The 71,523-nt window shown below is 25.8% G+C and overlaps 1 protein-coding gene across 3 annotated transcripts; it reads left to right on the top strand.

The window, feature by feature from the left end:
• The first annotated feature begins 11,835 nt into the window (after positions 1-11,835).
• On the top strand, positions 11,836-70,721 carry LOC145842678 (cilia- and flagella-associated protein 44-like). 3 transcript variants are annotated; one of them, XM_082950151.1, is made up of 37 exons: positions 11,836-11,941; positions 12,361-12,413; positions 13,917-14,066; positions 18,989-19,072; positions 20,835-20,937; positions 23,033-23,166; positions 26,267-26,349; positions 26,569-26,740; positions 28,655-28,762; positions 29,077-29,196; positions 29,397-29,501; positions 31,298-31,498; positions 33,647-33,757; positions 34,345-34,539; positions 42,714-42,829; positions 44,624-44,748; positions 45,091-45,345; positions 46,614-46,945; positions 47,639-47,851; positions 48,166-48,291; positions 48,677-48,893; positions 50,633-50,793; positions 51,696-51,884; positions 52,141-52,325; positions 53,758-53,854; positions 53,914-54,030; positions 54,414-54,622; positions 56,361-56,475; positions 58,845-59,025; positions 63,824-63,966; positions 64,157-64,393; positions 66,412-66,548; positions 66,997-67,099; positions 68,387-68,509; positions 68,975-69,109; positions 70,040-70,129; positions 70,341-70,721. In XM_082950151.1, the coding sequence occupies exons 1-37, from the start codon at positions 11,914-11,916 to the stop codon at positions 70,431-70,433; spliced, it is 5,346 nt and encodes a 1,781-aa protein (XP_082806277.1). In that variant the 5' UTR covers positions 11,836-11,913; the 3' UTR covers positions 70,434-70,721. The 3 variants fall into 3 exon arrangements, with proteins under 3 accessions (XP_082806277.1, XP_082806278.1, XP_082806279.1); XM_082950152.1 differs by having other exon boundaries at positions 31,298-31,507; XM_082950153.1 differs by lacking the exons at positions 63,824-63,966; positions 64,157-64,393; positions 66,412-66,548; ... (3 more) ...; positions 70,040-70,129; positions 70,341-70,721 and adding an exon at positions 61,761-61,873.
• Positions 70,722-71,523: the final 802 nt, after the last annotated feature.

Genomic DNA, 71,523 nt, shown 5'->3' with positions numbered 1-71,523 from the left:
CTGATAAAATGTTTGTAGATTATTGGCAACACGTTCATTCGCGTAATAGAAAAAGGTATAAAAAGTATTAATTTATTGAAGAGATTATACTCCAAAATATATTTTAGATCTTTCTTTTGATGAAAATCAACTTAAATTTATAACTGATGTAAGAAATTATTTGAAAGTAAAGTAAAAAATGTAAATTTTAAACTAAAAACATTCATAAATCACAGAAAAAACTCTACATCAGAGTTTCCCAAACTCGTTTACTAAATCGCCCCCTTTTCAGAACTTTGAAAAAAAAATCGCCCCCACAATTTTAATAAAGTATTTTTCTTTTGAGTACAAACTTTTTAGCCAAAAAAGTTGTGTTCGAAATGTATTTTAGTCTGGTACTTTTTATGCAAGCACTTTTGGACTGTGTTCAAAGTAGTTTACAGGGCTTAAGTAAATAATTTACAGTTATTTTCAGATAAGCCCAGTAAAGTGTATTAAGATACCTAATAATTCTTATCTTATTAGTCTTATGTATTCTGTAATCAGTTCTGTTCAAGTATAAATTGTTTTGAATCTAATTTAACTATTAGGTTAGTGGTCGACAACTTTAGTAGTCAGCAATTCGTATTTACTAAAAAATATTTTCTAATTTCAACTCGTTAAAAAATGTAATTCCGGGCTGCATAATTTGAAAAAATAACATATAAGAAAATTTAAAAACTCGAGCAAAATTGTAATAAAATGATTTAGTATTATTGTAATATAGGGGATTCTATTTTGAACTGAAAACTAAATTGAAAGCCTATTTTAAATACTAAGTATATAAAGACTAAAAAACAAGAAAAAAAATAGTTGAACTTTTAGGTCAAAAAAAAAAGTTTTTTGATGTTTTTATTCAATCTAAATAAAAAAATTAATATCTACAAAGCAAGACGAATTGTTTAAAATGTTTTTTGTTTTAAGTTTATTAAGAATTGTAAGCTCCATTAATTTTTTACGAAAATTAGTTGTTTTATATAGAATAAACAACATAAAAATTAGTTGAACTTTTAGGTCATAAAAAATAAATGTTTTGTTGTTTTTATTCAGTTTAAACCAAAAACTTAATATCTACAAAGCAAGACGAATCGTTTAAGATGTTTTTTGTCTAAATTGAATAAGAATTGTAAGCTCCATTAATTTTTTAGAAAACTTAGTTGTTTTATACAGAACAAAGAAGAAAAAATTAGTTGAATTTTGAGGTCAAAAAACTAAGTTTTTCGTTGTTTTTATTCAATCTAAACCAAAAATGCAATATCTACAAAGCAAGACGGAATCGTTTAAGATATTTTTTTGTCTAAATTGAATAAGAATTGTAAGCTCCATTATTATTTTACCAAAACTTGTTTATAGCGAATAAGTGTTCAAAAATGCGAATATCTGATTTTGAATATTTGCGAAACTTAAGCTTACTATGTTTTTGATATATTAAAAATCAAAATAAACATGCCTGTTGTTTTGAATTTTTTTACATTCACAAACTTTTTTGAGAGAACTAAAACTTTTTGTATTTACTACGTATATAGATTATTTTAATTCTTGCAACACTAATTCTAAGTCAGGGGTCGGCAAACTGCGGCCCTCGAAGTGTAAACCTGCGGCCCGCAAGCATGTAAATTCAGCCCGCTAAACAAACTATATTTTAAATTGTCTTTTTCAAAAAATAAAAAACAGTATTTTTATTAGTTTGGTTTTTAAGTTCCTGGATATCATTTAAAAACCATTTATTATCTTCACTGCTTAAGCTTATTATGTGAAAAAAGACAGATAGTAGTTCTAGCAGTTTTTCTTTAAAGTTTAGATTTTGCTTTTCTTTTCAAACAACAACATCTTGGAGTGTATACAAAAGCTTACATACTTGGATTGGAAAGTTTCTAAGATTCAGTAAGTTGACAATGCAATAAGTAATTTTATTTAGTATAAAGGTTTTTATGTGTACAAACACTGTGCGAACATTACAGTATTTTAACTAACATGTAAATTCTTTATAATTTAGGTCTTTGCTTTGACATGTGATTATAAAAATGTTCCGTTTATAATTGCTTTATAACTATTTTAAAATTTGCAAAGAAACATTCAAAAGAAATCAAAAATTATTTACTAAAATTTTTTTTTTTTTTTGTAAATTGTTTTATTTAATTGGCAAAGCTTTTCAATTTTGGATTTTTTACATTTGTTATCGTTTAAAAACACTGAATAGTTTGATGTAACTGGTTGTAACTTTTTTATTTTAAAAAGCTGCAACCAAAAAACTTTAAATAGATTATTCAGGGTTGCCACTTTACCTGGAATCCTGGAAAAACCTGGAATTTGACAATTTAGGCAAAAAAAACCTGGAATTTGGGAAATTTTGAAAAAAACCTGGAATTTTAACAATTTTAACATGTTCAGTAGTAAAATTTCGATTTGAATCAAAAAATCTACCATAAAAATAAAAAAGTTATGTCGTCATCAAAAATTTTTTTTTATAAAAAAACATATTTAAACTAGCTTGACAATATCTTTTCAATGTTTTTTTTACTATTCAACACAGTTTCTTACCTTAAGCTTAACTTTAAACTAAAAATAGACCCAAAAATTTGTACTTTTAAAAACCTGGAAGAAATTTGGAAAACCTGGAAAAAATTTTGATTAAACGAGTGGCAACCCTGATTATTAAAAGTTTTAATTTAAGGGTTCAAAAGAAAAACTTGGGCTGTTTAAAATGAAATGAATAATATAAGTTTTGTTTATATTTTAAATAACTAAACAAAACAAATGAAACTTTGAATATGTGCTGTGCAATGTATTGAATATATAAAGATTATTTTCAAAAACTTATAATAAAATAATAAAAGTAAGAGTTGCTTGTAAATGACTACGTGAAATGGCTATCTACAAAATACAAAAGACTTGAAGAAAGAGAAAAAAAACAACACTTTATGAAACCGAACTAGAATAGGAAAAAGATATCAAGTTTTATTAATTGTTTTATGACATCACATTGTTTGTAGTTGATCTTTTATTGTTGTGTATCGTGTAATTTTTTTTCAAACACAAAACATCTGATAGATTGCTTATTTCATTGTTAAAGACTTCAGTGGTAATAAACGGAACAAAATTGTTATTTTATTTAAATAAATTTATAAATAATGATAAAAATGACATTAGGACATAAATATTATATTAAATAATAATAAAAAAATATACAGTAACCTTCTTTTATTACACTGACATATGTTTCTGTGTATTAAACGAGTCAAAACTCTTCAACTGAGCTGTGTAAAAAATAAATACTGTTAGGAAAAAATAGAAGCTAAAGTAGGTATACACATGTGCCCATAAAAAAAAAAACAAAAGTTAATGGTTAATAATAGATAAAGTACTTAATGTTAAATCTGACTGTTATAAAACTATATAATATTTTTAGTTATTAAGTCTAAATTTAAGTAAATATACAAAATAAAATAACAAATCATAATGTAAACTACTTAAATGAAAATAAAGTAAGTACTAACTCTAAATATTTACTGGTATCTAACCATTAAAAAAAATATTTATAGTAATTACGTCATAATATATATGAACAATAGGGCTAGCTAGTTAATTTAAGATAAATTATATATTTTATTTGTAAAAAGTAGTAGAGCGCTTTAACTTGAAAAAGTAATATGTAATCTTTTGTGAATAAAAAGTAAAACAAGAAACATTAATTATTGAATTAATAAATTAAACAATAGTAAAGGCAAAAAAAGCCGCAGGAACTTGGTATAATATATATTGTATTTATTGAATGTTTATAATGGTTAAATCTAAATTTTAACAAAAATTTAAGTTAGATACAATTATAAAGCAGATTGAATTTATATAAAAAAACTAAGCACAAAATTCAAACTTGTTATTAAAGTTTCAAAGCCCTGACCAATAATTAAGTTACAGCGCCATACATGAAACCAACATGACTTAAACTACATATATATTATACAATAAGTAAAATATACAAGTAATTGAGATCTCTCTATTTGTTTTCTTCAAACTAAAACTTATAATAAGTAAAATAATTAAGTAGTTATTGTTTTAGTAAGTAGCAGTCGGGTATCTAAATTAAAGATCTTATACAAATATTTTTAATAATGAAAATATGTTATAAGTTACGGGTTTTTGTTTAATATTATTATTATTATGAAGTTTATTGTCCAACGAAGGACCTAGGCATTAAAACCTAAGCTACTTAAACTGAAAGACACTAACATAAAAAGAAAAAAAAAACAAATTACATTGATTAAATAAACATAAAACTTATACAAGGCACAAACTGAATAAATTAAAACTTTCACAACCAAAATATTCAACGATTCCAAAGTCACCAATCTCCAATTATACATTCCAAAGCAACAAATCCCTGTAACAAGCATCTCCTGTAAAAATTCTTCAGAACCTGTCTTCATCTTGCAGAATACTGATCTCAGCTACTATTTGCCATTCGTCATGTTTTCAAAGTTTCAACACGGCAAATTCAGTCAAAAATCATTCAAAAATGTGGCAGCAACAATTCACAAATCTAGCTTAGGAATCAACTGAGTATCCAAACATTTCAAAATCTAAAGCCCAAAGCACATTAACAATAGACTTTCCAAAAAATCAAAGTTGAAAAGTACCTAAAATCTATAAGGGGAAGGTGTAGCTTACAGATTTAAATACCAATAAACTACATACCACACACCAAATCAATGGCTAAAGAGATGAACAAAACTAATTACTTATAGATTTTACTGGTAAATATTTTATTTAAATCAAATCTTTTTAAGTTTAATCGAAAATGTTTTAGATTTTTGCACGATACTAGTTCATTTGGAAGTTTGTTCCACATTTTTACCGAACGATAGAAAAAAGATTTGTGCCAACCAACATAGTTGAAATGATATTTGCATGTATATTTTATATTATTACTTCTGAGTGAGTAATTATTTTTATAAGGTTTAAAGAAAGTTTGAGAATCAATAGTAGTTTCATTGTTAATCAGTTTAAAAAAAGTAATGAGATCAAATTCAAGTCTTCTGTATTCTAAAGTTTTTATATTAAGCTTTGTTAGTCTGTCTATGTAAGACGTATATGAAATGTTGCACCGATTAAAGATTAATCTCGTAAATTTTCTTTGAATAGATTCTAGTTGGTTGATGTCTTTTATAGAATATGGAGACCATAAAGGTGTGTTGTATTCCATTTTAGGACGGATGTAAACTAGGTACAGTTTTTTAAGAATTACCAAATCCGTAGATATAAAGCTTTTTAGAATTTGAAAAGATAAAATTGATGCAGTACGGTAAATATAGTTAATGTGATGGTTCCATTTTAAATTATCTGAAATAAACATTCCAAGGTCTTTAAATACTTCAGTTTTAGGTAAGATTTCATTGTTTATTTTAAAATCAAACGTTGGAATAGGTGTACTTTTGCGAATATTCAAAACATGACATTTGCTGGGATTTAGGTTTACCTCCTTTCTTTTAACCAATGGTAGATTTTTTCAAAGATTTTTGTAAAAATAAGTTAGATTGGCTAAATATTTTTGTGTCGTCTGCAAAAAGTTTAAGGTTGCTTTTAGAATCAACTTCTAAGCCTATATCATTTATATAAATTATAAATAACAGTGGGCCTATAACCCCTCCTTGCGGAACTCCACTAAAATTGGTAAGGATTCTGGGAACGTGTTACCGATAACTACTCTTTGTGTTCTTTCCTGAAGAAATTCTTTGAACCATTCAACTACATTTCTATTAATTTTGTATTGAGATAAAGTTTTAATTAACTTAAAATGAGAGAGAAAATCAAACGCTTTCTGAATGTCTGTATAAATTACATTCATAGATTTATTGGTAAAAAAAGATACTAACCATGAATGAAGGCAATCCAATAATTGAACACATGAAATCGTTTAGGAAGAAAACCAAATTGTTTCGGAGAGATAAGATTATTTAAGAAAAGATAATTAAGTATTTTTATTGAAATTATTTGTTCAAAAAATCTGCAAATTTAATATGAAAATTAAAATGTAAAACAACAAGGTGGTTATATGCTAAGTATAAACCTGGAGTAAAAAAACCTCTAGCCGTTCTATTGGGCGTAGTAGGTAAAAAAACACAGTTTATCTGTGATTTGAACGAATGGCAATTGTAGCAGAAGATAGTAAATAATTAAATCACAAATAACCGTGCTTTTTTAGCTACAACACCCAATAGAACGGCTAGAGGTCTTTTTACTGCAGGTTTATACTGAGCATATAACCACCTTGTTGTTTTTTTTTTTACATTTTAACTTTCATATTAAACAAAAAACCGTAACGAATAACATAGTTCAATTATTAAATTTTTAAAATAACTGTACAAGATCTTTAATTTAGATACCCGACCCGGCTGCTCGTTTCTAAAACAATAATTACATAACTATTTTGCTTATTGTATAGTATATATATTTTAAATTCATGTTGGTTTTATGCATGGCGCTGTAACTTAATTATTGATCAGGGCTATGAAACTTTAATAACAAGTTTGAATTTTTTGCTTAGTTTTTTTATTTAAATTCAAACGGCTTTATAATTGTATCTAAATTATTTTTCTTAGAATTTAGATTAAACCTTTATAAGCATTCAATAAATACAATATATATTATACCAAGTTCCTGCGGCTTTTTTTGCCTTTACTATTGTTTAATTTATTTATTCAATAACTAATGTTTCTTGTTTTACTTTTTATTCACAAAAGATTACATATTACTTTATTAAGTTAAAGCGCTCTACTACTTTTTACAAACATAATGAATAATTTATCTAACTTTGTAATATAAGTTAAGTAGCTAGCCCTAATGTTCATATATATTATGACGTAATTACTATAAATATTTTTTTCAATGATTAGTTACCAGTAAATATTTAGACTTAGTACTTACTTCTTTTCCATGTTAGTAGTTATATTAATATTTATTATTATATATTTCAATGTATATATTTATTTTAATTTAGACTTAATAATTACACATATTATATAGCTTTATAATAGCCGGATTTAACATGAATAACAAAAACTTTTATACATGGTTAAATAGTTTGTTGAACAACAAAAAAGACGCTCAAAATATTTGCTCCAAGGACCTTATGCACGAAGAACTTTTCGGACCTGTTGTCGAGTCGCACACCACGGAATCCGTGGCACGGATACCTTTTAACGTCTTATCCAAGACATACAATCTAAATACGAAGTACTAATCAAAATTAATAATTAACTTGTCTTAATAAAAGAAAAAAAATCAAAAATATGTAAGTAAATTAGTTAATTAAACAGTTCTAGTTAAAGAAAAGTAGTTAAAACAAACTAATAGCAGACGTAAGCAGTTATAAAAACAAAACAATTTATAAAACTACGGTTTTTCTAATATTATAAAATAAACATTTTATTAGGTCAAAAGTTTCTAAAAGTAAAAATTAAACCCTTTAAGTTGTAAAATATTAAAAAAAAGTTTTCAAAACACTTACAACTGGCTGTTTTTAAATAAAAAGTATCCACTATCAAGTTGTGCAACATTTGTAACTTTAATTTTTTTTCTATAATTTATACATTTTTTCTTTAAAAAAATTTATAAAAAAAAAATTTTTTGATTTCGTTATTCTTTAAAAAAAATTAAATAAACTTTATTGATTTCAGAAAATTAAAATATTTTTATAAATTTACAGTAAAATACTTTAAAAGAAAAACAAATTCAATTGTATTTTTTTTAAGTTTATTCCAGTTTTTTTTCACGAGTTGCACAGGAAACAGGAAACCAGTCAAAACACGACTCTGAAGTCAAGGTAAAATGATTTACTGAATAAAATACGTTCTCATTAATAGTGTTGTATTTAATACAACAGAAAACTTTTTTTTTTTCTAATTTTCGAAATTTGTTAATGAAAAAACTTTTTAATCTAATAATCTAAGTCTCATATTTTCATGTTTGTTTATTTGATTTTTTTTCTAACTTAAGTATTCTTTATTAAAATAAAAAATAATGAAGACAAAATTTTAATCAATGCCGTGGTTTGTTGTTTAACTTCATTCGCATATATACCTATTTGTGTTATATTTATATATAACTGTCTAATTTACTTTTTTATTTTATATAAAATAATGATTATAAAACGACTATATGTAAATTATATAACTTTGTGATTAGCCTTTTTCAATAACCTCATAGTCTATGTCTTGTTTAAAAAAAACATTTTACTCGTTTATATTTTTACTTTTACAGAAAATAATCAACACAACCATTAAAATCATACTGATGTTTCTAGTCCTTCCCCGTCAGACTTTAGTTTTAGTCCCTCCAGTGTTTAAAGCTTTTAGTTTTGTATCTATGGTAATATACATGCATTTAGACTTTTAAATTAGCAATGTTAATTAAGTATTTTAATAAAACTATTATCATTTTCTAAATAATAAATATTTGAAATATAAAAATTAAACTAGATATGTAGTTTAATAAGCTAAACTCTCTGTTGAAAAAAAAAATATTTACACTGTAAAACTAAACTTAAATAAGCTGTTGTCAAATTCAATAGTTTGTATTGAATTATGTCTTTTTTTTTTTTCTTAAATAAATAAATTTTTAGTTTTGATTTTTTAGTAAATAAAGAACTGTTTAATAAATGCATAAATAATACTCATATTTTAATTTAAATTGTTTAAGATATAGGAAGTACATCAAGTTTAAATTTTTTAAGTGTTAGTTTTTCAACAATGCTAAATATAATCTGTCAAAAGAAAATGTAGTTTTTAAAAGTAACATATATCTTTTAAAAAATTAAAATTTTAATTTTTTTTTATTCAACCAGAATAAGTTTTTGTTACCAATAAAAAGTCCTAGTACACATGTCACATCTTCAGATACATCTACTTCTTTAAGGCCATAGGGGTGGCAAAAATTTTTATTACCTAATTTAACATTAACCATTGTATAAAAAGTAAAACTATATACTTTAAGTTGCTTCCAACAAAATGAAAATGTTAATTAAATATTTGATAAAGTTCAGCTATGTATAAAGTTTCCAATGCAAATGTAAGAAAAAGAAATTCTTCATTGCTAAACTTCTCATCATTTTGAAAATTTTACTAAAATTCCACTAACCCCTTCTTTTCTTTATATCAATAACTTATAGTTTTTGGAAAATATTCCTTGAATATTAAAAGAAAATCTTAATGTTATAATAAAAAAAAGAGATTCATGACCTTTTATTTTGTTTTATGTAAGTAAAAAAACAAAAATAAAATGCAAAAAAAGTTCCTACAACTGAATTTTTACTATTAACTTAAGACTTTACTGATAAAGTTTTTAAAGTTTTTGCTTAAAAACTGTGAAATATAAATAAATATAGTTCTTTAAAAAGATGTTGCACTTTTTAATCTGTCCTTTCATAAGGAACCTATTACACTCTTTGACTTTGTGTTCTTATTGCTCAGAAAGTAAACTAAATTTTTCAAAATTCTAGAAAGTAACATATGGCTGTTTAAATCATTTTTAGGATAATATCAACATGTAAAAAAGTGCCTTACCCCCTACGTTCTTAGCTATTAATGCTATATATATTCTGTTTTTCTTGAAATTAAATTAATACAAGAAAAAGCTGTAAACTTTAAGGAATTAACTCTTTTGAAAGAGTTAATGTCTAACAATCTAACATAAACATAAGTAGTTTGCCTAAAAAAGTTCAAGATTTATTGATTGTTCCAAAGTACATAAAATAAGGGATTAGCAAATCTAATAGGAAAAAATCTACAACCTGCAAGGTAGTTTTCAGCTAAAAATGTACTTTTTTAAAACAACAAAAAAAAAGTTTTTTCTGTAAAAACACTTGTGTTCAAACTTTTTATTTAGCAGTAACTTTTTCTATCACTGTATTTTTACTTATGTTATCACATTTTAAGTAAAAACAAGATTTTTAGAATGTTAACTACTTTTAATTTTAAGTAATTGTGCCTAGCATGAAATAGTTTTTTGTTTGCAGAGGCCAACAAGCAACTTTTTCTAAAAAAAATTGGCCTGTGTCTTCTAAAAGGCTGCCTACTCCAAATGTAGAATAATAATATAAAAGTATATTGAGATATAAATGATTAAAGTCAGAGAGTACAATACACTCTTTATAGGAGGCGCAAACTAAAAAGGTAAAATTTTGTTTACTTCACTAAAAAAATATTTTCTACGTTTTTTTAATTATTTTTCTCAAATTTTCAGGACATGTTCCTTGCAATATTTAAATACTTCTGTAGCAAAAAATTGTAAAAAATCTTTATTTAAAAATTTTTGTTTAAAAGATTTTTCTAAACATTGCAAGGAATATTACCTGAAAGTTTGAGATAAATATCTCAAAAAATGTTGAAAAAGATAAATTTACAATGAAATAGTCTTTTTTCCCCTTTTTAGTCTGCGCCTCCCACAAGAAACCTATTGTAGTCTCTGACTTTCACTGGCTATATCTCCAAAACTAATTTGAACTTTAAAAACCTGTAAAAAACTACTCAAAGCTTAGTTAAAAGTCAACAACTTTAGATAAAATTGTTATAAAAGTGATTAACCTCCCTATGCCCTTAACAGCATATGCCTTTTTTTTTGAAAAATTAAACTGGAGTTTTTAGCTTTATGATATTTACAGCAAAAACTTTAATAAAATTTTTATGGTCTTAAAACAAAATTCAGTGTTACCTTCAATAAGAATTTATTCTTTCAAGAATTTATTTTACAAACTAAGTTTTGGTCAAAGACCTCGTCAGTACTTAAATAAATCTATTATTTTCAGTGCTTAAATAAATGAATAATATTAAAATTTAATTTGTTTAGTTTTAAAAGTAAAAATTTTGAATAAAAACTTGTTTTTATTTTAATTTAATTGTTTAAATGCTATTTTCAATGACTGTCACATATTTTTTTATATTTATTGAAGCACTGACAAGGTCTTTGACCAAAATTTAGTTTGTAAAATAAACTATTGATGAATAAATTCATTATTTCTCCTCCATTAGTTGAGATTTCTCTATTTATCTTCAATATAATGGTTTGCTCAATTTTTATTGACACCTAAAAGAATTAAAAAAAGACTTTTGCAACCAACAATGTTTTTAGAATACACAATATCCATTGATGTATGTAAATTGTACTAAGTTAAACCTTTTAGTTATCACAACTATTGTGATATTCAGTAGATTTTTCAAGTATAATCAAGTTGTAGTTGGCAATTTTTTTCAAAATGTTATAAAACAGAGGTTGGAACCCTTTGGTAAGTTGTTGGACAATGTTTGTAGAAGTAGTTGCTTGTCTGCTGCACTATATAGACTGGATCCATAACTATTTAAAAATAACAGTAGAAATCAATATAAAAATTGTATTTTGGATAAAATAAACAAAAATAATGTATACACTACAAAATATTAATTTTTAAACTAGTAGTCTAGTTGTAAGAATAACCAGAATTTATTTTTTTTTTTCAAAAAAGTATGTTTCTATCAGAAAAGTCTTTTGCGTGTTGCAAATTTTACTTTGCAAATTGCAGTTTGCCAAACCCTGTTATATAGTTATCCTTTTGCAAAAAAAAAATATGAATAATAGATTTAATATGTATCAACTTTGTTTTTTAAAACTCCTTTCTTACTTATAAAAAAGCATCACTTTCAAAAAATTCATAGAAGTTTTAGAAAAATTTGACCCCAAGTACAAATTTGCATACCTACTAAAAATTAATTTTTTGATTTGCTCAAATTTGAAATCTTAATGATAATAATTTTTTATAACTATACTTATTTGTTTGACAAATAAAGTTTTAGATATGTATTAAATTATATATGAAAAAGTAGTGCAATTCAAAAGACTGAGATTAAAAAAATTTCGAATTGAACTATGGAATCGCAATTTAAAAGAAATTCAAGTGAGTAAAAAATAAAGAAAGTTCTAACAAAGCTTAATTTCAGTTATATAATTTTATTTGAATAAGAACTTTATGGTAACTGATGATCTCATTAATCTCATGGATTGCCTGATTGATACATTATTTTATGAATAAAATCGTCAATAAATAAGTTTGTAATATAAACATTAATAATTTTAACCTTTATATCAGGCTTACTCTTGCTGATCTTTTAATCATCCTGGTTGTTTTTACACAGTTCTATTTTATTTAATAGCTCAGTAAATTTTAAAAGCATATTACCATCATGTAAATTCTACTCTAAAAACACTTAATAGCAAAAAACATTATTCTTTTTACTTCACTTGAAGTATAGAATTGTGTAACTATGTTTCTGTTTTTATGTAAAAGTTTAAAACTTATAAATATTATTAAAACAGTTTCCTTAAGCCGACAGGATACTTTACCTGAAGATTTCTATTACAATAATGAAGTATGTTGAATTGCTTTTATTTGTTAGACTAAACTAATACTAAACTTAAAATATTAATAAGCTAAGCAAAATGAAAAGTATAAAATTACAAGTTTCTTCTATTTAAGTGTTGTGTATTTTTTAATACTAATCTATGTAAACTTAACAGTAATTTTACATTCAAAAGTAAGAAACTTTCTTAGGAAAAAAAATTCTTGAAAAATTGTATGCATCCTTATCTGTAGCCTTAAAAGATTTCAATTTACTAAATAAATTATGAATACAACATAAAAAAAATTTGCAAAATTTTTATTCTTTTGATTAAGAAGCTGTTGAAAAAAAAAACTAAAATAAGGTATTTTAAACAGTGTTGGTGTTTTTTTAAGTTACTTGAATAGTTTTCATTTAAAAATGTTGAAGAACTTAGTTATTTTGTATTATGTTTTATACTTTAAAATATACCTCTTAATAGAAAAAAATTATAAACAAAGTTAAACTTATAGTATATATCAGAAGTTAATAAAATTATATTGACAGAGGTTTTAATGTCCTGGACAAGGCGTTAAAAGGTATCTGTGGTGTGGAACTTAATAACCAAAAGGTTTTGAAGTGCACCAGGTTGTAGGACCTAATATTTTGAGCCTATTTTTGTTGTTGTTTATTAAACTATAATACAGCTAAACATGCTCAAGTTCTCAAAATTTATCAAGAACTACAATTCTTAAAATTTTATAAAATATTTTTTAGTCTAAAATATGTAAAAGTCACCAGTAATGTGTAATTTTTTAACTGTATGAAATTAAGTTCTTAAGAAATGTCTTGTATTTACTTTTAGTTCTTAGTATAAGTTACTTCACTTTATATTAAGGCTATAGAAATAGACAAGATATTTTTTACTTAACAAAATATAACGTAAGTTCCGATGTTTTAGTTTGGTTTAATTGTAAAACATATAGAGATTTCTACTTCAAAGAAGGAGAATAAATATAATTTTTATTTAAATACCACTTGCAACTTAATAAAAGTTAGTTTTTAATTTTCAAAGTTTTAACATGTCTGTTAACATACTTTAACATAGTTTTTATGAAACAATATTTAAACACTATAATCTATTATTTATATAAATTGTTTATTAAACAACAAAAAAAAAACGCTCAAAATGTTTTGTCCTAAGACCTGGTGCAGGATAAAACCTTTTGGTTATGAGTCATACACCACGAGTACCTTTTTTGCCTTGTCCAGGGCATTATATTTACATTAACATCTTTTTTGAACTGTTCATTGTTACAAAAAGTAGACGTTTAATGTTTTTTAAACCATTAAAACTGAACTTAAGCCTGTTTTTGTTTACGTAGTTACATTGCAATAGTTTTTGTTTATTTTGTAAGCTCTTTAAATAGAAAATAGTAATAATTTCCTAAATAAGTTTATGTAAAACCATTTTGAGACAATGTATTTGTTTCAAGTTTTGTAGATATGCTGGATTGTGTTTTCTTCTAAGCTTATTTGTTTTGTTTTTTTAAGGAATATCAGTCAAAGCCTAACGTCACAAACGATTCTGGTATACCATTAAATTTATTAAAGTTTTTCCATTCATTTGGTTATGATTGTACGCGTAGATCTAATCTGCATCTTCTTAAAGGACCTACACTTCTGTTTGCTTCTGGTACCTTGGTTAGTAATTTAAGTTTTAATTCTAATAAAAATATAACAAGTTTTTAACTGTATTCAAAAATTTTAAGAATAAGTAGTTTTTAAAGGATGTTTTGTTATTAGTTATATGCTGATTAAATTACTTTTAACTTGATGTCAATAAAACTAGTATTTGCATAATAGTGTTGTGAAAAGTCTGTAAAGTAGTAAAGTAAATGTTTATAAATATTGAAAAGTGTATAGATAAATGTTTTATTAAGCAGTTGCCTTAATATAGTTGAAATGAGTAGATATTGAATTTTTTACCCTGTTTTATGCATCTCAACAAATTAACAGTTTAAGGTTCCTTAACACAGAATACTGAGTAAAACCATACAACTTGGATTTAGAGTTTTTATAACATCTATGTTATATTTAAAAATATATTCTTGTATTTACAATTTTATCATAATAACAACATAAAACTTATGTTTGTCTATGTTTAAAATTATTATGTGATATAATTAATGTTAATAGTTTAATTTGCTTATTTTATCTTGTTACCTTAAGTTTAAATTTTACAAAAGTTCAACTTTAAAAGTTGTATGTTTCGTTTTACAAAGTTTATTTTTTAATTTGATTTTTAATAGTTTGGCTCATCTTTTATTTAATCGTTTGTAATGAAAACGATTTTTTCATAGTGCTTATAAACAGTCTTTAAATGGCAAGGTAAAATATTCTACTTAAACTGCTAGAAAAAGGTAACACTAGGTTCAGGATTTATAACTTATAATTGAAGTATTTCAATCGAATTGTGAACTTTTGTAGTTTTATTTTAAGGCCATAGGGGAGTAACACATTTTTTTTACATGTTGATCTTGTTTTAAAGATCTTTAACTTGACTAGTAGTTACTATTTATCATTTTGTAAAATTCAAAGTAGTTTCTAAGATATGAGGGTACAAAATTGAAGGGCACAAAAAGTCCCTTATGGAAGAACCAAAAAAAAAAAAAAAGAAGACTATTTCATAAAAGATCTGTTTTCTCCTACAGTTTTTAAGCAATTGTTCTATAACTTTTTCAGATTATTTTAACTAAATAACAAGCATATCTATTAAACAATTATTTGAGTAAAAATAAAACTTGTTACATTTTTTTATTTTAGTCAATTTTTTTTTTACAACTTAAGTTTTTAATTGTTACAGTAGGATTTTTTATAAATACACGAAACATTTCCTGAAAATTTTAGGGTTGTTGACCAAAAATGAAGGGGAAGTTATATTTTTAATAGACTTTTCAAAATTCTTAGAAAATCAACGATGATAAGTTTTTCCTTCATACGTTTGTATTGAAAACTTTTTACACAACTGACATTATCTCAAAAATTAATTAAGGCCATAGGGGGGGGGTCCACTTTGTTTTTTACAACTTGATCTTATTTTGTAGAATTTAATCAGAGCTATCAGACACTTTTAACCGCTTAAAAAAACTCAAAGTATAAGATATAAGCGATCAAAGAAAGGGCGTTCAATAGGTTCCTTATGGAAGGCGAAAACTAAAAATGGAAAAAAAGACTATTTCACTAAAAATCTATCTCCTCCTTCATTTTTGAGTAATCTTTCTCAAATTTTTACAGAATGTGTATCATTAAACTTTAAAGAGATCTATTGTAGGAATTTTTTAAATTTTGAGTAAAAAAAAAATTATTGTCAAAAAACTACCCTTTTTTTTAGTTTTTTGTGGATAAAATTTTTATTTTTTTAAATTTCAAAAATTCCAACATTCAGATTCTTCAAAATATTAAAAGAAACATTTCCTGAAAATTTGAAGTCTCTAGGTCAAAAAATGAAGGAGGAGATAGGTTTTTAGTGAATTTTTAAATTTCCGAGAAAATTGACCCCAAAAAATTTGCGGTCCATACGTTTGTATCGGAAACTTTTTACAAAAAATAAAATATCTCAAAAGTTAAATTATATTTTTGAATTCTATAAAAACAGGCTTGTAGTTTGTATTTAAAGCTTTCATATAAAATCCAAAATTTTTTTTCGTAAAAAAAAAAGTCGGACCCCCCTATGGCCTTAACAGTTTTTTATTCTGTTTAAAGTAACATATAGTATATAGTTATAATTTTCATATAAGGTCTAATGTTAATTTTTGTAATAAAAATATTGAACTTTTAACAAGTTTCTGAGTCAGCTGGGCGCTTTTGTTTATGATAAGTTCTCATTGTAAAATATTCACATTATAACCACTGACCGATGGCTCGGTCGTAGTTAGGTTAGGTAATTGTTTGTTCTGGCTGTTCGCCTTTGTTTGTGACCGCATCATGCGTTTTATGTCTTCCATCGATAAGCGTTTGGACGACATGAAATATTAATTAATTTATATATAAAACATTATAAAACATTCTAATGGAACGCTTGTTAACTTAAATGTATTGAACTTACTGCTAAGCTAATGTTACAAAAACAACTTTAAGTGAATGTTGATTTATATACATCAAAAAACAAAAACGATTATGTGATAAAGTAGCGTGATGCAGTTCTACTACAAGTGACTCGAGGTTTTCTTAAGCTTAGTGACTGTTTGCTGGCTACGACTTACAAAACGTGAACGATTCTTCTATCCTCTGCAGTACTTCTAATCCCTTGGCCTGTTCCGTTATCAACAACCCGCACAACAACCCAAACATCCTTTTAACATACTAAGATAAACTCATTTATTTTTTTACTCTCTTCTCTACTTACTAACGTCACGCTCAAAAGCCTTTCTGCAATTTTCCACTTAAACTTATGTTAACTCCTTTGTTTTAATTTTTCACTTAAACTTATATTTGACTCCTTCATTGTACTTATAGAAACAAGTAGTAAATTACTACTTGTTATACTACCCTTCCTACCTTACTTAATTGTTTTGTTTTATTTCTGAGTACTAATATCTTTGAATCTTTTTCCAAGTTCTATCTTTTGAAACAAGTAGAAGCTACTACTTGTTATAACATATAATGAATACGAGTTTTTACTAAAATGTTTTAATTGTGAAGAATTATCACAAACCTACCTTGCCTAGATTTTAAGATATTTTAGAAGAGTGAAATACAAAATTAATAAAATTTTTAAGGTTTTAAAATCTTTCTATAGTTTTTAAAAACAAAAAAAAAAGTTAAGAAAGTTAAAATGCAATTTAAATTTACAATTTCTGTAAAAAAGTTACTACTTTCCAGTTTTTTAGTTTTTATACTACAACTAAAAACCTTCAAAACTTCGTTTTACCTTTTATTTTATTAAATTAAACTTTAATATATAGTTTTGAAACTTAAAAAAAAGAAAAATTAGTTTTTTTTTATTGTTTGGTTTTTTTTTAACATTTAACAACACATATTTTATAATAAATGAATTATTGTAAAGAACTTTTGACCAAGATTTATCAACAAAAACTATTAGTAAGAATAGATAAAATTAAGTATATTATAAGCTTAATATTACAAAAAAAAATTAAAATAAGAAGTGATGTAATAGTCAAAGGTTTAATTTGAATTTTTAACTAGCTTAAGAGCAAGAAAAACTTTAACGTTTATTGGTAAAAAAGATTAAACTTTAAGATTAAAATCATACTAAAACAAATTAATAATTAGAGTTTTACAATAATAAATTTAATTTTATATAAAATAAGCACACAGTCATAAAACTATTTAAAAAACTTTAAGCCTAACTTATTAGTCAAACTTTTTCTGTCATAAACTTGGCTTCTAGGATTGTATACATAAAGATTCCAGAACACGTAGCTAAAATAAGTTATCAACTCGCATCATATATTAAAACTGAAAAGTTTGCCTATTTGTAATTACTGGCAAACTCATGATTGTCAACTAAGTGTTGGCCGGTCGCAAAAAAAAAAAATTTTTAGCTCTTTCCAGAAGACCGTTAATCCAGGTTTTTAGGACTTTTGGCACATGTTGATCAATCTGTAAGTGAAACCGTTGAGACGCTTTTCCCACGTAGTTACTTAACACAGTGACAACTAAACTAGTAAAGAATGTTGCTTTTTATCTGGTGGGAGAAACGTCTTAAGTAAATTCTACTCCGAGTGTACAAAATCGTTCTTAAGTGTACAAAGTCAAAAAACCTAGTTTATTTTCTCAGAAATTTTTTTCAAGAACTTCTCAAAAATGTTTCCTAGATAAGGAAGTTTTAGGTAAACTGGACATTTCTTACAAAAAATTTCAGACAAATTTATTTTTTGAAAATATATTTAGTTATATAAAAGTTAGTAATAGACTTTTTATTAAAGTAAGTTTTATGAAATTTCATTGATTAAAATTTGTCTGACAGTTTTACATCTTATTGTGAACTTAAACTATTATCTAGATTAAAATTAAAAGTATGTACTAAGTACATACTTTGTTATCAATTTCAAGAAAATTCATAACTTGAGTAAGGTATTTTTAATAAACATATTAAAAAAAAAAACGCAATAGTTTAATTAAAAGTGTATATTATCACACTACAAATATTTACATTAAAAGGGTTGATATGATTTTTTAATACTGTTTCCATATTAATTACAATAAATTCTTTTTATAGAACACTTTATTTTAACATTTTTAGTTTTATTTGATACTTACAGCTTAATTTTTTAAATAAGCTGTAAAATCATTTAATACGCTACAAACTAAATTAACTTGAAAAAAATGACTTTAAGTTTTAAGAAATTTATTTCTATAAAAGTTTTAAAAAGTTACTCAGTGTTAGAAATTCGTTTTTAGTATTTTTTTTATGGTTTTCAATATTTTTGTATCCAACTTTAGTCCGAGTCAAAGTATGTTTTCATAAAAGTTCAAATTGGCATTTGTTCATAAGATATTTAGGAAGTTTATCTCAAGTAACATTTTTTATAAAACGTGAAAACTGTAGAAAAATTCCAGTTATGCTAAATAACTAAGTTATGATATTTTTGAATTTTTAGGTTCATCTAGTTAATTTAAAAGATAACGAGGAGCACCATAGATTTGTAAGAAGCTGCAGTGGTTCAGGAATTGGACATGTAACTGTAAGTCTTTTGTTTTATACTTTTCGAAATTTTTTAAGTAGCATTTAAGGTGAGTTGATCCTTAGGTATTTATAGTTTGATCATATTTCTAAGTAGTAAATATACCTTTAATTTTTTTATAAATTGCCATAATTTACCATATTTCATTTTCTAGAGGTTTTATTGTTTAGTTTTTTAGACATAAACATAGTCAAACAACTAGTCCTAATAGAATAAGTTCCAAAGTTATAAGTTTTAAAAGTTTTAAGTTGAATAATGGCAACTTGTTTGCCACATTATTGAACTACTTCAACCTTTTTACATAGTAAAGCAGCAATATAGTAGAAACAACGCATTGCTGTCAATTGTATTTCCGCATGCAGAAGTACTGATTTTTTTAAAATTTAAAGCGAATAGTCCACTAGGTTAAAGTGGTTCTACAATCTTAGCAACCTTGGCAGAAAATATATAAGAAGCTTTTGAAAGAAGGTTGTATACTACAAATAACAGCTCACACTTAAACCTTCATAATAACAGCTTGTTGTTAGTCAGAACAGCTGTCGTACCACGGTATCGATTTTACTTTTTCCCCCTAATCTCAAACAGGAGGTTGAATTGCTGCTAAAATTAAAAGTAGAAAAGCATAGTTTTTGTTAGACTGGTCAAAGTAGTCACTTTCCTCTAGTACTGCCTAATAGTCCTAAAACTCAACTGTCTGAAAGTTATGTTCCAAATGATTTTTTATTGTTCTATTCCACGTTTGAAACAGAAACAGAAAAGCGAGCAATAAGATTCAATTGATAAATAGATTAAGACAGAAATTAAAGTTTGTTTTTGGTGAAAAAATTTACTTTAAAAATATTAAAAGCTAAAAGTTTAATTTGGTGCAACCAAAGCAAGAAAAATACCCACATCTCGCCAGGTTTGTAAGGAAGTATCTTTCAGTACCTCCATTTTCTGTTTATTCTGAAAGGTTATTTTTTGAAGCTGGCAGCTTGTACGAGCAGAAGCAAAGTCGATTGCTTCCAAAGACTTTTATTTCTTCATCACATCTTAAAAAAGCTAGTATAGAATAGTAAGAAACCTAAGCCTTTGTCAACAAGTAGCCTCTCTTAGTTCGTTACTAATCACGCTACGCGTGCGCAAATAGCTGAAAAGATTTTAGGTACAAGTAAACGTACTCGAGAATGTAATCCTGAGCTAAATACATTACATGACCAACATTATGTGTTATCAGAGAACGCAAATGTAGTAGCAGAGAACTATGAGGATACACATTTAAAGCAGCATTAAACAATTGTTTTTTTAATAGATGAACCAAACAATAAATATATGCTAAAATACTGACGTAACTAATATTTTATGAAAAATACTATGTTTAAGCAATCAAGCCAACTATTAAACATGTTAAAACTCTTAATGTTCTGGTGGTTTTTATTCGAACACATTAAACATATTTTATAGTAAAAAAAACGCCAATATTTTAGTAATGTGTATGCCTACATATTTTTAAAGATGCTTCACTTCCACTTTCGATACTCCTTAGCTTTAAGATTTATTTATTTAAAAATAGATTTTAGAGTCAAAGAAATAAACTGCATCTTTAAATAGCTTCTAAGTAATATATAATTGTTTATAAAGTTATTCGTTACTTTCTATTTAAAAAAACTTTTAAGCTAGCGTTTACCTTATTAGATATTGTTTAATTATAATCAAAATAATTTGTTGAAGTTTATCAATTTAAATTTTTATTTTTGCGTTACTATTTCAAAAAATTTTACAGGTACATCCTAGTGGAAATTATTTTGCAGTTGCTGAAAAAGGAACGAAGCCTAATATTCTTATTTATGAGTTTCCTAGTTTAAAACTCTTTCGTGTATTAAAAGGTTTATTCAAATATCGTAAAATATGTACTATTTTTAAATAATTATATGTACGTCAAAATACATAGATAATTTTGTTCGCGCGTTTTTACTTTTAAAAGAAGCATAAGTGAAAAGTTTTATAAACAAATTAATAACATAGTTTAAATCTCTGAATTAGTTAATCATTATTTGAAGCAGCTAAGATACTCTGCAAAGCATTTATCAATTCTATCTATTAAAAAAGGACAGTTTTATTTTAGACTTCATTTTTTTAAGTCATACTACATTCATAAACTTTTTAATAACGGAAAAATGCGTCAATTGATTAAAGTTTAGCATACTAAAAAAGTATTTTTGCTTTTTGATGGGTCTTGTTTGTGTGAATTTGACGTCCTACCACATTAGTTTTGCACTAAAGCAAACATAGTTCTTTATGGATAAAATGTTTCTTTTAGTTAACTCTTACTCTTTACTAAAAGTTACTTGTAGAACCACTTGTACAGAAGTAGTCTTTCGCGGGTCGTAGATATTTAAAACTAAGGTATTAATCAATATTTAAATATATTGTAAAGCTAAAATAAGATGATAAATTAAGCAATAACAGAGCACTAATAAAGAGCATAATTGTAAGTATTTTAGCTGAAAAGTACTTTGCGGGTCGCAGTTTTCCGACTCCTGCTAAAAACTCTATAAGTTTTAAGTGTAGTAGAGTTGTAGTAATTTTTTTGCAAAAGATAATATGTATTTGTACATTAAAAAGATAGTTATTATCTATAAAGTAATTTATAAAGAATTTAAAGGTTTGATTGCTATTAATATGTAACTAGTTTTCTAAAAGGTTTCTGGTATAAACAAATTATAAATAAATTTTTCAATTTAGCTTAATAAAATTCTAAATTAATTTTTAAAAGATTATCTCATGTTAGTTTCTAAAAATGGAGACTATATGTTTTAAAAATGGGAATATTTAAAGTTTTATATACATAGCTAGAAACTTTAAAATAAACAAGTATATCAATATGTTAAAAGTTTTAGAAGTAAAATGCATCCTTGTTAATCCGGCTATGTTGGGCAAGTTTTTTTTTTTGTAACTATGGTTAGATTAGTCTTTGGCCTAACACGAACAATATTTCGTTTATTTAATAATTCACTATTTTTACATTATTTAATGAATAAAATAAAACGTACTGTAAGTTTTCCGTTAATTTAATTATTATTTTTTCTTAATGAACCAGACAACTAAAACAGACAAAAAATAAACGATACAAAACTTTGATAAAGCTTAAAATCAATATCACCAAAATTAATCGCACTGTTAACAGGACTAAGCAAGAGTACTAAGTGCTGAGCAAGATCAGAAAACTGTAGAATGCATAATAAAAAACCGTTTTCATTTACTGATCGAAAATTATAAATCCTAGCTTTAAGCTTAAAAAAAGTGTTAGAATTATGACGTTACTATAAACTGCTTGGATTAAGTTAAAATTTTGTGCTGTCTTTTAATTTGCAATTGATTTTACTTTTAGTTATAAAAATTAAAGAAGAAATAAATTACAGTTAGCAAATTGTTTTTATTAGGGATTTTAACTATTGAAATAAAAAAAAATTAGCTGAATTTTAAATCTAATTTTTGACTGAAACCGGCCGGATAAGCCAGGATGTACTGTAAGTTTAATTCATTTATTCAAATAAAAAGCAGTTATCAAAATAAGTCTATACATAATAACTCTTAAAGTTGGTAAAAATAAAACGGTGAAGTATAATTGATTTCAAACCGCAAGAAATGTTGTCATTTTCAATCGGAAACTGTTTTACGAAAGTTTTTTAAGCATTTAGTTCATATTTTATCTTTAAAAACATAAATAATTTATAATTTAATTTTATAAGATATTTATCAACACTGTAAAATGCATATTATAATTAAGATTTAAATTAACAAAAAATAAGATATAAACTTGTAAAAATTTGTAATGAACACAGAGATAGAGCCTGTTTCAATTTTTTCTTAGTATTGTTGTTAATGTGCAGTATTTAAACGTATTTGAATAACTTTCAGCTTGAATAATTAGTTTAAAAATAATTTTTTACTGTTATTTTAATTCTGACAATAAATTAGGTGGAACGGAACAAGCTTACTCATTTGTGGATTTTAATCCTGCAGGTGATTTGCTTGCTTCAGTCGGATGTGCTCCTGATTATATGTTGACTGTTTGGAGCTGGAAGCATGAAAATATTATGCTTCGTTCTAAGGTTACCACAGACACTTTTTTCACCTAACTTTAATAATAATTCGTTTAGTTGCTATCAATAATTACCCATTCAATTTAAATTAAGCCTTTCGTCATTTTACTTTTTGTCTTTAATTGTGCTTAATTTAAAGGTTATATATTCTACAAAAAAAAAAAAAAACTGAGAAATATTACTGAAGAATATTTATTACCTATAACAAAAGTATAAATTTGCTGGTTTATTGACAGTGCTAATAGCTATAACCCTTACGTTTATGAAATCGTTTTGCTTATTGGAATAACTTGCTTGTTATTAGATATCTGATGCAAAAGGTTAATATTATAAAAATAGCTAGTTAATATTTCGACCTTCAATGTCTAATGAACTTCACGAAACGACCAACAACCTCAGCATCCGAAACAACCTCCGACCGGTTTCGTCAATATTAGGAATCCTCAGGCACACATGGTCGCAAGAAATAACTTTTGAATGTAAATCAAGAAGTTAAAGTATATAATTACTGAAACGACCGTTTTAGGGTAAAAAAAAACTCAACTTTACCCACAAACAATCGCTTCAGTACTTATGTTCTTTAGTACCAATTTACAATTTATCCTTATTATTAACATTTATATTATTACTATTATTTTTGTCATGTATAAGATGCGTGTTAAATGTTATCTTAGTGAAGATAATAACAAACATAATAATAATAATAATGATAATAATAACGATAAATTGTATATTGGTTCGACAGGACGCCATTTTAAAGATAGGTACACCGGGCATAAGTATACTTTTAAGCATGTAAATAAAACGAATAGCACAAGATTGCCAGATTTCGTTTGGCAGTATTTTGACAGGTATGGTACCAAACCAGAAACGGAATGGAGCATCCTTCACCACGCCAACAATAACATCAGTAGCGCGAGCAAGATCTGCCAAATATGCAACCTTGAACGAATGGCAATTTTAGCAGAATGTAGTAAATGATTACTCAATAAAAGACGTGATATTTCAAACAACTGTGTACACAACCGACAGTTCTTCTTCAAATAACACCTTGGCGCTTTCTCACCTTCCGTATTTTTCATTCACTTTTCACGTAAACACACACATTCACTTAATATATATTAATATAACTATATATCTTAAGTAAAATATTGTTGTATTCATTTATTATTTATATATATATATCATACATGTCACTTTCTATTTTCCGACATTTTATATATTCATTTTATCCTCCAACTATAATTTTTCACATCTTTATGTGTTAAGTTCCAAGTTTAATTGGAAGCCTGTATTCAAATCACAGGCAAACCGTGCTTTTTTACCTACTACGCTCAATAGAGCTAGAGGTTTTTAAATGCAGGTTTATACTTAGCATATGACCACCATTGTTTTATGTTCTACATTTTAACTTTCATATATAAGATAGTTTAATTAATAAATATTTAAAATATCTGTATAGGATTTTTAATTTAAACACCCGACTGCTCCTTTATAAAACAACAATCAATTATTTTAATAATTATTATATACAATATATATGTAATTTAAGTCATTGTGATTTAATATGTCGCTGTAACTTAATTATCGGTCAGTGCTTTGTAAGTTTAATAACAAGTTTTTTTTTTGTGCTTTGTTTTCTTAAATTTTAAATTTTTACATTTAAACTAAATCTGTTTCCTAATTGTATCTAACTTTGTTTTTGTTATAATTTAGATTTAATCATCAGAAACATTAAATATATAAAATATACGTTATATCAAGTTCCTGTGACTTTTATTGTCTTTACCGTTGTTAAATTTTATTTATTCACTAATTAATGGTTGTTGTTTCGCTATTTTTTCAAAATAGATTACAGACTACTTTTCATACTAAAGCGCTTTACTGCTATCCCAAACATAAAAACTAAATTAACTAACTTAACAATACAAATTAAATAGCTGTCTTAATGTTCATATATACTGTGACGTAATTATTGGATGTATTTTGTTCAATCATTGGCAACGGTAAAATAAATTTGAATTAGTTATTCTTTCCATTAAAGTAAATGGTTTGTTTATATTATGATTTGTTATTTTGTTGTGTATACTTACAACGTTATATAAAGTATGTTTACTTTACTTAATTTAGACTTCATAATTACAAATATTATATAGTTTTATAACAGTCGGATTTAACATTAAATATTTTACCTATTATTAACTATTAACCTTTAAAAATCTGTAGAATTTATTTTATTTTAATAAACACATGTATACACCTACTTTAGCTTCTATTCTTTTATTACAGTATTTATTTTTTTACAGAACCCAGTTGAAGTGTGTTGATTCGTTAACACACAGAAACATACGTTGGTGCAATAAAGGAAGATTACTGTATAATTTGTTTTTATTTATTTTAATATAATAATTTACTTCTAAAATGTAAAAAAATAAAATTATGTAAAATTATAAAATAAAGTTATGTACTAACATATTGTAGGTGTTTTTAATAATTCATTATGTAATGTATAATAATAATAGTCGAAAATTGTATTAAAACGCTACTCAATAGTAGCTTAACCTACCAATACGAAAATGAATTGCATATATTAGAATTCAGTATTGTAACTAGTAAGTCTTTTCTAATGAAGTAGTAATTGTTAATACTTTTTACATAGAGCACGTGATTTTACGTCATATTAAACACAATTATAAATTTAAAATAAGTATTAAAAACCTTACTAGTAATTAACTATTTTTTTATTTCAAAAAATATATTTTTACAGAACTTGAGTAATAATAAAAGTACAAATTAACTGTTTTATTTATTACCAGGTTTTAGTGTAGAAAAGTTCTGATCTTTTCAAATATTATTAAAACAATCTTTAATTATTATTAATTAAAATAAATTCTTAAATTATTATTTTTTAAATAAGCTCTTTACTTTACAGTAAGTAGAGCAATATTTTAGTTAAGACAATATTTTATAGTATCAAAACTTGGAAATAAAGCATACATAAACTTTTTTAATAACTATGGCTGTTACGTAATAAGTAAGTTCTTATTCTATAATGCTAAATTGTTCTCTTATTATTCAGTGCGTAATAGATAAGAAAATTTAACTTTAGGCCTTTTCTCAAGATGTTTTTCGAGTAACTTTTGCTCCTGATCACGAAGGTTTTCTTTGCTCCTGCGGGACTAGTCATATAAGGTTTGTTTTATTTTAAACTGAGTATAGGTGTGTGAATTCTAACTTAGTATTTTATATTGTGTTTTTTTACAGCGTATTTTTATCAACTAAATTAGTAAAAAGATCTTAACTTGTATCAAACAAGATTAGATTCAAACAGAAAAAAAAAACTTAACAACAATTAACACAAACCTGATATTTAGTAATTGTATAATTACATGTTTGTAATAAAATTTGCAGATTTTGGAAAATGGCATGGACTTTTACAGGCTTAAAATTAAAAGGAGATATAGGAAGATTTGGAAAGACGAGTTTGTCAGATATCGAAGGATTTATACAACTGCCGGATGGTCGAGTACTATCTGGTAGTGACTGGGGAAACATGTTGCTGTGGGATGGTGGCCTAATTGAGGTAATTTAATACCTACCATAATTTTTTTTGTTTTAACGTCGAAACACTTTCTTTTCATGAACTTTTTAAATAAACAAAACACTAATTTTAGTATTTTAAATTAAAATTGAACGTTTTTTTTTGTATTTAAGTTCTTTAATTGTGACTAAAGGTTTATGTACTTTTAAAGATTAAAAAACAAAAGTTTTAGTAGACCCAAGTTAAGTTTTTACTTTATAAAATCAGTTCTTAACTATGTTATAAGTATATTTAGTAAAAAGGTGTCAGAAATGCACGAGTTGTTTTGCATTTTAGTTTAATCCAAAAAGTCTAAATTTAAATTGAATTAGCAGACCTTTTTTTACTATTGGAAAACAACGTTTTGATTAAAAAATTTTAATGGTTCTTAATTAAAACACTTAAAGCTCGTGCAAAACTGAGGCTCGTGCAAATTTGACACCTACCTACCTTAGTTATTTTTAACGAAAGAAATAAAAAAATTGCAACAAGTGTAAGATTAAAATAATCAATGCAAAGCTTAGAAATACTGTAAAATTGGACAACAAGACATTCTTGACAGACTGGCTAGTTGTCCTGTTTTACAAAATTTTTGATTATAAAAATACTTAATGATTGTTTTTTATTCTGCTTAGGGCTATAGATTTCAGGTTTGGTTTGAGACACTTGTAACAAACAACTTACAACTATTGAATGTAACTAATAAAATGTACTTTTAACTTAAAAACTTGTAACTTAAATTACAAAACAAAGTTTTGAAATTTGTTTTTAAAAATTAAAATTATACGTATTCACTAGCCGCTGCAGACTTCGTCTAGGAGAAATTTTCAAAAAAAAACGTAACTTTAGTGTCTACAATCAATTTAAAAGCCAAACGCGGCTTGAAATGTTGTCGCAAATTTCTCTAGGTCGTGGTCGATATTTTTAAGCAAGTGCGCTTTGCATTTGCGGGCGTATTTCTATTCTAAAAAGTAATTTACACGATTTCACCGTAGGTTGAAAAAATACAATCAAATTCAGAGAGATTAACTTTACGTCTGCTGAATTTACTAAACAATATAGTCTCGATTGGTGAGCAACTTCTGTTGCTCAGTCCACGCAGTTTCTAGTCGTTGTACGTGAAGAAATCGTTCCTTCGAATCTAAGCATTGATTTCAGAACGAGCTATCGAGAAACAAAAGTTACCCATACTCATAAACTTCCTTTTAAGCGACCTGACTTTAAATTTGTATAAGGTGTGAGAGTTCTTTTGTAATCGTTATTTGTTTACGTTGTATAATAAAAGTTGAGTGCTTAACCGTTAATTGTTTATAATTATTGACTATTTTAGCGAAATAATAAGTTTTATACTGAATGCTTATTTTATTAGGCTAGACTTTAAAAAGTTTCTCATATAGTAACTTTAAGTGAATAGAACCTAGCTTATTTCTATCGGTAGTATTAATCTCTGATACCGATTACGAGTACTAGTAGCAAAAAGTTTAAGCCGTTGTCAGCTGCCAGCATCTTTAAAACAGTAACTAAGCGCGCTACAAATGCGCAAACAGCTGAAAAGGCTCTGGGTGCTAGTAAACATACTCGAGCAAGTAATCTCGAGCTGACTATTATATCTGACCAACACAATGTTTTATCAGACGACCCAAATGTGTTAGCAGAGGATTATAATTAAAGTAATAATTATTTTCTAATAAAATATATTTTAATTAGACCGATACATTTAAGTTATGCTTTATAACTAAAAAGTTTAAATTTCTCGAAAACAAAAAAAAAAAACTATTAGTAAAAAATGTTTTAAATTTTGATTAGTGTATTTACCTATATTTGAATATTATATTACTTAATCTAATTTTAATACATTTATAACACCTAATGTTTTCATAATTTTTAAATATTGCGTCAAATATATATTTTATCCAGCTGGAAATAGGACGTAAGGGCAAGAATACATGTCATAGCGGTCAAATAATGCAATTTATCATTGACGAAGGTGAATTGCTTACAGTTGGGGTTGATGGCTTTGTTAGAGTAAGATTTTTTACTCTTTATAAGTATAAATACTAAAAAAACTTGAAGTTTTTTATCCTTAATTAAGGTTATTACATATATGTTTGTTGTTAATTTTGTATAAGCTTGTTGTTACTGCATTGCTACATTCTGCATAAACTATATTAATATTTTAAAAAACAATATACTACAAATTTTGTTTTTAAATTCTTATTTTCAAATTTTACTATATATAAGTAGTTCTATAAACACAAAGTTTTCTTTTTTTTTTATTAATAATAATATTATTGTGTTTAGTTTAAAACTAATTGTCATTAGATTATGTTGTGAAGTAGGTGTGGGAGATGGAAGCTATTGAACACGCTGACACGACAAACGAACATGGTAAATTTTTGATTGAACCAATGAATGAGCTAGAAATAGGAAAAGACGTCTCGTTGATGAGAATTGTTAAGGTTTTAAAAACGTGTATTAGTTGTAGTACTAGCAATAATTATTGACTCAAAATTTCTATTAGAAAAAAATACTTATAATTCAGTATATTTATAGCATCTGGTAAATCTTGATAAAGTTTTCCTTTCACACTTAATTTTTCTGTTTACCGTTACAGAATTATTAGTAAATTTTTTTTTTTAAGTATTAATAATGTTGTTAGTGTACAGAAGATATAGACTCATCTATAGAAGACGGCATGTCTATCTGGTATGCGCAAGATGCAAATGGTGGGATTTGGAAATTAGATCTCACATTTTCACATACAGTACGTATTTAAGCTTTTAATATAAACTGATTTGTGATGTACTAAATTTAGTTATAGATTAATTCTTGATATGTGTATGTAGAAGTATAAATGTTTTTTAAATTATTAATCTAATATTCTTTAAAGATAGGTTAAAATAAACTTTGTTCAATGAACTACAACAAATTATTTAACAATAGTTCCTAAAAAGTTGATTTTGCTTTACTTGTATACATTAAGCATTGTGTTTTTTAGACTTTAATTTATAGTTTTTAAATAATCCCTTACTAATTTATTTTTATACAAACTATTAATATCTTATTATTTTATGTTGATATGTTGATACAATCATCCTAAGATATTATACAGATAGAAAAACTTAGTATAATTGTAGGTATTTTTGTGTTTATGTTGTAATAAATATATATTAATTTAAGCATAAATTTAAATTATAAATATTTTTAATAATACTTGAAAAATACTGTGAATGTATTTTGTTTCATTTACAATATACAAGTCAGGCTAGTCCTAGTACAGTCTTTATTTAAATTCTATAATTTAATTTATTACCTTAATGACCTATAAAATATGTCTTAAATATTTTAGTATTGTTATAATTAGTACTTAAAACTTTAATAAATGTAGACTTTATTCTAAAACACTAAAAAAAATATTTTGTGAGGGGATACTTTAACCTTTAAATACCAATAAAGCAATAAACAGATTGTAGTTGAATTTAATCGACAGTATTTTGGTTTAGTTATTCAATTTTACTCTTTTAAATCTTGAAAATGACCAATGAAGTGTCTAAAATTATCGATTAAACTTAAATTAGTCTGTTTGTTTTACGATTAGTATTAAAAACTAGAATATACATTTGAACAGAACACAAAATTTTAAACAAGTTAAATTAGTTCAGTTGTTTACATTATGATGCACGTAAACTTAAATGCAATATAAGTAAGATTTATAAATAATTCGCAAATCGGTCCAGGACACAAGTCGATTGTTTTTACTAGTGATTTTTTCCCCTGCATCAGTAGATACAAAAAATAAATTAACGATGGTTTAAAAATCTACCAGTAAATCAATATAAGTAAGAAATGTTCGTTATGTTATTTTCGCGAAATTCAATATTTTTTTTTTCTTTTTGACAGTCTTATAATAAGAAAACTAGGTTGCAATTACAAATATTTACATAACTTAAGCTTATTTCAAGTGTAACAATTAAGTTTCTCAAGTTGAATCAAAGGAGATAAATACAAGTTTACAAATTTACAAATTTATTTATAAAAAAATGTTTCACTCAGTTAATCAATGAGATTATGAGATTCTCATTTACAATTAATTTCATATCCAAATAGAATTATAATTTTTAAATTAAATAAGGATTTAACTGTAACTGAGGATCTTATTAATCTCGTTGATAAACTGTGTGAAACAATGTTTCATAAATAAGTTTGTGAATTAAAAAAAAACTTGTACTATAAATACTTATTTAATTTACAAAAGGTATTTTATATTTCTATGGGTTAACAATAGTAAGCTAACATACAAGAATTAGTTCTAGTTTTATTTATGTATAAGTTTTAAAATCATAAAAATTATAAAGTTACTTGGAAAGGAAAGCTATATATTTTTTAACGTACTCTGCAACATTGTTTGCAAAAAGATTGTGTGTAGGTATATCCTTTTATGATAAGCTATTGTACTAAAGTTTGATATAACAACTAATAGTTTTACTTTTTATACTCTACTAATTGACTGAATTTTTTGACCTTTAAACTTCAGCTGATGAGACAAAAAATTAAAAACAGACAAAGCAACCTGAAAAATTGTACTCTTTCACTTCTGGGTCAGTATTGACCTTAAAGACATCACCGAATTTGAACTTGATGGCAACTTCTGGGGATCAAAGTTTAAATGTTTACGACTTTAGATCTGGGGAGCTTGTGTGCTTTTATACTTCACCTATTGCAGATAGCAGAGGAACTTGCATGAGTTGGCCTCAAAATCTGGTTTGTACTGTTTTGAGAATTTATTATTATAGTTTTTTATATTTTTATAGTAACGTATTTTAATTGTTGAATTTTTTTTAGTATGTCTTAAAAATTTATATACATGTTTATTTTAAACAAAATTTAAAATTTAAGGATAGAGATAGATATTTTTAATGTTGTATACTTTTTATGTATAGTAAGTATTTTTAATGAATAAAATGGTATTATCGTAATAAACGTTTTCTAATCACAGGGTTGCCACTTTACCTGGAAAAACCTGGAATTTGACAATTTAGTCAAAAATAACCTGAAAAAACCTGGAATTTGAGAAAATTTGAAAAAAAACCTGGAATTTTGAATAAAAATCATTAAAAAAACCTGTAATTTTAACAATTTCCACATGTTCAGTAGTAAAATTTCGATTTGACTCAAAAAATCTATCATATAAATAAAAAGTTTTTGTCAACATCAAACATTTTTTTTATTAAAAAACATATTTCAAGTTGCTTTACTTTATCTTTTCAATGTTTTTATACTATGTAACACAGTTTCTTACCTTAGACTTAACTTTAAACTAAAAATAGACCTAAAAATATGTTTTTTTAAATCCTGGAAGAGATTTGGAAAACCTGGAAAAATTTTTGAAAAAACAAGTGGCAACAAGTGTCAATTACAACATTTTTTAATAACAACTATAACTTTTGAATATTTTGGTTTTGGTACTGGTTTTAACAAAAAAAAATTAAACATAACTCACTCATTTTCGAAAAAAGTTTATTAATTAATTTCGTTTAGTGCATCCTCAGAATAATATTGCTAAAAACTTTTGTTATTGTAGTGTAATTTTACTTATATACAATGAATTTGAAAAGTCCAGCTAAAAATAGTTACGTCATATGGTATAAAAGTCTGTTTAGAAAAATTTTAAAATAGAAATGAGTTAAACTAGGCTAATTTGAATTAATTTATAAGACAAAATTGCTAAAACAAAAACATTTAAAATAGTATAAATTTTTACCTGAAGCCAAATTAAATAAAAAGCACATTACAAAATATGACAAAAACAACAACAATAATACTACTAAAAACACGCTATTTATAAAGTTTTAAATTGTAAAAATCTCTTTGTTTGCAAATTTTGGCTCGCGAGTTCTAATAAACAAAGATTCTAGAACTGATAGATAGAACTATAAATATAAATAAAAAAAATCTTACTTATATAAAATCTTTTTTTTTTTACAAAAAATATGATTTTTAAGTCATTTTAACCTTTTATGTGAGTAAAAGAAGCAGATAATCGTTGTTTATTGAATTTAATTTTGTTCTTAAAAAGTTAAAGAAAAGTAAGTATTAAGTATATAAATCTCAAAAAAGTATAAAAAGGTTTTGGGATAAAAACGACGTCATTTTCAAAATTTTTAACATAAGTTTTAAAAATACTTTTAAGTTAAGTTTTAAAATTAATACTTCTGATAAAAACTGTATAAAGTAAGTTTAGAAGTATAGGTAGATAAAAACATTTGATTTTATTTTAGTGTATTTTTTATAAAATTAACTAAATAAGATCTCTTTTATGAAAAAATAAGTTGCAAGTATTATTGTTAACTTTATTTAAATGTAATGTATACTTTTAAAACCTGCAAAAATATTCAAAAATGTTTTCTTGTGTTTATATGCTAAATATTCTTAAGAATTTTGTTAGTATAGAAATTTTGTTGTCATTTTATACTTTAATATTTATACTTATTTTCAAACTATTTTAATAATAACACTGGATAGTATTTTAAGAGACCTAAAAATAAACTTAAAAATTTCATTAATACAAAATTACTTCATTTATTTTTAGATTTTACACATCATTATGATGGAGTACTTTTGTTTTAAAACTTAAAAAAAAAATTACACAGTACTCTTTCTTTATTAAATCAACACATGTTTCTGTGTGTTAACTTCTGTTAGCAAGAGTACTATGTAAATTTGTTATTATATTCTAGTTAGGTTCATCGCTAGGATCTCTATTAGCAAACGATTAATTTTAAATTTTGAATAGTTTTAAAACTTTAAAAATATATATTATAAAAAAACTGTTACTTTTTAAATGATTTTGGTCAACAAATGAACACAAATAAATTTAAGTTTACAAAAAATTTAATTTTAACCTTATAGGACATGGAACTGTCTGGAAAGACCATAGTTGCTGGTTTTACTGACGGAGTTGTCCGAGTGCTTAGTCTTAATGTAGACGCACAAAAACAATTTGAATTCACGCTTAAACAGGTTTGCTGTTTTTCATAATTGTAGTAGATGGTAGTTTAATTGCACTCACAAAAAAGTTGTTTACAATTTTAAATTTAGTTTAAGATACTTTTTACTTTAATTTATTTTTTTAATTATTTTGATAGATTTTATCCTGATTTATACAGATTTTAATAAGCTATCACTTTGTGTACACATCATACTGACTTTTTTAAATTCTTATAAATATCATCATAAGATTTTTTTAGCTACGTTTAGTTTTAGAACAAAATTGTTAAAATAAAACAATTCTACATATCTAAATTGTTTGCATCGATAATAGTTGTCTATTTATACCCTGATATTACATTAAACATAAACTACTAGTTTTTGCGAAATACAGTAGACTTTTAAATACTACAGAATATATCAAATGTTCAGAATTATTTATTTAAAACGCTTTATTTTAAATGAAAGTAAGCACAAGCTATAAGATATAGCACAACATTACAACATCAACTAAAATATTGCTTATAAAATTAGTTAAATAAGAACGATTAAACATCACTTTAAGCTTTATTCCAGTAAATAATTGAACAATTTGATACCGATTTTTATCTTTTACACAGGCCATCAAACCTCACTCTTCTGAGGTAAAATGCCTAATTTTTAACAATGAAGCGACAAAAATGGCTACTGGAGGTGCTGATAACACCGTTTTTTTGTTTGATGTTGTTGTTGACTCGGATAATTTAATACAGCCTATAGGATTCGTTCAAGTTGAGGGCGCTGTCAATTATATGGAATTTGCTCCTGAAAGTTTTGTAAGTTCTAAATAGTAGTGTTTTCAAAAGGTAATGTTTAAATCCCGATTTATATATATATATATCTAAATTGTAGAGTATAAAGTATACTCAATAAAAAAATTGTAAAACTGTTTGTAAAGTTTGTTTTAAAGTTTATGATCGTTTCACATGCTTGTGTGTTACGAATACATAACAAGTATATATTTTCTTTATTTTTCTTCAACTTTCACATCGATACATTCATTAACTACCTGTTGTTATATAATATTTTTATACTACAAAAGCACAAAAAAGTTGATGACATGTTAGGGAAGTTTAAAGAAGCAAAGTATTATTATAAAGGGTTGCCACAAAACCTGGAATCCTAGAAAGCCGGAACTTGACATTTTAGACTAAAAAAACCTGGAAAAACCTGAAACTTGATAAATTAAAAAAAAAAAACTGGAATTTTAAACTATTTTTCCGTGTTAAGGAGTAAAACTTTGATTTGACGCAAAAAATCTATCACATAAAAAAAATCTCTGAAAAACAAACTAGGTCTTTTACTAAACACAAATATATTTCAACAAATTTTTATCAGTGTGGTACAATTGTTACAAAATAAAGAAACTTTTAAACTTATATAGCCTTATAGCTGCATCAGAAATTAGTTAATCGAGCAAAACTTAAAACAAAAAATATTATTAAAACTCTAAATAAATATGATTAAATATAACATAGGAGCACTGATTAACTAAACAAGGATAATGAAGAACTAAAGTCTTACTGCTTGCATATTTTTGGTTTATTTAAATGAGTGTATATTGCTTAATTTTGACCAGGTCAAAAATATTTACAGCTTCTTAATACTTCAAAATTCGTTTCATTATATTTTTCCACAAAAGGGATTTTTTATTTAAATTTTCAATGATGTTTTAGATCTATTCATTGCATTTGAAGTTGCTATACTAATTGTCTTAGACTGATTGTTATGTTCTCTTAAACACTTTGGAATGTGCTCTTTAGTTCTAGTTTCTAGGTGCCTAGAGGTTTGACCAATATAACTGTTTGAACAACAGCATTCAAACGTGTAACCACACTACTTTTATGCTTCTTAGATATGAGGTTTTTCTTTACCTTTAGGACTCAATACAAAACTCAATACAAAAAAATTTAAAAACCAATCTAAGGATTAGGATATCCGTTCTTTATTAGCATTTCTTTTATAACATTAAGTTCAATCTCTAACACTTCTGAAGAACATATTTTCTTAGCTTTATGAAATAAGGTTTTAATTAAACCAATTTTTCTCCTCTTGCTAAAATAAAATTAAAAATTTAGATATTGACCCGTGAACGTAGGTTTTCTGAACTTCAGTTTCTTTGGTGAATTGGGTAGCACCATGTAGGTAATTTAATTTCTCGAATAATAAAGAGCTAACTTTTCACTGTCACTACTAATGAAACAATCGTATACGTATCTTACGTACTTACAACTTGAATTAAATTCAGGTAATATTTTATATTTCAAGTGACCCATAAATATGTTGGCCAGTGTAGGTCCTAAAGGGGACCCCACCCCATAGCTATACCATCAATTTGACGGTATAATACTTTGTTGAAACTGAATTCAACTTCTTCATTTGCAAGTTTCATTAGTGAAATGAAATTGTTTCTTACAAGAAATGAATTTTGTAAGCTATATAGTGTATCACCACAAATGTTAATCACATCATTCAAAGGTAAATTTGTGAATAAGCTCTTTACATCAAAAGAGCAAAGAAAAGATTTTTATTTATTAATCAAGTACATTAGCAGACTGATGTTAACATTTGTATTTCTCATCATCAGTTTTATTTTTTAAGCACATTTAAACTAGCTTTACAGTATCTTTTCAATATTGTTATACTGCTTAACACAGTTTGAACCTTAAATTTAATTTTAAATTGAAAATAGACCTGAAAACGTAGACTTTTAAAAACCAGGAAGAAATTTCTTAAAAACAAGTGGCAACCCTGTATTATATTTACTACTGTTAGAAAAATATGCAAACTCATATATTACGTTACTGAGTAGTTTGGTTTATTTGCTTTTTGTTGTCAAAATTTTAATTGAAAACTAAATAATTAAAATAATGAAAACATAATGAATACAATTTTTTTAGTTTTCTCGGAGGTTTGTAAACTAACTAAAAATCTATGAAATTTAATTTTAAGCTAGTCACATCCCTAATATTTTTTATAAAACAATAAGTATAGAATACCGTAACTATTTGAAGAATATTTTTAAAAGCTGAAGATGAACTTTGTTCTAAATAAATGAGTCTTTAAGTTTGAATCTTCTATAACAAACTTATTCAAAAAATTTAACAAAACACATTTAATTTTTTCTTGAATTTATTTGAGTTTTTTCAAGTAAGTCTTGTCAAAAATTGTATCGTATAAAATAAACTGAATATAAATTAGATTAAAACTACAATTTAGTTTTAACGTTTAAGTTTAAAAACATAAAATGACGTAATAATCGAGTGTAAAAAAATAACTGAATGCTAGTACTTAAGAACTTTGATGTACTAATAAAACTTGTTAGATTAAAATCAAACTAAAATAAACCATTGATAAAAACTAACAATAAAAATAAAACTACACTTTTTAAAACAGTTTAAGGAACCAATAACTTTAAAATTACTCAATATAAAAATCGAAAAAGTGTAGTTTGATATACGAATTTTTCTGCTTACACAAACTGGGCCTTAAAGATCGAGTGCATAAGGCTTCCAGAATATGTAGCTAAAAAGAGTTTTACGCTCTCACTAAAACTGCAAAGTTCTCTTCTTTATAATTTCTCGCACACCCATGATTTTCCAACAAATGTTGTCCAATCGCAGAGAAGTATTTTTTCGCAGGTTTCTCCGAACGACCATCAAACCAGCTTTTCAAGGTTTTCGGAACATGCTGATTGATTTTTACTTTAAACCTTTCAAATGTTTTTCCCACGTAGTCACTACCACAGTGACAACTAATTTTATAGATATTGTTACTTTTTTTCCATTGGTGGGAGAAACATCTTTGTAAGTCCACTTAGAGGTCGATCAGTATACAAGATTGTCCTTAAACGAACAGTGCCGAAAACCTGCTGTACTTCCTCAGAAATTTTCTTAGAAAACCTCTCAGAAATATAACCTCAAAGGTTTCACGTAATAATCAATCAGCATGTTCCGAAATCTTTGAAAAGCTGGTTTTTTAATACATACCTAAGTTCTCAACCTCGGACGCCTTTATAACAGTAAAGGATCACAAGAAAAAATTCCCTCTCAATGTTAAGTGCAGACTATTAAATCCAGACAAAATTTAACTTGGGAGGATAAGTAAAATCATTTCGGAAAGAGCTGTGACGAAGATAAGATACGCGTCAAGATTGGTTTCGTGGAAAAACTCGTTTTAAGTAATCGAAGGGTTCAATAATGTCTAAAGTAAATCAAAAAAATGTTTTATAAATTTCGATATTGTGAATTTCTACCCCAGTATTACTGAAAATCATTTGATTAACGCTATAAACTTTGCAAAAAAATACACTACAATAGAAGACAGGGACATTAAATTAATAAAGCACACATGCAAAACAACTTTAACTTTTAACAAAAAACCTGGATCTAAAAAGACAACACCAATCTATTCGACGTTCCCATGGGCTCCTTCTTCGGTGCCGAGTTATGCGATCTAATCGGACTATATGTATTGAGCAAGCTTGAATCTCTTTATGATATAAAAGAGATCGGCTTATAAAGAGACGACGGCCTTGCAATTATCCAACCAAAAAACAACCAAGATTTAGAAAACAAACACAAAAAAAAACAGAAAAAAAATTTAGAGACATTGGTTTTAAAGTAACGATAGATACCGGTGCAACTTTCTAGACATAACATTACACCTTTCAAACAATTAATTTATTCAAACCGTACATAAAAGAAAACACAGAAATTAGATACATCAATAGAAACTCTAAACATCCTAAAATCATTAAAAAGAACTTACCGGCATTGATAGAAAATAGACTGATTAAGTTATCTAAAAACAGAAATATTTTTGACTAAAATATATGCACATACCAAAACGCTTTAGACAAATCAAATTTTAAACACAAACTGACTTATAAGGAAGATTTTAACAAACAGAAAAAGAAAAGAAACAGAACAAGAAAAATAATTCATTTCAACCCACCATTTTGCGGATCAGTAAAGACAAATATAGGAAAAAAATCTTTTGAATTAATCAACAAGCATTTTAAACTAAACAATAGTCTAAACAAGTTAATAAATCAAAACAACTGTAAGTTGGCGTATAGTTGTATGAGTAACAAAAAAATGATAATTCAAGGACAAAATAAAAATACTTTAAGTAATATAGAAAAAACTTAAAATACTGACACAGAAAAGCCACTCTGTAATTGTAGAAACAAGAGCTTATGTCCGCTAAAAAGCAAATGCCTAACCAAGAACGTTATCTATAAAGCTACGGTTACGACAAAAAAAGAAATAAAGCAATACGTAGGGAGCACGGGAGGAACTTTTAAAACAAGGTGGTATAGCCATGATAGTGATATGAAAGTTTACAAGGAAAACGGATCCGAACTGTCCAAATATATTTGGAAGCATAACGCAATAATACTAACTACAACGTTAAATGGAAAATTTTACACCACATCGGGCATATAAGAAATCCGCAGAGAATCTGCATGACGTGCACCTATGAAAAGATGGAAATAGCGAACGCTGACGGGGAAACTTCTTTAAATAAAATGAACGAATTAATATGTTCATGTGTACCTTTTAAAAAGCTTTATTTTAAAACTTAATAACATTTTAATAATTACATCACTATTTTAACTTGTACAAGCAAATATGTAAACCAATTTATAATTACATCACAATACAATAGTCCAACCTATTTTAAACAAGTAAATTCAGCTTTAGTTGAAGAGTTGTTATCTTTATTAGTTGTTCAAAAATTTTACAAGGCTGCTAAATTATACTTACTTATATATTTATTTATATGTTTGAGTTTTAAGATTATATTATTATTAAGTAGCTTACATCTTTCAAAATTTTAGATTAACTAACCTAATAACATTATGATTTTACTTTATTAATAACTTTAAACTATAAGTTTTATTTAGATTTTATTTAGCTTCTGTTTTAGTTTTTTTATTTCAAGTTTAGCCAATTGTCTTCCTGCATGTTATTGCAAACATTTTTACAGTTCTATTCAACTGATGATCTCGTTTGACTAGTTTCAAGCGAGTGAAACATTGTATTGTTAATATAATTTAAGATGTTTAATTGATCATTCTACTTATATTTAAGTTGAGAACTTTGATTGTCATCTTTAAAGTAAAAAGTACACAAAAGCTGGTTGATGGTCGTTCGGAGAAACCTGCGAAAAAATACTTCTCTGCAATTAGACAACATTTATTGGACAAACATGAGTGTGCGAGAAATTATAAAGAAGAGAACTTTTCAGTTTTAGTGAGAGCGTAAAACTCTTTTCAGCTACATATTCTTGAAGCCTTATGCATTCACTCCTTAAGGCCCAGTTTATGTAAGCAGAAAAAGTTAGTATATCAAATTAGACTTTTTAAGTCCTTAATTAAATTGTTTTAAAAAGTGTAGTTTTATATTTTTTGTTAGTTTTTATCGCTAGTTTATTTTAGTTTGATTTTAGTCTAATAAGTTTTATTAGTACAGCAAAGTTCTTTAGTATTAGTATTTATTTAACTTTTACACTTGACTATTACTTCATTTTATATTTTTAAGCTTAAGCGTTTTAACTAAATTATAGTTTTATTTCATATTAAATTAAGTTTAGTAAGATACAATTTTTGACAAGACTTACTTTAAAGTACTCAAATAAATTTAAGGAAAAATTAAATGTGTTTTGTTATATTTTTTGAATAAGTTTTGCACCGGAAAAAAGTTGTTCATATAGCAAACTTATTGTACACACAAACTTTGATCCTTTTTATCTAAAAAACTAATTTGAGTTTTCAGTCTGTAAAAAAATGTAGTAGCTGATCTAAAGGTCTACAAACTTGTAGAAAACAAGTAAGCCCCTATAGTCTTAAGCAGTATAAGGTATATAAGTAAATTATTATAATAATCGCTACAGAACAAATATTTAACTATAATCGGGTTCGGCAGGCATTTGGTAGTCGCGGCCCAAACTTCAAAAATAAAAATCTCTGAGGCCGCAGTTGTAGTTTTAGTCACAGAGTGACTTTTTTTACATTTCATTACAAACTCAATATTGTCTATTGTAAGTTTCATGTCATCGCTGAATTATGCGTGTGACCAGTGGCGTAGCTTGGTATTTTGGTCAGGGAATGTGCAATTTTTTTTCTCAAAAATCCCCTAAATTAAAACTTTTGTAGTTAGCTATAAAAAGGTTTTTTTTTATAAGTAATATAATGGAAATAAATTCATTAAATAAAATAAGTTCAAAGTAAGGTGTTTTAAAAAATATTTATATATTACAAAACTAAACAAATTAAAAAAAGTATAAATTTCATTAGAATTACTTATACTTGCACAAATGTAAACTTACTAAATAAAAATTGTTTTTACTACTTGCAGTAAACTTTATATCTTTAAAAATGAAAGTATTCAATAAAACGAAAGTATCTGTTTTATTTACGAAAAAATTATCAATCCCTTTTATATACAATACAACAGTGATAACAACACCTCATTGCACATAATTTAAATAAAGTTACACAGAAGTTAAAATAGACCAACTTTATAACTGTTATTACAATTTATTACAACTTAGTAAAATAATTAAAAGTATACTCTTTAAATTTAATTCATCTAATTGTATTTGTTTGAAATAAATCACAAGCAAAGTTTATTTCTCATAGGCCGACACGCTTTTTCTTGTATGTTTACAAAAATAAAGATCAGAAAACTAGCAGTAGTCTTAACATTTATTGTAGCATAAAAAAACTTTTAGAATTGTTTAATTTTCTTTTAAGCGTGACGTATTTTTGTAAACTTTTTGTAGAAAAATCTGTCATAAGGTTATACTACTACGGTGCACTAATTAGTTGCGTTCTTTTTGAGTCTAAATTCTTATGAGGTTATAAATTTTTTCGTTATTGAGTTTTTCATCAACATCGTTGCGCACGTTCGCTTGCGCACCGAATCAGTAGATTGGGCAATATCCCCTTGTCACTAATTGGTATTCCAAATTTCGTTTAACTTTTCGAATACTAGATAGTTAAAAAAAGGCAGATTAAGCAGAAAAAATAAAAATAAAGGATAAAGAAATTACATTAATTTTTCGGGTGGCACGCATGCGCCAGTGTCCCTCCCCACGCTAAGCCCCTGCATGTGACTTTTTTTGTTTTTCATTATAAACCCCAGTGTTTATAGTATACGTTTCAGCAATTTCTCTATTTAGCAGACTGCATCCAATTAAAAAAAGCATGCTTGCGGGCCGCACAATTACACTTCACGGACTGAATTTTGTCCGCGGGCCGCAGTTTGCGATATCTAAATAAAAGTAAAACTTTTTGCTGAAAATACGTAAAAAAATTTTTTTTTTTTTGAATTTTCTTAATTGGTTACGTAGCAAGTACACTTAGCTAGAGTTTTTAAACTTATAGTTGAAATTTAGGTAATGTAGATATATGCATAAATATTCGTTATTTACATTTAAAAATACATCGCAAGTAAAGTTTGAGTTTGTTATCTTATTCGTCTACAATATTTTCTTAAGTATCAGATGTATAAGCAGTAAACTCTGTCGTACTAATTATACTTTGTTAACATCAAATTTTATTTAATCCTAAAAGTACTTTGAACTACTTTTTGTTTTCTAATACTTCTATTTGTCTAGTTTTGGTATTTTCTAAATAAATTTCGTGAATTTTGACAAGAACTAGGAACTTTTATTCATAATTTTATTTATTAAACTTTTAAACTGACGTGATGGACATCCAAACATTGAAACGATCGTAATCTTTTACTGTTTATTAACAAGTTGGCTGAGTATAAAAGACGTAATAGTTTTTTTTAAAGATACTGACAAGTTTTAATTTACAAGATTCAAAATAAGAGAAAAGTACTAATCATTAACAAAAAATAAGAAATCTAAAAAACTTTATTAAGTTTTAATTTCAAACAAAAGAAAAAGAAGATTTATTAGTATTTTAAAACAGGAAAAAACTTCTTTACTTGTTTCTCTTCAATCTGGAAAAGTTGTTGAAATAACTTTTCCTGAAAAAAGTGAAATTGATACTACTTCTAGTTACCTATTACAAAATATTCAAATGAGGTTTGTTGAATAAAAACTATAGATAGAATTTTTAACTGTTTTAATTTTCTTGCCAAAATGTAAGTAAATACTTGTGTTAAAATTCTGAACATTTGATTACTTAAGTAGCTTTTATTATAGAGCATTTATTCATTCTAACAAAAATAGTTCTTATGATTGTTTGTGTGTTATTACAATAAATTGTTTAAAATATAGTAAAAAAAGAAGTAGATCTACTTAAAAAAAGTTTTTTTGGACACTTTTAATATTCCAAAGTTTTCTTGCACTATGCAAAGAGGTATACATTAGTAAAGCTGATTAGAAACACTGATATATACAATTAATTGATCATTTGTTTTATAATTTTCAGTTATATTTTTTTTTTCTGTTACTAGTTGTTGGTATGTACTGTATTTTTTTCTTTCTTTTTAAGAGTATATGTTTAATTATAACTTTTTTAAGTATAACTTATTATTTAGGTTCGTAAATTATTTGAATTGTATTTAGACTTGGGTTTGTAATCAATATAATAGTTAACAACTGCTTAGAGTATTTATAATTCTGTTTTAGGTTAGATTTTTTCCTGAGCTTTTTTAACACTTGCTTAAAAATTACTTTAATATTTAGTATGACTAGTATTGTATTTTGCCTGTAAATATTTTTCACAATTTATGTTTACTTTGATATCTTTTACTAAACTTTACATATCTCATAAAAGTAAGTTGTAGTATATCCAAACATAACAGTATAGTAAGTTTATTGAACGAAAACTTTTGGTCTAAGAATCTAGCTGTACGAAAAGAACTCTTGGTCATCGATTTTTACACCACACTTGACTTGAAATTATAATTAGCTTAAAAGAACTTAAAAGGCATAATTTAAGCTCCAAAGAAAGATAATATACAGACAGTATTTATAAAAATTAAATGTTTATTAATTTGGGTTCGGCAATTTTTCTTATACCGGCCAGATTTACCAGAGAAAATATTTAATCTTAAACATTTTCAGGCCGGTCTACTTTAAGATAAGTTTAAACAGGTCGCGTTATTTTATAAAGTTATACTGTTAAAACTAAAAAAACTTTTTAAAAGTTAACTGCTTTAGAAAAAACAACTGTCACTAAAAATCAGTGTTTTAATTTATTTCCACAACAGGTTTTCCAGCTAAAAATTTCGTCCCGGGCTAGAGATTTCTGTCGGAACAATACGACAGTAATTACATTAGGAAAAAACAAATCTTTTACAGTATATAAAAAAAAAACCTATAATAAAAAGCAGCTGTAATATAAAGATTTAAAAAGTGTAGTCTCGTAAACAAACGTTTGTAAATCTTAACTTTGACTTAAAAGATGGTTTTGTCTTATTGTAATTTTTCTTATAGTGTCATTAATTTGGTTTAGTACAGTTTTCTATTTAAAAATATAGTTTTTAAACTGTTAACATCGGTTTTTATCAAACTCTTAGTTTAGTTCAAATTTAAAACTGAACTTGTACAAAAAAAAATTTCTTCATTTATTACATAATTCTGATGGATGATTTTTTTTTTGTTTGGATAATAGTTAACTTTTATTATCAGTTGCCAAAGTGAACGCTCAAAGAAAGTTGGTCAAGAGTACTGTAAAATAAATTCAAATAGTTATGCAATATGTTGTTAAAAAATCTTATTTTGATAAATAATATAAATAGGAGTTTAAACTGTTTTTGATTTTTATTATCTATTACATTTTACTTTACAACTACCTAGTAAGACATATTAGATAAATTGATAGCTAATTAAAAGCCGTTGAGCTTTTTAATTTAAATAAATAATATACAGGCATTACACTTTTAAATGTGTTAAACCAGTATTGCGTCAAAAAGAAAGAGAAAAGGTAAAAGAAGAAAAAGCAGCAAAACGACTTGAAAAAAGAAAAGAGCAACTTAAAATAATGATTGAGAGAGGTTATTATTTGAATTAGTTTTATCACCTTAAAAAGTTTTTAGTTTCAATTAACTAACATTTAATTAATTATTAGAAACTTTATATTTGTACGTAATTTATGCTAGTAAGTTAATTTTTATCGAAATAGAATATTTGCAAACCTTCTAGATGAAGTTTTCCATAGATTTTATATAAAATTGCTACACCCGTTTTCTTAAAAATAAGCAGTTATCATGATTGATTCTCCATATAGAGCTGTTTAAGCGGGCATCTCTAGTTTTGAAGTAACTAGTTAGAGTAAACTTGATATTTTTATTTTTTTTAATAGAAAAGCTTCAATTTTTATCTACTACTTTGTACAGGAGATTCAATGAATGAAGAACAACAACAAGAATTTCTAGATAATGATCCCGAAGCTGCGTTAGAACCACCAGAAGATGAATTAGTATACCCTTCAGTACCATCTGGAGTATTACAAGCATCATACCTAACTAAGGATACATTTTATCTGTCGATGGACGACTTTGATGCTGGTTACTTGTATGAATGCAAGTTTGCAAGTGAAAGCTCTTTCTGCATGCCTCCAAAGGAACCAGTAAAGTGTTATCCCGTTGAAGGCTTGTAAAAACAATAAAATAATGAAATAGTAGTGTATTTAAGTATTATATGAGTAATACGTAACTAAAGAAGTATTCAAAAAGAATTTTAATAGAAGAGTTTTTAAATATGTTTGAAAAATATTACATAATCCATGCTTTAAGTTAAAAATTTTTTTTTTTAAACTTACATTTGAAAACAAAAATCGTACACTAACTTAAATTGGTTTGTTATTGAAAGTTCTAAGTGTTGTTATTATAGTAACTTAGCACTAAAAAATCAAGTTAAAAAAGCGAAGAACTGTTAGAGATTCAAACTTAGGCTTTAAACTAGTGTTTTAATAGACTTATTTATCTTTTATTGTATGTGCAGCTGTACAAGTTTACAATCAAGTTTAAAAAAATATATATAAACTTTAACTATTAAGAAGTACATAAATAATTTTTCAATAAGCTTTTTACATAGATAAATAGCATTGAATTAAAAGTTGCCATCAAAAGATTAATGTTTTGAATTTAATTTTTTTTTTAAGTAAACTGTTAACTTTTAAATGTAGTTATGAAGTAACCTACCATGTTACAAAAAATAATAACCGAAGGTTTTTTCAAAAAGTGGGAAGCGAAGATATGCGGGTGGTGACTGTATTAAAAAATATTTTTGTTTCTAAAGAGATAACATTTTGGTTTTTCTAAACCATTAATTTTTGTTTTGTACTTAATACTTTTACATAAGTAAACTATGTATGATAATTAAACTTGAACTAAAAACTAAAGTAGAGTAAAGATTGTTTAAAGTATTTTAGTTTCTAATGTGTCTAGATTAAAAAACAAAAACGTTTGCATTTCGTCCATAAAACTTTGCTATTTTTAAAAAGGTCCTATATGAAAGCAGTATTTTTTGTTTTGTTTATAATAACAACTTGTATTAGTAGTCAGAAAGTTAATTAAAATATTCTATAGAAAATAGTAGTATATCATAAAAACCCAGTTGTATCACTTTATGTTTAAATATTGTTGTGACTCACCACAAATTTTCATAATTTTGATTAAAGTTATAAAAAGTAATTTTAAGCTCAGGTTATAAGAAGTATTAGAATATTAAATTTGAATTCGTTTATTCGTAAGATTTTTTCTTATTCGTTTAAAAAATCTGAAAATTGTTTGAATTTCAAAAAGAGTGTTAAAACTCCAAGAGAAATCGTTTTTGTTTTCTAAACTGTAAATAAATGTTAAACACTATTAAAACATGATTAATTTTGTCAGCATAAATTCTAATTAATTAAAAACAGATAGCAATGACGTGCCTATCACAGTAATGAAGATGAATTCTACTGGAAAGCAAATACTAGTCGGTTTCAAAAATGGTATTATCAGAGTCTATCCTTTTGAAGAAAACGACTTGGACTCTGGTAGTGAGTTTCAGCTTATGTGGCTTCGAAAGTTCTGGCAACTAGGTATGCACGACTGCACAAGAGGTCATATTACATGCATCGAAGAAAGTTTCAGCGGAAAACAAGTTATATCTGCTGGTGGTGACGGTTGTGTTTTCGGATACGACTTACTTGATCACCGAACAGTAGAAGAAAGTATGAGACAAGCTGCATCACTTACCGTACTTACGGTTGGCTTTTTAATCACTTACTAACTTAAATGTTTTCTGAATTTATAGCAAAACATTGAATTAGATTATAAAATATATATTTCATCAAAATAATTATTTGCTGCATAATTATAACCCTAAGACTAAAGTCATAAATTTTGAGTTCTTTAAAAGTATACAAGTATCTTATATTATAAAATTTGGTTGTTTCTACGTAACTTACTACTTAATATTTATTTAAATCATATTTTTGGCTGATATTTCTGCTAGTTAGAATATTCTATTTACATATTAGTTTCTTTATTTAAAATATTTAATTTAAATTCGTTCTACTTGCTAGCTGACGAAGCATTTGAAAGTACTTCGAGCAACAGTAAGGAGTTTAAAATAAAGGCTTTGTTAATCTTTTTGGAGTATAATATTTTTTAAATATAGCAACTATTATTCAACTTAAAAGACGATTTTTAAATTATTTTATGCATCGGTATTTTATTAAGATGTTTATCTTAATTGCTCTAATATCTTAACTCTTAAATTTTTTAGTTACGTTGTATTGTTTGTCTCAACTTTTTATTTATTTTTAAACGAAAGTTTTAAATTACAAATAACGAAGAATGTACAACATAAACAGCAACTACAATACGTGGTAAAACAAACAAAAAATTTTGTAAACTTACCAGCTCAACTTTTAATTAATTACGTCAAACATGTTAGGGAGGTACTGGTGAGGATCGTAGAGACATAGAAGATTCACGTACATATAGTATTCAGGATGCTAAGCTTAAAAACGAAAATGATAGGTTGATGGTTTTGGCAGATGAAAAAAAGAAGAATGATCGTTTGTTGCTAGATGAGCTGCGGAAGAAGTTGTTGGAATTGATGCAAATGAATCAGCAGCTTCCTGAAAACTGCAGAATTGATCGTCAAGTATGTATAAATTTACAAGCAATCATTAGACAAAGAATAATATTTCAAGTATTGTTTCATATCAAAAATATAATTACATAAATTAAACAACAGTTTTAAATCTCAATGTTTTTGTTACTTTTAGAATTATTCTAAAACAGACAAGTTTTTTTTTATGTTTAAAAAATGTTTAATTTACTATAGCTTTCACAGAAATAAATTACATTTAATAAAATCATTTAAATTCTTCTATTATTTTACATGTATAGAACAGCTTAGAACAGTTTTTTATTTTCTAAAGATTCAAATTATTTTACAAAACTTTCTTGTAACAGGAGTTTGTGTTAGATCCCAGTTTACAAGTGGAAATAGAAAAAGAAACGGTACGAAAAATTGAAAAATTAAAGTTAGAAATGCAGTGGGATAAGGCAAAAGCTGCACTTGAGCATGAAAAAATACGGGTATATTATATCTTATGAAACTAAGAAGTTATTTTTTTCAGTAATGTTGTTGAGCGTCTCTGATAGGTATATCTAGTAAATTTTAACTAAATGTTGTAAGTAAACACATACTTACGTTTACAATATACTTTTAAAATTCAATTATACTTAATAGTTAAAAAATAAAAATATAACAAATAAAATAGTTCTGTATTTAAAAATTGTTAATGAAAAGGGTATGAAGATTAATGAAGTTTAATGGCTCGTGCGATTCAAACTTAAATTTAATGTTGACAATCAATTACTATCTTTTAATTTTGCGATTTATTTTTAGACTAGATATTTGAAATTAGTTACAAATATTTATAAACACAAGTTTATTAAATTTTAAAATGTTTACATTCAGAATAGGTTCACTTCTATGGTCGAAAGCGATTTAGTTACAGTTCATTCAATAATTGATGAATGTTCTGTTTCAAGCTACAGAGTTGCAAAGTTAACTGATAAATTTCAAATTCTAAAAGACAAAGCATTTGGTAAAGGCAGGCTTGGTGAGTTAGATGTACGAGCTAAAATATTAATGGGAGAAAATACTAATCAAGATGACACTAAAAATGACTACGGTTTGTTTTATGTTTGTTTAAAAAAATTATTATAATTTTTATTTCTGCTTCAAAGCTGTTGTTTTTCATAAGTTAATAATATTATAGTAGTAACAGAGTTCCCACTTCCTTATAAATCCCTAGAAGTTTGCAATATTCTATAAAATTGAAAAGTATTTATAAATCCCTAGAAGTTACGTTTTTTTGCTTGATGATTGAAATTTTTGTGATTATGTAACAAATATTAATTTTTTGATTTATAAATTTTATTTGTATTTTAGAGTTATATGCACTTCTTTTCAGAGTGCAAAATATAAGCGCTTTTTTTTTTATTCTTGTTTCCGTAGCAACAACACTCTGATTAACTCAGGCTAGTTTGAAATATTGAAAAACTTAGGCTAGTTTTTATAATTTTTAAGTCTCATGCTAGAATATGTAAATTCAATTTATTTTTCTAAAAATTATGTTTTTCTTAAGTCCCTTCGTTATTAAGTTAGTGTTTTAGGTATTTAAGCTTGATTAATAATAACTTTTTTTTTGTTCATACTACTTTTATATTTCAATTTTTTTATAATTTCAGGCTTGCTTAATACAACTCCAGGCTAGTTTTCACTTACCTAGACTGATTATTTTTGCCACAAAAAGTTTCAACCCTGTACACATTTTTCTTAAGTAATATAAGTTTAAGTAATTATACAAACAGTTAATAACTATAGAAAAAATTAAAATGACAACATTTCATATTTAATTACATTTGTTTCTAAACATTATTTAGCAGTTTAGGTATTTTCCATTACCTTACATATATTTTTTTAGAACAAGTTAAAGCTATAATTAATTAAAAAGATAAAAGTGTTAGATTTTGTACAGTAGCATTTTGTACAGTAGTGTAAGCATCATAAATGCTGTGTTGACAAACTGAAGAGACAGTAAGTTCAATTCTTTGTTGCTGGGGTAGATGTTATTAGGATATATGTAAATTTGTAAAGCTTTGTTAAAATTCAAGTATTTTTTAGTTCAATTTATGTTTTAGTTTAAGGTTGTATCGGGTGATGCATAAACAGAAGAATATTGTAGTTGTCAAAGTATTATTTAAAACTTATTATTTTTAAATCTTTTTAATTTACTTATCTACAATATTGTTATTCTGAAACAAAAACTGAAGTGTTTTTTAATTTTTTAATTTGCCATCTAAAGTGAATTAGGTTTTTTTTAATCTATTCAAAATGCTTCATATATCTTAACTATTGTATTGATCTACTTGAATACTACTCCTGCACGTAGTCTAATACTGCGTTTAATACGTAGTTTTCATTATATGCTATAAGCTATATAAAATAGACATAAAGACTGTGAAACATCAAACTCTGTTCTATAATAAATTTAAACTTAAATTTAATGATAAAATTATCGCAATATTATCATATAATTTGTTATTAAAATTAAGTTAAAGAAGTATATGAACAGTAGCTTAATATACTTGTTCTCTAAAACTATCTATCAAGCAAAATTATTTTTGATAATTTCCCTATAAATTTGCTATATTTTATGGATTTCTAGCAACTAAATTTATTGAGCAATAGATTTAGTTTTTTTTCTTACGTACAAGCTTGATACTTTATAAGGTTAAAATAGTAGAAAACATAAAACTTCCTTTTTTAATTACACATTTTGTAAACATTATACCAAGTTGTCTAACTTTTTATTTTTTAATTATTTAAAACTGAACATAATAGTTTTTATTTAACTGTAACTAAAAGGGGAAGGAATCCGTAACGAAAGAGATAGTTTCGATATTCCAGTGGAAATTAATCAGAAAAAAGCAAAATCAAACTTGAAGGGTAGACAAGCCGAAATGGTAGCAAAGGCTATTAAAAAAGCTGAAGATGCAAAGAAACGAAAACTAGCCAGACAAAAAGAAGTTACTGAAGTTTTATTTTGCTTTACAGAAAAAAAAAAGTTGTAATTTTTTAGCAATTAAAATTAAGTGCAGTTTAAAATTTCTAAATGTAATATAACAAAGTATATATGAAAATGTAAGAAAAAATTTTAGTCTGATGTTTTAAATCAGCGATTCTTAACCTGGGGTTAAATTACCCCTGGGGGTAAACTCCCTTGTTTTAGGGGGTAATTTTTTTTTACTTAAATAAACTCATTTAGATTTACGATTTTTATATTTAATAAGCTTAAAGTTCAAAAAAAAAAATTTCCTCTAAGTTAAACACTATTTTGTAAATTAAGGGTAAATTTGGTGATAACCTTCCACAAAGGGGTAAAACATGAAAAAAGGTTAAGAACCGCCGTTTTAAGTTAATCGAAGTTTCTTACAATAAATAAAGTTTACAAAAGGTTTTTTCTGAGTAATAACTTTTTTTACTTATTGTTTATTAATCATCCCATCACTGTGTTTGTAATTGCTTTTACGGTTTTATAATCTGCACATAATTTTTTTGTACGTATCACACCGTTTTCGGCTGATAGTGAGTCTAAAACTATTTAGTAAAACAATCAAACCTATATAATCAACTTTTAATATTAGTTCAATCTTTGGAACTATCGTAAGTAAATTTTAAGCTTAATTTTGTTATTTTCTCTATCACAGTTTTAGTTATGTACTAATCGTTGTAAGTATTAATTGGTTTTAATTATAATATTATGTAAATGCTAATGCCTTTAAAGGCAATCAAAAAGCTATAAAATATATTAGTATCCATATTAATAAGTTAGCAGGTCTGGCATAAAGTTTTTTTTTTAGAAAACTTGAGATGTATCTAGGCTTATCGAACATTTACTGATTAATTAGATTCTAAATAACTTTTTCAGTGGAATGAATTGTATAAAAGTCGACCAGATGACAATTATGAAGACCCTAAAGATGTTGAGGACATTGAAATAGCTAAAAAAGAAATGGGTGATTTTAAATTGAAAAGTGCACCGGATTATATGGTACCTAAACATCTAAGGGTAGATACTGACAAAAAAAGAGTTCAGATGATTAAGCTTGAGTATGAGGTTTTCACATATTTTTACAAAAAAATTTTATTTTTGTATTCGTTTTGTTTTTTTACTTTAAGTTTTTTGTTTTTTTTTTTAATTTAACAGTTGTGCTTACAGCATAAATACCTAAAAACCCTGTAAAGCATTTTATTTAACAAATGCAAACAAAAAAATAAATAGTATTTTTACATAGTCAACTAGTTAGTATTAGTGCAACTTACAAAACTAACACTGATAACGGTAGAGTGTGATTTTATTGTAATTTTTGTAGTGTTATACAAAAAAACGTGAATTTAACGAACAATTATTGGAATTACGTGACTATAAGCAACAGTTAAGTGAAGAAATTGTTCGATGCAAAGATGAGGTTATTAGACTTCAAGAGAAAATTCCAACAATGTTCCACGTATCGTTACCTGATGATGTTACTATGCACCCCGATGAGCTTCCATACAAGTTTGATTTTTTTCTGCTTTTAAGAAATCCAAATATATAATAGTTATTTTAACTTTAAATTGGTAAGCTTAAACTATCTAAACAACATAATTAGTCTAAATTTTTATGCATTTATTACAGTTAGTTTTAAAAGGTATCATTGTTTTTAAAGATAAAACGTTTTTAAAAACTCTAGAATTTTTGTCTTATTTTTTATTTTGATTATTTTTTTGTTTTGCTCAAGATTAATCTAACGGATTATAAAAAATTATAATAACTTGGAGTACAATAGGACAGAGAAGCATAAAAAATAGAAAATCACAATAAAACAATACAGTGATATTTGATTAAATGGCTTTAAATTTATAATAGAACTTGTTTTTTGATAAAGTATTAAAAACACTTCATTTGTTGTACAAATTGGTGTTACATTTGATAGTATATTTTGCAAGTAGTAACTTCTAACTTTTTACTTTTATATCATATAATTTATGCTTTTATATTGAATATATTTTAGTATAGATTACAACTTTTTGGAAACTTGTTTACATGTCGCACTATTGAAAGTCCAGTGAGTTTTCAAAAACTTTTTAGAAAATGAATATGTTTTATGTCTAAATACTACTTGATTTAAAAGTCCTAACGAGTTCAAAAAACTTTACGGGTAAAAATAGCTAATCTATGCTATTAGTTTTGTTTTAAGTAACACAAAGTGTAAAATAAAAAAATTGTGAACAGTATGTTTCCTTAGATAACTGCAGTGTAAGATTTTTCAAAGTTTTTAGGATCACTGCTGGAGAGTGTTCTTTATTAAATAGTTTTTAAAACTATAACTAATTGTTTGATTACATTGAAAAAATTTTAAATAAGTTATAATAATATGCTGTAGAGATTATTATTTAGGCTTTCTACTTTCTGATGTTTAAAACATTTTAACTGATTATTGCCTTTAACTGATGTCATTTAAATTGAAAAAACTAACATTAAACTGTAGTGAGCTATCCTGGTTTTAGTTTTAAAACTATGACTAGCATTAAACATGTTTACAATAACGTAATATTCTCTATAAAAAATGTTTTATCTTCAGACAAAACTAACTTCAGATCTACTCTGAATCATTAAAAGCTTTAAAAAGAAATTATTTTCAAACATTAAAACTGATTTGTTTCATAGTTGTCCTTTTAAACTACATGTGTAAGTAAGTTTTTTGAAAAAACTTAATCTACAAATAATACTAAGTAATTTATTTCAGCTACAAGTACTAAAAAGTATATTTAAAAGCATTTTATTTTTTGTGTAGACTATATTATGCGTTAAAGTTTTTATATCATCTCATAATGTTCTTATAAAAATTATATAGTTTAATAGGTGTTTCTGATACAAATGTAATACATTTACAGTTCTACTAATTAATTTAGTTACTCTTAGTATAAAGTTTAACAATTTGATTTAGAATGTTTGAGTACGACCGAGAAACGTTATTGCATTTCGAAGAAGATCGACGTCAGTCAAAGATTGGCGAAGCTCCTAGAAAATCATTCTATAAAGCGGTAGGTTTCGTAATATTAGGTATAATATAAACTTTAAGATTATGTTTTTCTATTTACAGTCTAATAACAACGTTGAAGACCTTAAAAAAAGACATCCTCAGTTTGGAAAAGTGACAAAGCAGCATGTTAACCCATCTTCATCTCATCACAAGTCTTCTACTCAGTCCACTGCTGTGGTATGCTTTGACTCGAAATATTTTAATGCCGTTATTATGCTATCAATATATTTATTTACAAGCGTTTGTAAAGTCCTTTAGTTGTGATGATTTATGTATATACTTAATATTTTATACAATTGGTTTTATGTTTGGCTAATAAACTTACTCATTTTTTAGTAGGAATTTTTTCAAAATACAATGTTTTATCAAGTTTAAAAAATACTTTTTTTTCTGCTTTTTTTTATACTAATGATAATTTCTAAACACTGTACTTAATTGAGTTTTATAAGTGTTTTTTTTATGTTTTGTGTATACAATAAAACTAAGCTTTAAGTAGAACATAAACATATCAAGGAAGTTTGTTTAATATTAAGGAAGAACTTTTTTTTTAATTTTCTTAGGAAGGTGAAAAAACTGAATCTAAAGCAATACCAGAACCAACAGAGTTGGAAAACTTGGTCCAACAAATGGATCAGATTCGTATAACTTATCAAAGAGACGAACTTATTAAATCAATCAATGATAAAATTATTCAATTCGATGCGCAACTAAAACTTCTCCGCCATCAAAAAATTCAAACTGATGTTGATCTAAAAATGGCTCAGTTAAGGTATTATCCTTAATATTTATGTATTAACTTCAAACTTTAATTATAACTTATAGTGTAGTTTGCAAACTAAAAACAGTATTGAGATAAATTAAACTCTTTTTTAAATAGTACACATTTAGATTTTTTAAGTGTTCAAACTATTCATTTTCAAAGTTAGTTTTGCACAACGGAAAAACTCTTTTTACTGCACATAGATCAAAAAACAGATTTACTTAATAAAAAGATGCTAGTATGATAAGTTTAGTTGTTTTCACTACAAAAATTATAGAACTTTCGTAAAGCTAACAAAAAGAATCCAAATTAGTTAGTAATAACATTCCTATAACTTAAGTGTTGTAGTTATTTACTACTAGTTTGATATCTAAGAATTAATGTCTAAATTACTTCTTATCAAATTTATTTAATATATAAGGTTCACATACAGTCATATTTGCAATAAATGCGAACGTGAAGTTGATAATTTTTAAAAGTGTTTATAAAGTAAATAAATATTTTACTATATTTTTGCTCATTTAGTAGTTGTAGTATAAATACAACTGTACAAATAAATTTCTTTTTAACATTTATTTTATTTCTTTGTTTATACGTGTTATTTTATATTGTGTGTTTTATTGTATAAAATTGTTGACTTTGCTTAATTGTTAGTTTCACCTATAACTTTTAATTTATCATTATCATTTGTTATAGTTTTGCAATCGTTACAAGGTTTCACAAACGCTTTACTATACTTTATGTGCTCAAAACCACAGTATTTAACCTACGTAAATGTAAAAATATACAATGCACACACTTTAAGAACACTAGTAAAGTTATTCAGAAAATTCTAAATACTTTTATGAATTTTCTTTTTGTTTTCAAAATTTTGTTAAGTTTTTTAAATTAATTTAAGAGCGTAGGGGGGAGGTTTCTTGTTTTTTACATATAAATATTTTGTTGTAGAGTTTTATATAAGTTATTAGACACTATAAACTGTAAAAAAAGTTCAATATATTTTATTGAGATATACAAGATCAAGTTAGTGAATTCAAAGGTTCCTTATTAAACGCGCAAACTAAAGAGGCAAAAAAAAGAGCTTCAGCAAAATTGTATCTTCTCCGTCATATTTAAACTAATCATTTTAAAATATAACTGTAGGCCCGTTATATTATTTAAATCTTTCTCCAAGGAAAGTTTTAGTTAAAAATATTAAATATTGTTTTTACTATAGTTTTTAAATTGACAAATCTTGTAAACTATAAAAGGAATGATTTCTACGATTTAGCTTCAAAATGATAAACGAATTTGTAGACAGATTTTAGTGGTTTTTAGTAAGTTTTAAATTGCCAAGAAAACTGAAGGTAAAAAGTTTGCATATGTATCCGTAGTTTTTACAAAATTTGTTGTATTTCAAAATTCAATTAAGTTATTTTATTCAATTAAGTTATTCATTAATACCTTAAATATAACGGTAGAACTACTTAAAAAATAAACGTATTTGCCCCCATCTTGGCCCTTAAACAAGCTTAGCTTTTAAAGTAATAAATATTAAGCATTGTCTAAATCAGGGTTTCCCAAAGTCATTTTTATTAACGATCCCTTGACAGAATTTTGGAAATTATCGTCTATTTTTATTAGATATTGCTCATTTACTTTTTTGCTGCCTTACTAATTAACGCCCCTAAAAGGGCGGTATTACCCAGTTTCGGAAACCCTGGTCTAATAAACTTTTATTTAGTAAGGTTGACATATATTATTTTAGGCAAATAACGTTGTTAGAAGAGTTAGTTCTACTTAAACAATACGAACTTAGAGAACTAGACTTGCTCGTAAATGTATCTGCAAAGAAAAAAGAAATGAAAGAGTGTAACGAAAAGGTAGTTTATTACTTGAATTATATTTACGAATAAAAACTGCTGGTCTGATATCGTAACCGTACTTGTTCATTAAAATAATTATTTTTTTAAAGCTAAATGTAATTTGATATCAGTAATAATGTAAATTTGTCGAGCTAGAATTTGAATGTTATTATTCGCCGCTTTATATTTGTTATTAGCATAAGATATCTTAATTGGTGGTATAGTATAAGTCTTTTTAGCGAAAGACATTTTAGTATAATCTCTAAAAAGCAGTCATTACGAGTCCTATAACCCTCTGATTCTATTATTGACATTCTAACATAGTCTATAATGATTCTAATATATACTTGAAATATAATCTTAATTTAGACTAGAAAGTAAATTTTTGACTTAATCTTAGTGATTTCAACTATATAAGTTTAATGGAGAACAAAATACGGTACACTAATTTTATCAATATCAAACTTACTTAACTACGTTCTAGTGTTAATAATAAAAGTATAGGTTCGGCACTCTAAGTTTATTTTACAATGTTACTAACAAGCGATAAAAAATAACACTCACACACATGCAAGTCAGAGCTCGACGGTTTGTTTGCAGGGCAACTTTTATTAAATGTTATAGCATTTGTTTACAGTCCTCAGTAATTCTTACTGAAGTCAGTCATAAAAGAAATATGAGGGATTTCATATTCAATTAACAACAATTTTAATAAAACGTACACGGGTCATGTCTTACATAAAAACAGTTTAGATTTAAAAAAAGCGTAAACCATTTAAAATATTAATAATCAAGTGTTTTAAAGTAAGTCTGAAATTGTTTTTAAATTTTATTTCGCTACAGTGTGACCGTTAGAAAATTGAAGGTTTTTGAAATTTACAATCGAGCATATTTGTATATATTATTAAAGTATTAGAAATTAGAAAAAAAAACAACAAACCTTGAGAACACAGCAAAGTAAGAATGTTAAAATAAGAAATAAATAAAAGAATTATTTTTTTGGCGAAAACATCCGTTAGAGTAAAAATTCAAATAAAAGTACATTTTTTTCTAAGGGGCCCCACTCAAAAATTCAAACCTCAATCCAATTGATTTTTAGCAATGGACAGTTCTCTAGAATTAAAAAAGTAAATCATAGTTAGCTAGATAAGGAAAGTAATTGGATCTAAAGTTTGGACTTTTTTTTTTTAAATTGCAAAAATGCTAATCGAGCTAAGTTAACGCTCGTATATACACTTGCTTTAGTTTTTCAGCGATTCTTACAAGAAAATAATTCACTTTAGAAGTGTAGAGCTCAAAAAACGGTTGTAGCGATCAATGAAAGCTAAAAATGTATTGAATTACACTTGCTTTCGTTTCTCAGCGGTGTTTATTGAAATCAGTGGACTACAAAATAAGTGCAATGCTGAGTAACAGTCGCTAAAAAACAACGAAAGCTGAACGTAATCGCTGAATATAATCGCTAAAATACATTCTAAGTGACGTTCACAACTAGACTGAAACACGTTCTGGTAAACGTTTTTCGAGGATCTGTTTGTTACTAAGTCAAACAATACGTGATTCTAACAAAAAATAGTCAAATCTGGTTCACAAAGAATCTTAAAAGTGCCTGCTAAAACAAAAGAGTGTTTGCTTTAACTGTAACTATTCTTGCTAACAATGGTAGCTAGCCGAAACGAAAATCGAATGAACCTGCAAATGCAAAGCGCACTCGCTTTAAACAAAAAGCTACGACGCAAAACTACAACGGAAGTTTTAACATTCTACTCAAGAATATTAAAAAACTGTAAAAACTCCCTTTTCTAGCAGCGCACGGTTTTTTTATAGTTAAGCTAGAGTAAAAAACTCTTTTCTTTTCTTTAGGTCTCTCGGAACAAGCAGATAATGCTTACAGTCCAAACAGTTTGTTCATCCTGTAAAGCCTAGTTATTATGATGATAACTTTTAAGTAGTTGTTACTGTTTTACAAACATAAAACCTCATAAGTGTAAACAATATTTTTTGTTTATTAGTTTGAAAGCTATTTCTATAAGCACACAATCGTTGTTTCAGCGTTTTTTTAAGCTTAATATAAACAGTTATTAAAAGTTAGTACAAATATTATGATGCGTTTCGTGTCTTCTAACGTAATTTTGCGGCATATAGAGCTATTATCGCATTAAAATAGTTAGACAGTCAGAAGTTCAAACTATTAAGAAAAGTAATAAAACTGTGTGTATTATATTTTGCATATTCAATTTACGTATAAATTAAAGTCTGTAAACTTGTAAAATAATTCTATATTAATACGCTTGCCGCCTATAATAAACCATTAGCTTTGTTTTCTATTATTAACATTAATGCTTGTAATGCCTAAGCTTTAAATTTATTATCGCATTTTATTTCAGAATACTACTATAACTAATCAGTTAGAATACAAAAAAAAAGAAATTGATCGCTTGATTGAAAATGAAAAGAAACTGTACAATACTTTTATCAATTCACTTGGTGAAAATAACAAGTTCCAAAACATTTTAACTAAAATTTTTAAAAAGAAAATTAAGCGCAAAAAACCTAAAGTTCATCAAGGTGCTTATGTTCATTTGTTTATTTTTTTAATAAAAATCTTATTATAATGAAATATAAGTGTTTTTTAAATTAAATAATATTTTTTTAGATCTAAATTTTTTATGTGGTATAATTTTTAAGTATATCTTAGTACTTAGTGGCCTGTAATCTTGTAATTTGAAAATAAAAAATAAAATCTGGAATTTGGTACTTATAAAAAAAAATTTAAATTCCGAACAAATATTATGATTAATATAATGAAATTTAGATTAGATACAAAGTTTAGATTATGGACAATAAAGTTTTTTGTACTATTTGAGTTTTTTATTATAAAACACATTTAAAATAGTCTTACAATATCTTTTCAACATCTTTATTTAAAACTAGGGGTAATAGTACTTGGGTGATGTTTGCTGGACTTGTTTGGACACATCAATCGGATGTTATTTAAGAAGAATTAAAAAAAAATATCAAAAAAACATCGCTGCCTAAAAAACTTATTTCAAGCCCAAAAATCACATATTTTCATGACTTTTGACTTAAAAAGTAACAAAGCCACTTATACCTGTCTTATTTTTATATTCTATATCTTAAATGTATACTTATACTTATAGACATACATTTAAGAAATTTCAACTGCTTTTGATGTATTATCACAATCACACAAAATATGCAAATTTTGTCTGTAAAATGGTAGTTTTTTCTAATATAACTTTATTTTTTTACGAGGAAAAAAAAGTGTAATTGAGTGACCAATTCCATCCATATTAAATTTTCTCAGCCATGAAAAGTCAGCGTACAGTACAAATCAAGTAGATACCTTTGATTACATTCTAAACAGAAAGAACCAAGTTAATCTCCTTGCAATTTATCACGTACGCAGATTTACTAAACTTTGGTATTCTACTGCATCTATTTTGCAAAGCCTTCCGTTTATTTGCATGCTTATAAATGAAACACATCTAAGCAACCAGCATGTGGAAGTCATCAAACTACTTCCAGACTCAGAATTTCTAGTGACTGAACTTAAGGCACTTTCTAACTTTACTCACAAGTTAACACTACTATTTTTACACTTTGTTGAGGTTAGCTCTTAACAAGACCTTCTCAAAGTATTTCCTATGCTGTATGATGATCTCAACATTGGAATAATGAACACTTTGATGCCTATGCAGTACAGAATCCACATATTAAGGTTTTATAGCCAACTTCTGAGTTGTATTGTAAAATTCTTAAGAAGATGTGTCTCCATGCCGCCCAAGTTTTCGATCGCCAAATAGGTAGAGAAAATGGATTTGAAAAGTTTTATTTGTCAAATCCACCATGCGCTACTGAGCTCAACTTATTAACTAATGAAGAACTGGCAGGACTCCCAACCAATAACTTAGAATCTGAAAAGCACCTTGCTTGATTTAGAAAGCGAGCAGCAGTGGCAAATTTTAGGAACCAACGCTTCACAGCAAAAGTTATAAGAAATGACTGTACATTACTTATATCTAATTCTTTTCAAACTAAACATTTTAAAAAAATTTAAGACTTGATAAATTTCTGAAGAGATGAAGCAAAGGTTGGTAGTAGAACAAAAAAAAAATAAAGCTCAAACAGATAAAAGAAAAAATTGAAAAGGGGAAGAAAAGGGATCAATACGTGCAGAAGTGTCTAAAACTGTGTAAAAGTTGGGGTGGGTCGAGTAAGCGTGTCGAGTAAGCAAGTATGCGGTAGAGTAAGCGTGGAAGAGCTGCGTTGTATTCTGATCAAAATAAAGTTATTGTTTCTAGTGAGTTAATTTATTTTAGAGAGTAGCACAAATCTAACACTTCAGAACAGTTTTAAATAAATAGTAATACCCACGAGAAAAGACTTTTAAAGTTATGTGTTCTTGTTGCAGAAGATGATGAGTTCTCTCTGTGTTCTTCACCAACAAACGCTGATGCATTATTTATTATTAATTGTAGGAGCTTCTTCCCCAAATAAACAAAAAGAAAAAAATTAGGATATTGTGGTAGGGCATTTTTATACCATATTAATTAGTGAAGGGTCATCAGACACATAATGTATTGCTCCTTTGAAGATAAAAATGATGATGGGACTTAAAAGATATACCACCTCTTGAGAGTTCAAGATAGAAAAAATTTAGAAACACCCACCTAAACGTGATTTTCTGAACTTGCTTATAGATTATATTCTTGATTGTAAAATTGATAGGAAATCGAATATTTCTAATGAAAGATCTAACACTTTTTCACTGAGAAATCATATCCAAATAAATTTTTTAGTAAAACAGATGTCTTTTACAGAAAGTTAAATGATAGTTTTTTGTGTCTTTATGGGTATTATGTTTACTTATTTTTTTCAAAACTATAGTCCATTAGATTAATCAATCATGTGACAGTTATTTTATACTTACATTTTAAAAAGTATCAGTAGTTTTTCAGTAATGTTAAGTGATAATACTAACGATACAATTCAATGTTCTGATTTAGTTCAATTGTTTGTTTTATTTTGCAATGTTCTTCATTTCTTTTACATAGTATTTATTGCACAATCATTAACTTAATAAATAATGCTGTACAACATTATATTGCCTATAATAAATTACAATTTTTTTGTTATTTTGTTGTAATGGAAATTGAATAATTATTTGAGGTATTTTAAACTTTTATAGCTAAATGAATTATGACATCAAATATCCCACTAATATACATACCACATCACCTAAACTTTAAAGCAGTAGTTATTACGGCCATTATCAACAGAGTTGAGATGTTTCGCGCCATCAAAATTAATTAATGAACTTCATCGCAAGATCAACATGCCTGCCTGATGAGTCCTAATTAGGACGAAACCGGTCGTAGGATGTCTCGGATGCTGTTGTTGTTGATCTTGCGGTAACTTCATTAATTACTAATTTTTAAAGGTAAGTAGGTATACCTAGAAAGTTTTATTTTACAATAATTTTTTTAAACTAGATTAAACAACCAGCTATGCTTTTTAATTTTCCAAAAAGAACCATTTACAGACAAAATTTGCATATTTTGTGTGATTATGACGTCATTATACATCAAAAATAGTTGAAATGTCTTTAAATGTACGTCTATAAGTATAAGGTTTCAAAAAAAAAAAATCAAAAGAAAAATATCGCTACCCAAAACTTACAACCCCAAAAATCACATATTTTCATGACTTTTGACTTAAATAGTAATAAAGTCACTTATACATGTGTTAGACTTATAACTTATATCTTAAATGAAAGCTTACAGGACATGTACAAGTGACTTTATTACTATTTAAGTCAAAATATATGTGATTTTTTGGGGTTGAAATTAGTTTTCAGGGCAGCAATTTTTTCTTAAATTCTTTTTAATGAAGCCAAAACACATCCGAATCATATATTCAAAAGTGAATTTTACAATATGACTGAAAAAATGTACTGTACTCTCTACCCCTATTAAAACAGTTTTTTATCTTAAATTTAACTTCATACTTGAAATGGTCAAGAAAACTTGTACTTTCAAAAACCATAAAAACATATAAAAAATTGGCCACCCTGTTAGTAGCACATAGTGTATTGTTTTTATACTCCTTTTACAAATTAGTTTGGAGCATGCAAATCTTTAATTGATTCTTATTTTAACAATCTTTTTCTATCTATCTAACTCATATTTTACAAACTAAATGCCATTTAACGATTCATAGAATATGTTATATGTTAAACTTAGTTTAAGATAATTAAAAATACATGCGAAAACTAAATACAATGTATACTAATACTCAAAATTTTAAGTTAAACGTTTGCTAATAGAGAACCTAGCGAAGCAAGTTCACTGGAATATATAATAACAAATTTTCACCAAACTCTTTATTTACTAAATTAACATATGTTCAACAGAGCTCTGTAAAAAAATACTGTAAGCAAGGTTGCCAAAAAACCTGGAACCCTGGAAAACCCTGGAATTTTGAACAAAAATAACTAGAAAACCTGGAATTTTAAACAATTTTTACGTGTTATTTAGTAAAATTTTAGTTTGACACAAAAATCTACCATATAGATTAAAAAAATTGTTATCATCAAAAATATGTTTTATTAAAAATCATATTTAAAGTAGCTTTTCTGTATCTTTTCAATGTTGTTATACTACTTAGCACAGTTTTTAACCTTGAACTTAGCTTTAAACTAAAAATAGACTTAAAAACGTGTACTTTTAAAAACCGGGAAAAAAATTTTCAAAAAAAATTGGCAACCCTTTGTAAGGAAAGTATAGAAGCTAAATGTAAATTGTATATATGTGTTTACTAAAAATAAGCATAATTACTTTAAGTTAATGATTAATAATATATACAATATATGATGTTGAATCCGACTGTTATAAAACTATATAATATTTGTAATGATTATGATAAATTAAAGTAAAATACAAATTCAGCAAATAACAAATCAGAATATAAACTACTTACATAAAAGTTCAACAGATACTAATGCACAAAAGCTAAATAGTTGTTACTTAACATGTAAGTAGTTTATTTTTTACAGAAACAAAAGTTAGTTTAATAAAAAAGAGTACTGTAAAAAAATTTTATTACAAAATTTACAAAAAAGCTAAATAGTTGTTACTTAACATGTAAGTAGTTTATTTTTTACAGAAACAAAAGTTAGTTTAATAAAAAAGAGTACTGTAAAAATTTTTTATTACAAAGAATATCATTCATAAACTGTATTAAACATAGTTTTAAAAATCTTTTTAGAATTATTGTAGATTTTGAACTTTTCTTTTTTATCTAAACGGCCTTCAATACAAAACAATATATTATTACATAACAGATGGAAGAGATAATGATGAATATGATGATGATGATGCAAGTGAATCATCAAGTGACGAAAGCGACGATTTTTCCGAAGATTCTGATGAAGATTCACAGTTTGCTTTTTTTGATGATTCTATATGCCCTGAAGGGTGTGATCAGGTTGATAAAATATTGTTACAAAACACTTAAAGAACATAGAAGCGTATTTATCATTCTATTTTATTTTAAATTTGAAGTCTGTTTGTGGCAAACTCTGGACTTTGTCTTTACTTACAAACCCTGTTTCCTTGTTATGCTATTTTTTCTTTCTAATTTCATCTATTTATTTACCTTATTAAAATTTCAACAGTCTCTCTATGAACTAACGTTGGAGTTGAGAGAAAAGAGATTAAACATGGAGGAATCACTTCAGGAGGAACGAAGAACTTCAGAGCAGTTGAAAAAGGAACAACAAGCTGTCATGAAAAAAATGAAACTTATTGAAGTACATTTAAAGCAAGCAGTCGATGCTCATAATGCATTTCAACTAGAAAAGCAAAGAAAGTTAAATGAACTTGACGTTGTAGTTCCTTTACATTTGCACCAGGTTTAAGTTATATTTTAAAAGATACTTAAGCTTTTTGTAAACAGTTAGGTACTTGTATATTTTATAGGAATCTACTGTGCACAATAAAGTATAGTGATACATTATCGAAAAACTTTGAAAAATTAAATATAATTATTGTTTATATTCGCATTATTAGTTGCAAATTGTGTACTAGCCATAAACAACTGCTTTAAAAGAATCAAATTAAAGTATTTTTGATTGAAAGCTGTATAATATTCTATTTTTGTACAAACTTCCTTTGTTTATTACAATAACAATTTTTTTTGTTTTTCAATTACTTAACAGAATAGCCAAAAAAGATTAAATACTTTGTTTTTACGTAATATTAGGTAGTTTGAAGCGAAACTAAACAAATTAATCATCCTCCTTGTCATTTAAATATTTTTTTAAGCTGTTATTAAACTAAATAACAAATTTTAATAAAAAAGAGTTAGTCGTTCTTTTACTATAATACAAATATATATTGATAACACTGCTATGAATCAATAACGTATTAGAAACTAAATTAAAACACGCTAAAAGCTTGTATTTTATAGCAAGTTTTTAAAGTTTTATGTTTCTAAAAATAGTATACATTCATAAAACGTAGTTATAATTAAGTGCTAAGAATCTAGAGTTCCAATGCGAGTAAATTTACAAAAAGTAATTTTTGTACAATAATATCAGTTTTTAAAGCACTTAGCTTCTTAAAACTAACGAAGTTTCTACAAGTTAAACTTATAAAACAATTCGACGGAGTTCTGAAAAAAAAAGTACTTCATGAGTAAAGGATATAAAAAAATTGTGTAAAGTTGTGTGTTTTATAACTATAAATAAAACTCTGTAGGAAGATTTTATTTATGTATAGTTACAATTTGCAACTTACATTTATTTTTTTAATCTACTAGTCATTTTAAAGTTGTTTTTTTTTACAAAGCTTTTCAGTACAAACTTTATACCCTTTAGCAAGTATTAAATTAAGTTATAGTTACATTCTTTCTAAACGTTTATTTGTGCTAAAGCTTTTATGATATGTAATTACTTTTAAATAAAAAACAAACACTGCCGTTGTTGTATGTAAACAAGAAATACGACAAGAATTTGGAATAAAAAAGTTATTTAAAGTTTTACTTTTCCATTTAAAGCAATCTGAGTTTCTGTTCTTCAATAAGTATGAACTCCAAACTTTATGGTTCACTCTAATTCACAACTATATTATTTATTTAAGATAGAGAAAGATCGTTAATTTTAATAAAATAATTTCAATCTATCGTTATCATAAGCCAACAAACTTTTTTATTCTGATCATTTCTTAAAATACGTCATTAGTAAGGCTATGCTATTTTAAAGGCATAGGGGGTAAGAACTTTGTTTTTTAAAGATTAACACTTTCTATTAGTTGAAAGTGTAAAGTATAAACTACAAGTCAGTTTGTGTGGATTATAAGAATTTTATTGACTTGTTTTTGAGTTATAGTTTTTTTTATAAAAAGTTTCCGATACTAAAATATGGACCGTAGTTTTTTCTTTGTCAGTTTTTCCGGAATTTGAAACTCACTAAAAATGTACCTACTTTTTTTTGAGCTTGGATCTTAGTAATGAACTAACTGTAATATTTTGATGAAGATTAGTTAAAATAGAAAGGAGAAGAATTATTTTTAGTAAAATATTCCGTTTTGATGTTTTGGTTTGCCCCTCCCATAAGCAGTTTAATGACTTTGATTGGTAGTATCTCTAAAGTTACTTTGAGTTTTGTTAAACAGTAAAAAGTATCTGATAGTTAAGGTAAAACTCTACAAATTAAAATCAGCATGTAAAAATCAAGGCGGATTCCCTATGTCCTTAATTACTACCAAGCTTGTAACTTTGATTTACAAAATTACTCAAGCATTACATTTTAAGTTAAAACTACATTTATAAAATAATAAGTATGCAGTTTGCATAGCACCATAGCATTCTTTTAACCCTAATTACTATTATAAATTGCGTTTTTGTTATTTTTACAATTATTATTTTCAGATTGAAGTTATTGAAAATGGTGGTATTCCAAAAGATCTTTCCCAAGCTTTAGTGTTCGAAAATAAAAATCTAGATTCATTACACAGTAGAATTGATCAGTTGCACATCGAAAAGAAATTTGAAAAAGATCGTTACAAGTATGTGTTTTTATTAAATTGTAATTTATTAAGTTTATTTAAACAGTTCAAACTGATAATTTCACAAGCTCTAAGATTAATAACAATAAAAGCTAAGTTATTTATTAGATTTCACATTACCATTTTCTTAAATATAATTGCTGATATTTTTACATAAATATTTTTTATAATCAGTTATTTTGACATATGAAATCAATTTCAAGAAGTGTTTACCTTAATTTAAATTTGTTGCTTTTTTAGTATATTTATAAGACTTCTGAAAAATTTCCTGATTCGTCAGCTCTTTGTTAGCAACAACAAAGATCTTTATACTTTAGTTTTTATTAAAAATAAAGATATTTTTTCTTTTTATAGTGATACTTCAGTTTGTTTTATTTACAATTTTTTATAGCAATTAAAACTGATTGTTTTAAATTTCTAACTTTTTATCATTGCAATACATATTTAGAGAGGCAAGGATGTTTCATGTTAAGCTGATAAAGAATAGAAAATTAATTGATGAAAGAATAAAAGAATTAGCTGAGAAATGTCAAACTCTTATGAAGGAAAAGGTTTGTAACAAATTAAATAAATTTTGCTTTTTTTAAGTTTTCAGCACTTTAAAACTTTTCTATAAAATTTACGTAGTTCTGTAAACTGGATAGTTTTTGTTTTGCTACCCACATTACTTATACAAAACATTTATACTAATTGTGTTTCAAAGAATTATTTCCACATAGTAGCATACTTACTAAAAGTTTTGTAAATAAGTAGATTAAGTTATAAAACACGTTTAATATAGACAAAAATTGTTATGCCTCTACGGGTGCATAAAGTAAAAAAATTTTCAATTGATATTTTAGTATAATAAAAATAAGTTTAAGCTAATTTACTTTAAATTACAAAATAGTTGAAAAACTTGTTTTAAACATTACGTTTTAAAATGTTTAGAAATGATACAATTTTAAACAAAAAAAATTAAACATAAGTCACTCATTTAAAAAATAAGTATTAATTAATTTCGTTTAGCGCATCATCAGAATAAGCTTGCTAAAAACTGATAAGAATATGGTGTAAGTTTAGTTATATATAATGAGTTTTAAATGTCTAGCTAAAAATAGTTACGTCATAAAGAGTTAAGTGTAAGAATCTGTTTAAAAGGTTTAAATTAGAGATAAGTTATATTTACTGATTTGAAGTTATTTTAAAGACAAAGTTGTTAGAATAAAGACATTTAAGATAGTAAAAATTTGACTTGAAACAATATTAAAAAGTACATTACAAATAACGACAATAATAATACTAAATACACGCTATTTATAAAGTTTTAAGTTGTAGAAATTTCGTTGTTTACAAATTTTCGGCTCGCGAGTTCTAATTATCAATGATTCTAGAACTACTGAGCGATGTTTATCGCTCTGGATAGAATTTTGAACCTACTATCCAGGTAGTTCCCAGCACAACTAGAATTATTAAGGAGATGTTCATGAATGGATAATTGTTCACCTTTTGGCTTAACGTCATCATTAAAAATAAAACTTTTTAGCTTTTTCGGTACATGCTGCTCTCAATTGAACGATACAATTTTTGATTGAACTAAACCAGAGTTTCCTGAAGTGGGCAATATAGCCCCCTTTTAGCGACTTTGGCTATCAGGAGGCAATAGTTAGTGATGAGTCGAAAATGTAAATAGGTAATAAGCATTAAAGGCGCAGTATTTATTAAAAGGGTGAGATTATTAAAATGAGTTTGGAATCCCTGCACTAGACTTATAAAGTTTAGATATCACCGCCTTTATTTTTTTATTTGATAAATTACATAAAATGATTAAGTTTTTTAACATTGCATTGTTAAAACAGTTTGGAAGAGTTATAGATATCGACAAACTCGACAACATAAGTATTAACAAGCCTGCTGAAGAACTTAAAGAAAAAATTCGTCTTACAAACATAAAAAATCAAAATGAAATACATAAACAAAAAGTTTGTATTTTTACTTTTTAATCATTTTTTATTACATTTACTACTAAATATTCCCTTAAATTCTATACTATATATTAAAGACATGCTTTAGTAGTAAGCTGTGTCTTAATTTTATATTAAATTTAATATATATTTTTTAGCTTAAAATGTTCTTAGTTTGTTATTTATCAAGTTTTAACCTTTTGGTAAGTAACAAAAGTTATTTTAAACTTAATTATTACTCAGTTTTTGTAAACTTATTCTGTCCGAACTTTTTTTATTATAGTTAAACGCTTTTATGTGTGATTAAGATTTATTTTGTAAACTGCATTGACTTTTTGTTAGAAATTATTGCTAGCTTTTTTAATTCTTTTCTATGAATTGTTTTCAAAATCTTTTTCAGACACATTTCTCATACAAACTTTATTAATATTGTTATTGCTTTGTTTTTAACTAATCGTTTTAACTTGTTTTGTTTATGAACAGAAATATATAGAAACATTAAAAGATAGAGATACTAAACTAACAAAAGAAAACACAGCAAAATTACAAAAGTTAAATGTTCTTATGCTTGATAAAAAAAACATTGGGAAGCAGATTGACAAAAGACAGTCTAACATAGTATGTTATATCCTTTAAATGCTACAAAAGTACTTTTTATAAATTAATAGCTTCTTGTAAATAAGCTTTTTAAAATACTCTATAAAATAATACATTAAATACTAATAATTTTTCACTTAAGAAATTCTAAATTAAGTTTGGTATGAATAAACTTCTATCCGTAACTCTTTACAACCGAACTATCTTGTGTATGTCTAAATGATAAGATCTTAAATACTTTAAGGTGCAACCTTTTTCTAAATACTTTAAATTTGTAAAACGTTATTAATCACAAAAGTATAAAATTGTGTACAAATACAAAAGTATTTTCTTACTATACAATGTTTGTATAATTTTTTAAATAAAATAAAATAAAACTTTTTGTCAATCAAGTTTCTAGCTTTCAAACTTATTAACTTTTCTACTAAATTTGATAGTAACAAAAAGTTTAATTAGATTTTGTTGAACACAGATATTTAATTAAGAAATAAAGCGAAAACAAAGTCATAAGCTCCGCTATTTACTTATACTTTATAGCATTATTAATTAAGTAAATTTTCGTCGGCAAAATTTTGTATAATAGTTTATTTATGTGCCGGTTATTTAGTCTTAACATTTTTATTTTTAGCACGTAATAATATGAAATAAAAATACATACTGTAGTAATGACATAGTTTTTTTTACGATAAAGTAGTATCATTCAATTTTCAAGACGAAGGTGATGGTTTATATCTTAAAATTAGTTTTATTTTATCATTTGAAATTTATTATTAAATTTACAAGATTTAGAGAGTCTACTTTAAAAAGTTCATCAGCCTTTTTTTAAGTTTAGTTTAAATCTTGTTTAAAAAATGTATAAAGTTTTATTTTGATTAATTAAAGTACTTAAAGAAAATACATTAGCTTTAAATCACTAAATGTTAACATGATTTAATTCGGTTTATTTCAAAGGAGCCAGTTATTGGAGTTACAGACGAAACGGCTTTGAACGAACGCAAAAGATTGTTACATTTAGTACAAATGCAATCACAAGATATAAATGTAAATGTTGTTTTTTTTTTTGGATCAGTTTGTTTACAAATCTAACAAAAATTTGCAGTTAATATAATATACATAGTTTTAGAATAAGGTTTAATATATATATATAATATAACTGATATTGACAATATGTAATTTTTTACTAATAAAAGACTTAGCATAGTTTTACATGAAGGTCTTTTTACTACCTTAGATAATTCTGATTTTTATGCAGAGCCTTAAAGAAGAGATAGGAATGCTTTCTCGTAAAGGAGGGCACGTTTTACCACCAACACAGCCTCCATTACCTTATAAACAAGAAGTGTAAATTTAAGACTATAAAACAGGACTATTTTTTTTAATTTATTCCTAACTTTCATAAAACTGTGAAACAATATTTTCCATTTATTCTAATATTTTTCTTTAGAAAGTATTTACTTTTCGCTTTTGTACCTTTCACGAGAAGTATTGTTATTTATGTACAAAAAGTGTACTACAAAATGTAGAATCAATTCATAAATACTGAGATTTTAGTTTAAAGCTTATTTGTTTATCATAATTGACCAGATAAGTCTTAACACCAATTTTTTATTATTTTATAAATAAGGGGCTTAAATAATCAAGAGATAGAAAGATTTTTCTTCCAAGTTTACCTTAATAAACTTTTTTTCAAACTAAAACAAGTTTTACTATCAAAAGTAACATGTTTAAAACATCTAATTTATTCAAATAAAAATATTACAAATCGTTATAAATATTTATGGTTAATTATTTTTGATCAAAAACTTAGGAAGCTTTGATCAATCTTAAGAAATACTTTTAAATAAACACAAATTAGCTCTTTGGCAAGATTAATAATTTAAGTACTGAATGACTTAAATATGTTAACAAGTTATTTTGCTATACTTGTATAGCATATATTTTTTAGTAACTATAACGTTTTGTTGCATTTAAAATAATGTGTTTCTAATCACACTGTTCCTAAAGAAATGATTAAGCAAATTTTGTATCATATATTATTAAATATATGTTATGTTTAAGTACAAATAGAATTTTAGAAATGTTAACTTTAAAACTACTATTGAAATTATTAACTAGCGCTAGGTAAATAGCATTTACGAGGTTTTTATTAGTTAAAACCATTAATTTAACATTTAACTAAATTTTTTTTATTCTGGAATAATTTAAGCATTAAAACCATACATATTTATCATCTTATGATTAAAGCATGCATGGTTCCAACCGTTAAAGCATGTTCTCATTTCTAACAGTTTTTACACGACCATTTCCAACCCAAATCAATTTCCATACACTTAACTTTTGTTTTTCAAAATCATATGATTACAATCAAACTTACTTTCTGAGTTATTTTCAAACCTAATCCTACTAGTTTAATTATAATCCTATCAGTTTCCTTA

This window comes from Thalia democratica, chromosome 8, assembly GCF_965202585.1.
Source record: "Thalia democratica chromosome 8, ktThaDemo2.hap1.1, whole genome shotgun sequence".
Classification (NCBI taxonomy): Eukaryota; Metazoa; Chordata; class Thaliacea; order Salpida; family Salpidae; genus Thalia; species Thalia democratica.
Note: the sequence above shows the minus strand (reverse complement) of the source record. Positions and strands in the feature narration are given on the sequence as shown.

Excerpts from the sequence above, each read along its gene's own strand:
- LOC145842678 (XM_082950152.1), top strand. The coding sequence starts at position 11,914 with ATGGAATCGCAATTTAAAAGAAATTCAA. Across the intron at positions 19,073-20,834 it reads CAGGAATTGGACATGTAACT|GTACATCCTAGTGGAAATTA; the intron begins GTAAGTCTTTTG and ends AAAATTTTACAG. Across the intron at positions 23,167-26,266 it reads ATATTATGCTTCGTTCTAAG|GCCTTTTCTCAAGATGTTTT; the intron begins GTTACCACAGAC and ends ATTTAACTTTAG.